Consider the following 72,089-nt stretch of genomic DNA (forward strand, 5'->3'; position numbering starts at 1 on the left):
TAAAGACAGCTAACACATTTGAATTCAACCATAAATTACATTTTGCAGAAGTTCCCATTCGGCACTGCTGCAGGTGTACAGAACAGGAATCGTGTTCTACAATAAGCCGGTGTTCATTCTGATGTGTCAGCTGCGTGCCGCGCCGACAGCCCGATCGATAGCGAACCGTCCGTGGAGTAGTTACGGCCGCATTAGCATAATTTCAACTGTGCATGATGGGAAAACGCCGCCGCCGCCGCGTTATCGATCAGAGACGCTGATCTATCTCCGCGGCGCCTGATCTTTTTGGATCCAGGAACGGGCCGGAGGAATACAATCATCGAGACGGCATGACGTCCCGTAATCAATGCGGCCCCCCGTCCGATATGGGAGAGCAGCTGAATACAACACAAGTGCCTGCATAAGCGAAAACTTTCAGAGGGGGGGGGGGGGGGGAAACGGTTTTCTCATCCAATACGTGACATTTTGGCAGAGGGGGGTGACAAAGTAGTGGTGCAATCTCTATGAAATGGACTCTTTCCAAGTTGGGAGCAAAAAAAAAAAAAAACTGAACTCACTGCTCCCGCTTGGCCAAAAAAGTCAATGCTTCTGATTCAAAATGCCCTTCGATTTTCTTGTGTGCGTTTACTGTATCTGGATTCCATTTTTTTTTTTTCCCAGTGTGTTGTGGCATTGTGGAGCAGCTGTAGCAGCAGCTAGCGGACAGTCGGTCAGGCTCTGCTCGGCCGTGTGCCGCAGACTACAGGGGCACTAATGAGCCAGGAGTGCTGCCATGGGAGGGCACATGTACATGAATAATTTAACTGTTTCCAAGAAGAGAGTAGCCCTGTATCTACTACTGTGGCCACAATACACCGCCTCACACACTGGCATGAGAAGTGAAAGACTAGGCCTTTTACAGATTATAGTTTGCAATGGAATAAGCTTATATGATGAATACAGATTTACCAGAGGTGGAAAGTAACTAAGTACTGTACTGTACTTCAGAGGGAAATATTGTACTTTCTACTCCACTACATTTATTTGACAGCTTTAGTTACTTTTCAGATGGAGATTTGACACAATGGATAATATAACAAGCTTTTAAAATACAACACATTGTTAAAGATGAAACCAGTGGTTTCCAACCTTTTTGGCTTTTGACGTCTTACAAAAAGCAGTGTGTAGTCGGGTCACATTTCAGATGTCTATGAGTTGTTAACAGCTCCACCAAATAGTGATTTTTCCCTCTAAACCTCACATGGTTTCATTTCAATAAATGTTCAAATGATCCAATATTTCAGCAAAAATCAAAGATTAGAGAAAAAGTCCAAAAACTGAAAACAGATTTGTGTATCAGAACTTTGTTTTTTCTTCTTTCCTCTCCCATTAATCATCTCACGACCCTCGGATTTATCCGGTGACCCTTTGGAGGGGCCCGACCCCTAGGTTGGGAACCACTGGACTAAACTAGCTAACTGTATATAAAGTAGTTCAAACTAGCTCCACCTCCAGCAGCTACAACAGTAACATGCTGCTTACACACTGATGCTTCAGTATTAATAATCTAATGATGTCATATATAATAAAATATCAGTCAGAGGGACCAAACCACTACTTTTACTTTAATACTTTAACTACATTTTGCTGCTAATACTTATGTACTTTTACTTAAGTAGGATTTTTCATGCAGGACTTTTACTTGTAATGGAGTATTTTTACATTGCTGTATTGGTACTTTTACTTCAGTAAAGGATCAGAGTACTTCTTCCACCACTGAGATTTACATAATGGCTACAACTTCCACAGACTTAAAGTCACAAGGAATCAGCATTTTCTTGCTTAAAGTCTTCTCTCTTCAAACATGGAAATAGAAAGCATACTGGGTGTAGCTGATGAAGCAATCCACTGTGAAATGCTCTGCTCATAATCCTGAGCTTCACAATCTCTAGAGTCTTCCAAATGAAATAAATGCAGCCACACGGTACACACGGGGTTTTCGCTGTCACTCTGTCACTTTGAAAGCTGTGAAGTTACAGGGTTACATGATGGGAGGGGCGGAGGTGGGATGATTTAAAAAAATCTGTGGCGGTGTTAGGGCTGCAACTAACTTTTTCCTCGATTAATTGATTAGTTGTCTGATCTATGAAATGTCAGAAAATGGTGAGAAATGTGGATCAGTGTTTCCCAAAGCCCAAGATGATGTCCTCAAATGTCTTGTTTTGTCCACAACCCAAAGATATTCAGTTTACTGTCATAGAGGAGGAAAGAAACCAGAAAATATTCACATTTAAGAAGCTGGAACCAGAGGATTTTGACTTGTTTTTCTTCAAAAATGACTCAAACCGATTAATGGATTACCAAAATAGTTGGCGATTAATTTAATAGTTGACAACTAATCGATTAATCGATTAATTGTTGCAGCTCTAGGTGGTGTTATTGGTCTTATTATTGTGGTGGTATAAAACACAAAAAGAAAAATTGGAAGTAAAACCCCAACGCAAACTATCTGGTTCTGGTTCCAGCTCACTTCCCCCAAATAATCCTCTACCAGCCAAGTCAAACCGGAGCAGAAACGAGCCGACCCCAGCCTGCCCACCAGCCCACTTTGCGAATGTCTCTGAGATTAGCAGCCTCACCGGGGGTCTCATTGGCGGGGGGGGGGGGGGGGGGGGCACCTTTAGCCTCCCCATAGTGTCTCATTTAGCCCTCCCCAGTGCAGATATTGGGCTTCCTGGGGAGCGTGGGTAAATCCAATCGGAGAACTCTCTCTCCCTCCTGCTCCGTCTGATTGGACCGGGGCTGTGGATGTCTTGATCGGGGGACCTGAAAGGCCTTCTCCGACAGATGGAGAAGGCCTCCCCCCCCCCCACCCCCCCACGCTCCTCTATATGTAATCCTCTCTTCTCCAACATCCCCCCCCCCCCCCCCGTCTCTGCTGCCATCCACCCTTCTCTCCTCTCCCCACCGATCCCTCTACTTGGCTTTCCCCTTCCTTTCTTTCTTCTCATCCTCTCGTCCCCAAAAAAAACACTTTGTAGCTCGGCGGTTTTCCTGTGTCTCTCTCTATCGCCGTTTTATCTTTCGCTTCCTCTCTCGTTCATCTCTCTCTCTCTCTCTCTCTCCGGGAGGTTTTCTTTGCGACAGCCAGGATGAGAGAGAGAGAGAGAGCGAGCTGCTCCTACAAGGGGGGGGGGGGGGGGGGCAGATACCATGCCCAGTCACGTCGGCAGAAACCAAGGAAACATATGCCAACTGTCCGGATATCACCCCCCCACCCCCCACCCCACACACACACACACCCCATAGCTGCGAACCGCACACGCTCAGACTGTGCACATCCTCTTAAACTGGCAAAAAAGTAGAACCGGAGCAAGGTTGATCCACTATAGGGTTCCTGTCCATAGATATGCTCGTGGGTTATGATTTCTATCTGACAAAGAACAACAATCGCAAGGGTTATTTACACAGAAAATATAGGATTAGTTTAGTCAAATGTAAAGGAAATGACTCATCAGGGCCTTTTTACGCTCTACAAGAGATTCTCTAGATTTCCATGAATACATCCCATAGTTTCGCAAGCTTCATCTATCACAGCGGCAGACAGGAGGGAGAATGTGGACTAATATGAAACGGGAGCACCGGGGGCCCGCTCACTGCCTCGGTTTGTGGACGTCAGCTATAGAAATCTGTGTTTCCGAGTTGCCTCCCGAGATTCGAATTGGTAACGGAAGTGAAACAGTAGGTGGAGGATACGGCTTTACGGGTGATTGTCTCGGCCGTTTGACCTCCCAAGATCCCCCCCCCGGAACATTTGAATTATTTCACGAATGAATTACGAAAGGTTGAGTTAAGCCGCTCAAAAAAAATTGTACAGTGTCACATATACCGTGCGTATAACACATAACAGGAGACAGGACCCAGAGCTGCTTCTTATCATAATTTGTCACTGAAGGCTAAATGTCATTGATTCATGTCAGGAAATGGCCGTTTTTCACGCTGCCACGACAAAGTCATTATCAAAGGCGAATCAATAACCGCTCATTTATGTGTTTCTATCAGTATCGGATCGGTTAGTGCTCGACATAAATGCACTCAGACAAAAGACAATAGAGAGGCCAAATACACAGGAGGTCGCTATGCCAGAGGTTCTCAACCTTTTTTATATCAAGGACCCCTAATTTAGTCCACATTAGAGCCATTAGAGACCCACATTTGATGAGATTTTGTATCTCGGAACCCAAATCTGAGAATTTTTTTTTTGTCAGATATGATTTTGTCCAGAATTCCATGACTATCTGTATTGTAGGTAGAGAGATAACAGCGAAACTTCTACATTCTCTATCTGTGTTAACTTCTTGTAAATGAAATAATGCTGAATTGTAACAATTCATCAATTTGCTGGGGGGACCCCCTGGAACCCCCTCAAGGACCCCTGGTGGTCCCCGGACCGCACGTTGAGAACCACTGCACTATGCCACGCCTGGAAAGATGTACATAACGCCGTGTTCATGTCATAACGGATTTACCGTGAATACGAGTTGCTGACTGGGGGGAAAAAAAAAAAAACATTCACGTCTGCCTCCTAATGATAATAACAAGTAGGACGTGTGGGAATTCCGATATCTCCCACCCGGAGTTGCGAGTTTTAGGAAGCGTGTCAACACAGGGTGGGAAACATACGAAGGAATCCGTGGATGTCAGCGGTCCAAGGTATTAAAAGTCCAAATTATCAGGTGTATTCACACTAGAATCGTGAACTAAAATTAGCATTTTTCCCCTCTAAACCGACAGAGTAGTGACTGACGGAAGGGTAGGGCTGGGGGGTGGGGGGGGGGGGATAGAGTTCAGGGATTAGGTGAGCAGAGAGCGTTTTATTTATTTCTATTTCTCTTGCATTTTGTATTTTTTGCAATTTGTCATATCTTTAGTGACATTATCATGTGTTCAAAGAAAACAGAAAAAGGGCATATTCCGGTCTAATTGCATGTATATTTGTATGGATATATGTGCCTCATGTATATGTATATATGTCAAATAAAAAGCTCAAATAAAAAATTAGACAGACATTTGACAGTATTCAGACTAGAATCAAGAATCAAACCCTACATACGAAAAGCAATATCTGCTTTATGTTTGACTTTAAATCCAAAGATAAAAAAATGTTTTTTTGGATGTGTGCGTTCCCACAAGTTTTCTCTGCTCCTTCCGATATGATGTGAATAAGGGATTGGTTTGTCAAGGAGAGGGAATGTAACATGAGACTGAATATTCTCCATTGTGTCAGTGGGACACATGACAGGATGAATGAGGATCCGGCTGCCTGTGATGATTCAAACAGCACTGAAATTTACATTCCTTTGATCGGGTTTTGTAAGGGTCTGGATCTGCCTGGCTGCGAGTCGATCTGGTTTTAGTGTGATATTATACCTTTATTGCTATGGTGGTTGTGTTTTTGCCATCAGCGGGTACATTAATAGCAATATCTTGCCTTACAGTTCAATTTCTACTTTTTATTCTGTATTTTTATCTAGTATAGTAGTTGTAGTGTAGTGTATTATAGTAGTTCTATAGTTTATAGTATTTGTAGTGTAGTTTTGGTGTATATATTTTCTAATTCCGTGTTGTGGGATAAATAAAGTAATCTATCTATCTATCTATCTATCTATATATCTTTCCATCTATAGACTGTGGAATGACCTACCTGAGGAGTTTGGGCATGCCAAGTTAGTATCATCTATCTATCTATCTATCTATCTATCTATCTATCTATCTATCTATCTATCTATCTATCTATAGACTGTGGAATGACCTGCCAGAGGATTTTGGGCATGCCAAGTTAGTATCATCTATCTATCTATCTATCTATCTATCTATCTATCTATCTATCTATCTATCTATCTATCTTTCCATCTATAGACTGTGGAATGACCTGCCTGAGGAGTTTGGGCATGCCAAGTTAGTATCATCTATCTATCTATCTATCTATCTATCTATCTATCTATCTATCTATCTATCTATCTATCTATCTTTCCATCTATAGACTGTGGAATGACCTACCTGAGGAGTTTGGGCATGCCAAGTTAGTATCATCTTTTAATCTATCTATCTATCTATCTATCTATCTATCTATCTATCTATCTATCTATCTGTCTATCTGTCTATCTATTTATCTTTCCATCTATAGACTGTAGAATGACCTGCCTGAGGAGTTTGGGTGTGCCAAGTTAGTATTATCTTTTAATCTATCTATCTATCTATCTATCTGTCTATCTATCTATCTATCTATCTATCTATCTATCTATCTATCTATCTATCTATCTATCTATAGACTGTGGAATGACCTGCCTGAGGAGTTTGGGGCGTGCCAAGTTAGCATCATCTTTTAAAATCACGTCTTAAAAACAGATTTTTACACACTTTCTTCCGTTTCTTGATCCTGCTTACTTTTAATCTCGTGTCGTTTCTTATGTTTTCTTTAATCCGATTTCACCCGTTTATCGTCTCTGCCGAGGACTTCGTTTTTGTCCCGTCTGCTGTCTCGTCTTCATCTGTCTGTCTGCAGGATGTCTCAAAAAAAAAACGTATGAACGGATTTCCATGAAATCTGGTGGACAGATTGGCCTTGGGTCAAGCAGCAGCTGATTAGATTTTGCTTGGCGATCCAGATCTGGAATTTCCACCATTGAACTTAAGTTTGAGCTTTAGTTTTTTAGCCATAACTACGTATGTAACTAAAGGAGGTAAAGACTTGATTCCAAATGCAAAGGGTATGTTTTCAGGATTAAGAAATCAACTTAAAACTGAAGTGACAGGAATGCTGTCTTTATGGGTCTCAGCAAGTTGGAGGATCCAAGTTCTCCTTGTTTTCTTATTTTTCATGTTTTCTCTTTCTTGTTTTTACATTTTTTTTACTATTCTTGTTTTTTACGCCTTTCTGTAAAGCACTTTGTAAGCTCTCAAGTCAAGTCAAAATGTATTTGTACAGCACATTGAAAACAACCACAGTTGACCAAAGTGCTGAACAGGCTTAAAACACCAAAATAAACGAATATAAAAGTAAAGAACACATAAGAATAAAAGAAAACAATCATAATAATATAGAAGATGAAGTCAAGGTGTCAAGCTCAACGCGAATTTAAAGCGAATTAAGTCCTATGTAAATAAAGTTTCTTCTTCCTTATTATTATATTATTATATTATTATATGGAGATTTTTCGTGTGGTTGCAGGTGGCTGAATGTTACCCAAGCGCTGTGCCTGGATCAGAATTTCAGGACGTGTACACTGAGATAAACACGGCATTAACCTCCATGGCTCTGGGTGGCCGTCCCGCTTGACCCGTCGATGTGAAATTATCACTGGACCCGTCACTAAGGCTGCTTCTGCATCATGAGAAAGCCTGAAGGCCTCGGAATAGATCGGCCTTCCGACTATGGGGGTTATTCATCTGATCACTGGGCCACGCTGACTGTGGGGGGCTGGCCCATTACTGCAGATGGCGGGCCATCAAGGCCTCAAAGGAAGGCACAGCTGCAGCACACACACACATGGGGAGCGAGAGAGAGAGGGAGAGAGAGAGAGAGAGAGAGAGAGAGAGAGCGTACACACACCCCTGTCCTCTTCCAGCTTGGACTCGGACCAGTAACTTTCATCAGAGGCCGCCGCCTCCTTTCTCTGTTTAAAACACACAAGGCGGCCTGTGTAGCAGGATCATGACCCCCTAAATATCAGGAGGATTAATTCAAACCACCCACCACCCCCCCACCCCACATACACACACACACACACACACACACACTCCTGCCTCCTGTGTATTTTAGAAGCACGGTTTAGTTTTACTGAAGCAGATTTTTGTGATTGGCTTCGGTGACAAACACAAACACCTCTTCCCCTTTTAAAAGGAAATGTCTTTGAGTCTCCTTTTAATGCATTTAAAGGCATTTCGACTGCAAATGAGGCTCGGCCATGTTTCATAATTTAATAATTAACTTTGTGCCCTTCAGATCAGGGTTCAGTTTTACAATCTTCTGCTGCATTTCCTTCCTTCCTTTCACGGACCGACAGTTCACTCTCTCGCACACCTTTGCAGACTTTTCTCACGTAAATGCATATCTTTTTTTTGTTTCAATCGTTTCAAGTGAATTTCAGTCGACCAAAATGCAACTTTGACCCAGAGTGCTGAACTGAAACTAGATTCCCTCTTGAGGAAATGACGGAAGCCCACACACGAGTCATGAATGAATGGCAGGGGCCCTCTGTTTTGAAAATAGCCATGGCCATTTCTAGAAGGAACCCTTAACTCTATATTATGTGGAAGGTTATGGGGACTATAAAGAAGGAGATGTGAGGTGCCCCCACCCCCCACCCCCCCACCCCCCACCACCTCTCTCTGCCTCATGCTGTATTGGTGTGGTCGAGTTGGCAAGCCCCACAGAGCCTGAAATGATTATGTCATTATTTAGCACCACTTAACTAAAAAAAAAGGGAGGTATATAGGCTTTAATCCGACCTGAGACCAGGGAAGCGTGCATGCATCAGATTCACATTCACTTCCCTCTTCTGCAAAAAAAAAAAAAAAAAAAATAGCATGACAACAAGCCGCCTGCCTGCTGCTACAGGCCATCTATAACCACTGAAACACCGAGACAGCAAGCCCTAATGACGTTTTGAGAGGCTGTTACCCTAGAAAAAAAAAAAAAAAAAATGTAGCTCGAGCCTAATAGTGTGACCAAAACACAAAGCAGGCGCATTCTTTTTTTCCCCCCATTAAAAAAAAAGCCAAACGTCTGGATAGCGCTGTGTAGTGTGTGTGTTTTGGAGCTAACAGACAACTTTCACTTCGCTATTTTTTTCCGCTCTTACCTTTCCGGATGAGGTCTTCTATGTCTTGGTCGAAGCCCAGTCGATGGCACTTGCTCCACAGTCCCATGTTGGTGGAATTGTACTGCCTGCTGCACTCGTCCGCGGCGCTCATGGCGAAGAGCTGCCGCCGGCTCCGGGCCAGCAGCAGCTTCTCCTCCCAGCGGGGCACGCTGCTCCGGCTGGCCCGCAGCGGCAGGCTGTTGTTGGGGATGTAGATGAAGCCCGGGTCCTTACGGCGGGTGGAGAAGCTTCGGCACCGCTCCCGGTACCGGCGGGCGTCCGTCTCGTACCAGTGGTCGGAGCAGATAGCCACCGCCAGCATGCCCAGGGCGCAGAGAGAGAGGGAGAGACCGGCGTAGAGCAGTAACTTCCCGGCGGCCATGCTTCGCTTTTTTCGGTCACGGCCGCATCGGCTCCTTCAAACACGGACGGACAGCTGCTCCTCTGCGGCTTCCGCTCCGGTTCAGCTCACATCGCCTCTGGACGCCGGTATCGGTAGCATTATCGACGCGAGTGGAAAGCGAAACCTCGGGCAGCTCAAATAGCAAAAAAAAAAAAAAAAAAAAAATGTAAACCGAAATTCCGAAATTCCCCGTGTGTGTTGGTGGGGCTGCGGAGTCCCGACGTCGTTCCCTGTGCTGCAGCGGCTCGACGGGGAGAGGACGCTTATCTCATCTCATCCGTGGCTCCTCGGCATCCATCTGTCTGAGCAGGGGCGACACCAACATGCACAAACCCCAGATCAGCAGAGTCGTGAGGTTTAATAGTCAACCCGCAAAAAAAAAAAACATACACACACACAATGGCGTATCCCATATTCTACCCACAATCACCCTGACTTCAAAAACCCACCCACCAAAAAATGCATGATGGACAAAGAGGGGCAGTGAACGCTGTAGAAACAACTAGACACAATCGTGGGAATTACACTTCGCCATAGCCTGTTTAGAAATGAAATATCATGCTCTCCTTATTGGGATACATGCGAACCAAAGCTGCTACCCGGCGCCCTTATCCTGAAGCCCTAATGCTGTGAGTTTAAAAGGTATTTTAGTTTACCTGTTATCCACATAGAGCCCAGACCGCAGACCGTCCGTCAGCTAACGGAGTTGAACAGTGAAATCATCCAGCAGAGGCTCAGCAGCCCCAGCAGGTGTGACGGGATGACGGCAGCTGCTACAGAGCAGAGAGGCCTGCTGATGGACCAATGAACACGAGTCTGTCTGTAGGCTCACTGGCAGCGTTACAGGATATAGAGCTCATATGGATGATATTATTTTCAATAAACAACTAGCTTACTACTAGTAGTCTAGTAGTAGTACTGCGATACTAGGCTACTACAAGTGCTACTACTACTACTAGTACTGCCTCAATTACTAATAATACTAGCCTACTAGGACTACTTCTACTGCCTCTGTTGCTACTTATATATTACTTCTACTACTACTAGTAGTAGTATTAATATTACTATTACTACCACTACTAGTACTAATATTACTATTACTATCATACTGGTAGTACTGCTTCTGCTGCTACTGCATCTATTACTAGGATAGCTACTACTGCCACTAGTCTAGTAGCTAGTACTAGTAGTAGTAGCTCCTACTACTGCTACTATGAGTACTACTACTACTACTGCTAGCCTATACTACTACTGCTACTACTACAACTGCAACTACTTATGCTACTACTACTACTACTATTGTTTATTACTACTATAATACTAGCACAACTACTACTACCCAGTGGTGGAAGAAGTACTCAGATCTTAAGTAAAAGTAGAAATACCACAGTATAAAAATACTCTGTAAAAGTAAAAGTCCTGCATTCAAAATGTTACTTAAGTAAAAGTACAAAAGTATTAGCATCAAAATGTACTTAAAGCAACAAAAGTAAAAGTACTCATTATGCAGAATGGCCCATTTCAGAATAATACAGTATATATTATATTATTGAATTATAATTATTGATGCATTAATGTGTAAGCATCACTTTAATGTTGCAGCTGGAAAAGGTGGGGCTGATTTCCACTACTTTATATACTGCTGGGTAGCTTACAGTAATCTATAATAATACATCACAATTTATTAGTTGATTATATTTTGAATCTATTTTATATCTATTTTGAATATATTTTGAATAATCTGAATCTGCAAAGTAACTAGTAACTTAAGTTATCAAATAAAGGTAGTGGAGTAAAAAGTACAATATTTCCCTCTGGAATGTAGTGGAGTAGAAGTATAAAGTAGCATAAAATGGTAATACTCAAGTAAAGTACAAGTACCTCAAAATTGTACTTAAGTATTCAAGTAAATGTACTTACTTTCCACCTCTGCTACTACCACTACTATTGCTGCTACTGCTACCCCTCCTCCTCCTATTACTACTACTAGCCTACTACTAATACAACTACCACTTGACTAGTACTCCCTATAACTTTGCTATAGGGAGCCAAAGTTCAAGATTATTGTACATCTAATCTTGAGGTTAACGTTTAAGTTCACTCTCCACCACTCTAAACCTAAATGTGAAGGCGACTAAATTGTCACCAACTAAATGGACTAGAGACACATTCTGTGATGGCACATTGATACACTGATACTCATACATTATACTCATCATACTCATACATTATTATATACAGCCCAACGACCCCACTAAGGTTTGGACTTCACATGGAATCTAACCTCTACCTTTGTGATCTCAAAGTAAAATAAAGTCAAGTAGTAAAATAAAACGGAACAAGAAACAGCTCTATAGCAGCAGCTGCTACTTTCCTTGTCAACTCATATGTTATTCATTCCTTTTTCACAGCGAGGGTGGACAGGAGGAAGAGAGGCATGACAACAGAGTACGAGCCATATTCTGACCTATCAAGGCTCGGTAGCCCGGATCAGTGGTTTTCAATCATGAGCCATTGTGACCCCAAGTGTCTGCAGGTTTTCAGTCCAACCAAACACTACAGCAGCTGACTCCACTGGTTAGTCCCTCCTGTCTAGTTGGAAAGAAGTGTGAAATCAGCTGCTGTGGCGTTCGGTCGGAGTGAAAACCCGCAGCCTAGACTGACATCTTCCTCCAGTTAGTCCTCTGGCTCATCATATTGTCATCTTGGAATTATGAGGTTCTATCTGGGTGGAGTGGAGTTCTGAGATATGAAGCGTCAAAGATTCAACACACCGGCTTGAAAAACTGGTTACGAACTTATGTCTTTTGAAATATTTTTTTACCCCAAAATGTTCTTTTTCCTAGACGTACTGTAACACCACATAAGCATAAAGTAACATTCAAAGATCATGAATAAATGAAAAACACAAACCTATAATTCCGAGCTCACAATATGCCAAATCATATCCTAACCCTGGAAGGACTCCAATCAAACACTACAGCAGCTGAGGATAGCAATGATTACTACTCTCTGGGTGAAAGTGTGTTAATCAGTTGCAGTGAAAATCTGCAGACTCACACGGTTGAGAACCAGTGTTTGAGATCGAAAAAAAATCCCAAATTGCATTTTCCCTCGCTTAGTTGCACACACTAGTTTTCACATTTCACAAGCTGAATTAGTGTCTCTGAGAACCTTGGTGCTCTAAATTAAATTGATCTCACGTAATCGGGTGTTCCTCTGTGAACCATCAGCTTCGGTGCTTTACTTACAACATGCATTGACTGGTTTATTTTGCGCTCCACTCTGACCATTGCGTAGAAACTACACCTACATAATTTATGAGCACTGCTGTTATCCACCTGTCAAGGACTCCAGCCTACAGATGGGGGGGGGGGGAGTCATCAGCTCTATTTGACAACGTAAAGCAATATTTCTCCTCCGTGGAGGATTTTAATTTTTCAACACACACACCCGCAGTCAACTAATATCAGCTGCCTTGGAAGTCTTTCGAGAACCCGGGGAGGGGCCCCTCTGCGGGGGAAGTGGAGCTATAGAGATGAGAGACGATATTAAGGTTCAAACAGAAAAAAGGTCTTTCTATTGCACAGCCTCATAAAATACAACTCAATTCTTTTTTTCTTTTTTTACGTTTTTTTATTGAATTTTATACAAAATACAACAACAAAAAACAAAAAGCAATTATTTGGTTACGATAATGTAGTGGGCATTAGAACATGGTAACAGTTACAGATGTACAGTACCAAACCATCAGATTCTTGTCACGGTTAAGTTGCTCCCTTCGGACATATACCCACTAAAGCCATCCCATTGTTCTTCAACCATATCTTTTTTCCACTTCAATCTTCACATGCAACAATTTCCATCCTTTGTTCCCTCCACATTTTCAGCATAGGAGTTTGAGGTTCTTTCCAACATCTAAGAATCAGCCGAGCACAGGTTATTAAGCCAGTTGTTAATACTCTAAATGCAAATTTACTCAACTGCGGCACTACAGATCTACCCCCAAGGAGACACAACTTTGGTGATCTGGGCAGTTCACATTCTAACCAATCAGCCATATATTCCAGAACATTCCTCCATAAAGGAGAAACCATGGCACATTTACATTTCCAACATAATACTCTCTTTAGAGCCATTTTATTGAGTCTTGTTGGGGTGTAATATTGTATTGTCCTCTCCCATGTTTCTTCCTCAAATGTACAACAACATCATCCTAAGGTTTTTACAACCATTGTTATTTACCCAGGGACATATCTCATACTACGTTGATGCTTTATGAAACATTGTTGGTGGTTGTAAGTAGTACTCTATTGGGTTTTTTCTCTTGATGGAAGTGAACTTTCCCTTTAATACAGTGTCTAATTTGTAAATATTTCCAAAGATGGTCATGTCCCTCCGGATTGTATTTTTCCCCTCATTCTGTTATAGGAAAGGAAATTGCCCTCTTCAAATTTCTCAATTTCAATAATTTCTCAACCACTGAGCCCAATAAATTGTCTGTTTACCTATTTTTATTTTGGGGTTGTACCACATGGATGCATATTTTTGATTATTGATACAACTCAATTCTTGAAAACAGGGAACAAAAAGTCTTCTTCTTCTTCTTCTTCTTCTTGGCTGAGTGAGTCTTTATTCTGACTGCTTTCCGGGAAAGAGAGCAGAGAGGTCACTCCAGCACTAAACCCGCCAAATAATGGCTCGTCCAAGCCGGGTTTAAGGAGTAGCAGCCATTAGCTGAAGTGGCTTCAGGTGTGTTAGAGTGGGGGTAGCTGCTCATCAGCTGGGCTCCCATACAGCCAAGCAGCTCTCGCTCCCAGGAACTCTGTCCATGGTGCTGCTGTGGGGCAGAGGGAGGGTGCTGTCCATGGTGCTGATGTGGGGCAGAGGGTGCTGTCCATGGTGCTGATGTGGGGCAGAGAGTGCTGTCCATGGTGCTGCTGTGGGGCAGAGGGTGGGTGCTGTTCATGGTGCTGCTGTGGGGCAGAGGGTGGGTGCTGTCTATGGCGCTGCTATGGGAGAGGGTGGGTGCTGTCCATGGTGCTGCTGTGGGGCAGAGGGTGGGTGCTGTCCATGGTGCTGCTATGGGAGAGGGTGGGTGCTGTCCATGGTGCTGCTATGGGAGAGGGTGGGTGCTGTCCATGGTGCTGCTGTGGGGCAGAGGGAGGGAGCTGTCCCTGGTGCTGCAGGCTTGGTGGTGCTCATTACTTTTGCTGTATTTTATTTCTTCTAAATAAGATCACATTTCTAATTATTATTAATAGCCTAGAAATTTGATCTTACAATTCAAGCAAAAACGACAGCCATTTGGTGTCATTTGCTCATTCCTGCCATTTCCAGGATAACAGTGGAAAACGGATCCCAGTTTAAACATTTTTCACTACACCTTAGGGCTATCACACCATAATCATTTTAATACGTTTTTCAATGAAAATGATGATGAAATAATGATGTAAAAATTATCATTCCCTCTAATATCGCAAATCATATCGCAATTGCAAAATCAGTCAAAATAGTCGCAATTAGATATTTTTTCAAAATCGTTCAGCCCTAATTTGCAGATATTGAATTATTAGATTTGACTGATTAGACTAGACTATACTAGACTAGACTAGACTAGACTAGACTAGATTAGATTAAATGTTATGTCCCCCAGTGGGGAAACTGGGCTGTCGCAGCAGCAAATAATAATAGGATACAGCAAAGAAGAATAGGATATGAATAAGAATAGAATAAATTGATAAATTGATAAGTTTTATAAGCATAAAACTCTCACACATACTGTATCAAGTACAAATGTATGAATGAAAATTGTGGAATCCAGTTTTACAGGATGTAAAACAGCAGCATTATTGTCAGTAGAAGCATAACTTATTGAGAAAGACTGTGAGATGTGTGCATTATAAAACAGGTAGAGAATTCTAAAAATGATTTAATCATAAGGATTTTTCTCAATATCAATATATATCACGATATGGTTCATGTATGCAAAATCACGTTAAATAATCAAATTAATGTTCATCTCATTGAACCAAATGGTAATGTTAGGTGTGATGTCAAACAAAACTGAAATTTTCAAATAATATTCCTACCATACCTCATTTTATCAGAGTTTTTAAGTAAAATTTGCTTGTCATCATCAATTCAGACAGCAGAAATATGTGTCATGATATTAAAATATCTTCATATCATCACGATATGATTCCACTGAAAGACGATAAACGATAATATTGAATTATCGCCCAGCCCTACTACAATTATGATTATTATTATTTTTTTACTATCCTACAACTAGGAGATTATAGGTTTTAAAAGTTATAGGTAATTATAGTTTAAAGGGTTGCACAATTGTGATGCAGCCGGGACACTATGACACTATATTCGATATTGCGGAAAATATCGCGATATTCAATATTATCGCATATCAGCCCAAGCCTAGTCTATAGTCCGCTTTTATACTCAGAATCTTTTCATTGATAACTGTAAATAATGAGAGATTCTTTTTGGAAAAAGAGTCATATAGATGCAGACAAAAGCAAGCAATAGTGTCGAAATGTGTTTTACCAAACATAAATATCTTGGTTCCTGGACTGAACAGAGAAAATACACAAGACAAGACTACAAGAGAGACAAAGTTTCACCTGTCCACCAAATGAATGTTCCTACATATCTACCTCCCGCTCATCAAAAGCTTAAATAGGCATAGAATTTTACTAGCAAAGCATAATTAACTGATAGAGTATTGTATTCTACTTTGCTCTCTGCCTGAAAGTCTTCACCGTTACTGTTGAGAAAATGAGGAGTCTCATTATAAAATGTGCACAATGCGCAATATGGCCTACTGCAATTTTCAAATTGCAGGAGGCGCAATATTTGTTAAAGGTGAAATGTGTCAAAATACCATTTTAAATGAAATATTGTGGTGCTGCAGAGATGTCCTGGCCTACACATCATATTCTACAGATTTAAGAAAACCTCTTTGTTTGGTACAGATCCCCGCAAAAATCACACCATAATCATTTTAATACGTTTTTCAATGAAAATGAGAATAATGATGTAAAAATTATCATTCCCTCTAATATCGCAAATCATATCGCAATTGCAAAATCAGTCAAAATAATCGCAATTAGATATTTTTTCCAAATCGTTCAGCCCTAATTTGCAGATATTGAATTATTAGATTTGATTGATTAGACTAGACTATACTATACTAGACTAGACTAGACTAGACTAGATTAGATTAAATGTTATGTCCCCCAGTGGGGAAACTGGGCTGTCGCAGCAGCAAATAATAATAGGATACAGCAAAGAAGAATAGGATATGAATAAGAATAGAATAAATTGATAAATTGATAAGTTTTATAAGCGTAAAACTCTCACACATACTGTATCAAGTACAAATGTATGAATGAAAATTGTGGAATCCAGTTTTACAGGATGTAAAACAGCAGCGTTATCGTCAGCAGAAGCATAACTTATTGAGAAAGAATGTGAGATGTGTGCATTATAATAACAGGTAGAGAATTCTAAAAATGATTAAAAATGGTCAGTATAACAATGACAAAAGACAATATGTGAAAGATTCAAGTATTTATACAGGGTTTGCACAAATGTGTTTAGATTCCCTTTAAAGGTGCTATCGTGTATCCGTTTAACGGAAATAAATCATTCCCACATTCATTTTGAGACATCAATATAATTATGAGACCAGTGGTGAGAAGGCTGGCAGCCACATTGCACTTTACATTTGTGCGCCACCAGGTCAGATTTGGCGGGAAATGTGCTGGATTGCTTTATGGCACAAAGGGAATCGCTTTGCTGCTGTTCTTCCTGCAGCAACAGAGCTAAAGCTTCCAGTCAGAGTTTCTGGCAAAAGTAAAAGAAGTGAAAGACAAAAAGAAAATCAATTCCAACTTGTTTATCCTCTTCAGTAAAGCCAAAGACGCCAGGGAGGGGGAGGGAGGACATTAGGAATCAGGGTTTATGGGAAATGTAGTCTTCATTTTTAAAAAACACTAGCACTTTCTCCCATGTGCCTTAAATGTAAAACAGACATCGGTACTTTAACCCACTGTTTCTGGTCTTGTCGTAAATTGCAACTATATTGGTCCAATGTGTGAAATGAAATGGAAAAAATATTGGGTTTAGCATTGGAACTGGACCCAGTGGCTTTGATACTGGGCCTTCCAAGCAAGGGTATAAAATCAATTCATAAAAAAAAGATTATATTGTATCCTTACCTTCGGGCAAGGGAAAACATTCTGTTACAGTGGATTAATGACAAAGTACCAACAGTTAAAGGCTGGCAGAGAGTATTGTTTGATTTAGTACCATTAGAATATCTCACATGTATTTTACACACTAAAATGGATGCTTTCTTTAAAATATGGGAACCATTTCTGAATTATGTAGAGCCTGGTGTGGCTGCTATACTGTTGCAGGGCTTTTCGTGAACTGTACATAACAGTGGTTACTCATTTATTAAGATGAGCTTTGTTTTGTTTTGTTCTGTTTTTTTTTTATGTTTTACTTTATTGTCTTGGTTATTGTATTGTTGTCTTCTCAATTATGTTTTGAATAAAAAAAACACAAAAAAAACCCCACTAGCACTACCTATGTGAGATAAAGGCTACCAATCGTCTCCACCGTGGCTTTCATTCGTTTACAGTAGCTATGCCAAGGTATCACTATAAACAACAAAGATATATTGATGGACACTCAGATACACCCACACATCTCCATGTGAGCCTGGAGTATTTTCATTCAGTGAACTGTCTGAAATGCCTGTGGTAGTAACCTTTATTGCTCCTGCTGATGCTAGTTTTCACTGCAATTGAATTGGAAGATTGATTTTCCCATTTCCCATCATTCAAATTGCTTGTGTGTTGTTTAAGTGTTTGGCTAGCTAGTATTCGATTTATTACGAGTTCCCCGGCTTCCTGGTAAGGTCAGTCGAGTCCTTTTACGACATCAGATGGGTTTTGCATATTGTTTGTTGGATTTCTTCATTGTAAGCGGGCTTAAAGGAATAGTCCACCCAAAAATTAAAATTCTGTCATCATCTCCTCACCTTCATGCCAGTTGAAACACAGGTGAAGTTTGTCCATATAACACACAGGGAGGCTGCCAGCACAACTCCATAGCAGCCTTCTCCAAAACAACTGAAGTCAACAGACAAATAACAAACAAAAGACAAATAATGGTGTATAGGTCTTTCTATTCACAGTGTGATTGTTTCTGTTTTTGTTTTGGAACTCTAAAGAACAGGTCCCCATTGACTTCAGTTGTTTTGGAGAAGGCTGCTACCAAGTTGTGCTGCAACCTCCCTGTGTGTTATATGGACTAACAAATTTCACCTGTGTTTCATTTGGCATGAGGGGGAGTAGATGATGACAGAATTTTCATTTTTGGGTGAACTATTCCTTTAATCCTTTGTTGCGGATATGTTAGCATGAATGTTAGCACTAACGTCGTGAAATTGTAGTGGAACTGAGTGGTTTTAGCTAATTTGATTTGATTACATTAGCATGTAATTTGCGCTAATAGCTTTCACTTGTTCTGAAAAAATAGTTTTTGTATTTTCTTTTTTTTCTTAATTACCTTCTCGTATTGGGTTGATTTTATTGAGTTACTTTCCTCCCTATGACATATATGTTGTAATGAACTTTTGAAGTGTTATCTCAATACATTTGACTCGATGTAATGAAGGCCTGTAGCCTATTTTGATGAAGTACTAGCCTATACAAACCAGTGGGGTTACAGTTTAAATCACACAAGTAAGTATAATTCATAACTACTTTTCAGTTGACGACTTGTTGGCTTTCTCTTACCTCCCAAAATCCACATTGAAATGGATAGGAGCTGATCTTCACATCACCGCCTGCTGGGCAGACAGGGCAGCCATCCACACCTGTACACAACACATACAGAAAATCGGGTGGTGGAAAGTAACTAAGTACATTTACTCAAGTACTGTACTTACGTACAATTTTGAGATACTTGTACTTTACTTGAGTATTTCCATTTGATGCTACTTTATACTTCCACTCCACTACATTTCAGAGGGAAATATTGTACTTTCTACTCCACTACATTTATTTGACAGCTTTAGTTACTTTTCACATGGAGATTTGACACAATGGATAATATAACAAGCTTTTAAAATACAACACATTGTTAAAGATGAAACCAGTGGTTTCCAACCTTTTTGGCTTTTGACGTCTTACAAAAAGCAGTGTGTAGTCGGGTCACATTTCAGATGTCTATGAGTTGTTAACAGCTCCACCAAATAGTGATTTTTCCCTCTAAACCTCACATGGTTTCATTTCAATGAATGTTCAAATGATCCAATATTTCAGCAAAAATCAAAGATTAGAGAAAAAGTCCAAAAACTGAAAACAGATTTGTGTATCAGAACTTTGTTTTTTCTTCTTTCCTCTCCCATTAATCATCTCACGACCCCTCAGATTTATCCGGTGACCCTTTGGAGGGGCCCGACCCCTAGGTTGGGAACCACTGGACTAAACTAGCTAACTGTATATAAAGTAGTTCAAACTAGCTCCACCTCCAGCAGCTACAACAGTAACATGCTGCTTACACACTGATGTTTCAGTATTAATAATCTAATGATGTCATATATAATAAAATATCAGTCAGAGGGACTAAACCACTACTTTGACTTTAATACTTTAACTACATTTTGCTGCTAATACTTATGTACTTTTACTTAAGTAGGATTTTTCATGCAGGACTTTTACTTGTAATGGAGTATTTTTACACTGCTGTATTGGTACTTTTACTTCAGTAAAGGATCAGAGTTCTTCTTCCACCACTGTATATGACCTGCTCAGCAGTGGAGGTGGAGAAATGTAGGGTAACATGGCTCACTGTACAAACAGTTTTGTGGCTGCAGTTGTCACTGTTTCTTCGTATCTGGCGCCCTCTTCTGTTCAGAAATCGTAACGGCATCACAGAAATAGACTTGATAGAAGTGCTGTCAGGATGCAGATTGAACTCACTCTAACCAATGTCATTGCCAATCTACTATAGCATCTCACCGTTTATCAAAACAAGATACAATACAAGAACAGAAACATGATTAGATTAAACTTTTATGATCATCGTTGCAGCAGCAAATAGTAATAGCATACTGAAGGGGGAAATAAGAATATAAACATAAAATAAAGTAGAAACAAGAATATAGAAAGCTTGGGTTGTATAAATATATGCAAACCAACAATTTCAACATGTGCTATATGTAGAATGTATAAATGGGAAGTATTGGGAAAAGTCTATTATTGTGTAAAATATTAATAGGACTTAGTGAGGCAAAGAATAAATTAGTGCAGCATATTTAACATATGAAAAATAAACTAAAAAATATCATCTAACATTATACAAATAGAGACATATCAATATGTATGCAGTATGAAATAATAATAGCTAATAATAATAATAATAATAATAATAATAATAATACGCTTAGAAATATAATATAAAATAAGAAATATAACTAATAAAACAATAAGAAAATGGAATATAACTAATAAAACAATAAGAAAATGGAATATAACTAATAAAACAATAAAAAATAGAATATAAATAATTGTGGGGTTATATAAACATAATGTGAGTCATTCCTACCACATCAATAAAATATTGTTTTAATCGCTTTAGAAAACATTGTTGGGCGATGTAGTAGAAACAGCCAAGAGAATTAATTGAGAATGACTTTATTTTTTGCAGTAATTTATTTGGAGACGTGCGACTGGACTTATTATTACTAATACAGGTTTAGTACCGCTGCTGTATAATAAACGGAACTTTGTGTAAAAGCATTGCACTGCCCGACTTCTTAAGAGGGACGGACTTCCTGTCAGTACCAGATTCCGTAAACAACAAGGACAGAGAGTTTGTATGTTAATTTACAGCGATTCTCAATGAGGGGAATTTTCGTAACGTATAAAATCCATATATATCATATCTAAAATAAAATACAAGAAATTTTACATTTTAGCCAAAAGAGGAAGTAAAGGCAGCTGACCAATCATATGTACGGAAAATGTGTCATGCGCAGTAGGGCTTAGTAGCGGGTCGACAGTGAGGGCAGGCTGGCGTGTGTGTGAAGGTTAGCTAGCTGTCCTCATAATACTGCTAAATAACCAATATTTACAATTAAACCAGAAGTAAATTCGCGTTGTATTATTTTCGAATGAAGCAGTGATTTCTGCTTCCTAACCGGCTACTATAAGGCTCTCTGTCGGACTCGGGTAAGCCACCGAAAGCTGTCAATTGTAACGTTATGTATCTTTCATTTTACAATGCTGCATAGATGCTTTTAACATAGTTTTTTATTGTTTTTTTTAAGCTTTATTAAATGCTTTTCTTATGCCTCGTGGTCAGTGACGTCAAAACCATGAACTATGCTAAAGTCCCTGCTTTTAATATCGTTTAGCACAAAAAGCTACCACACTTTTATCCACTAAAACAGTGGTTGTCAACGTGGGGTCCGGGGACCACTAGGGGTCCTTGAGGGGGTTCCAGGGGGTCCCCAGCAAATTGATGAATTGTTAAACTTCAGCATTATTTAATTTACAATAAGTTAGCACAATCAGAGAATGTAGAAGAATGACTGTTTTGATCATAGTTTCTCTGTTATCTCTCTACCTACAATAGAGATAGTCATGGGATTCTGGACAAAATCATATCTAACAATAAAAATATTCTCAGATTTGGGTCAGAGAGACAAAATCTCATCAAATGGGGGTCCGTGGATCCTAATATGGACTAAATTAGGGGTCCTTGATATGAAAAAGGTTGAGAATCACTGCACTAAAATAACCTACCGACTCATGAATCATGAGTGACAAGATATTACTATTTGGTCAATGTGATACATTTTTATGTGTAGGAACTGCAAATATATTATTATTTGGCCAATGGTCAATTGGTCAATTATTAGACATAGGTCACCAAGCTAGAGGGAACATTGGTCCTGAATGCTCCTTGATATGGTTTTGTATTTTCGATATGGCTTCCAAATACATTTCTGGTAAATTTTGTTTGCTCTTTGCTCTCCATTATAATGATAAAAACTACAAGATTATGATGTGATATACCACCTGTCTACACTGCTGGATCATACCATAGGACAGTGATTCTCAACCTTTTTCATATCAAGGACCCCTAATTTAGTCCACATTAGGGCCACGGACCCCCATTTGAGAGTATTTCTATTGTCAGATATGATTTTGTCCAGAATTCCATGACTATCTGTATTGTAGGTAGAGAGATAACAGAGAAACTATGATCAAAATAGATTCTTATACCTTCTCTAGTTGTGTTACCTTCTGAAATAAATGAAATAATGCTAAAATTGAACAATTCATCAATTTGCTGGGGACCCCCAGGAACCCCCTCAAGGACCCCTGGTGGTCCCCGGACCCCACGTTGAGAACCGCCGCCATAGGACAAAACCCTCACCCGGTTTTCCTCTCTCCACTTCTTTTTTCCAGTCATGGCCGGACTGTCCAGCTACGCGGTCCGCATGGCCCGGCTGAGCGCGCGGATCTTCGGGGACGTGGTTCGCCCCACGGACTCCAAGTCCATGAAGGTGGTCCAGCTCTTCAAGGAGCCCCCGATGGCCCAGAGGAAGGAGGTGTACGACTGGTACCCGCAGCACAAGATCTACTACGCCATGACCCAGAAGCTGAGGTTCATGGGACTGTTCAGGTATTCAATAAGGAGATCCGCACCTACTTTCTCATGTTGACACGGATTACTTTGTCTTTGTCAACATGACAATTAGTTTTTTTGGAGGTTTTATCAGTAGGGTTTGACTGATGTATCGGGCCGATATTGGTCTATACTGTATTAAATATCAGATATGAGTCAGTCAGTGTGGTTCACCTCTGATATGATGGAGCTTCCTCCCTGACCACAGGGACCACAGTCTGTAAAACCGGACGTGACATTTGATTTTTTTTAATTTACTTTCGGTGCTGCTAAACCAATGGTTCTCAACATGGGGTCCGGGGACCACCAGGGGTCCTTGAGGGGGTTCCAGGGGGTCCCCAGCAAATTCATAAATTGTTAAACTTGAGCATTATTTCATTTACAAGAAGTGAACACAATTAGAGAATGTAGAAGAATGGCTGTTCTGATCATAGTGTCTCTGTTATCTCTCTACCTACAGTACAGATAGTCATGGAATTCTGGACAAAATCATATCTGACGATAAAAATATTCTCAGATTTGGATTTGAGAGAGAAAATCTCATCAAATGGGGGTCTGCGGCTCTAATGTGGACTAAATTAAGGGTCCTCGATATGAAAAAGATTGAGAATCACTGTGCTAAACAACTAAAAGAATTCAGTAGCATGGGTTTTAATGGAGAATTTTAGTGTCCTTCAGAAAGCCCTAATTATCAGTACTGTACTTGAATTTGGGTTGCTAACAGACTCCACCAAGGACACAATGGTTTCCCCATGCTCTGTTTTCTTTTAATTGTCTAATAAATCACATCAAATCAAAATATATCCTTATGTACTAGTGGCTGCTTCAAGTTTCTTATTTTTTTATTTTTTATTTAGCACAAAAGAGTAATTCAAACAAAATATCCATAATGTATACCAACATCATAAAGAGCATGTGCAAGGAAGACCAAAGAAACCCCGAGGGGCTTATGGAGTGTCTCCCTTAATAACAATCATACAGAATTACAATATAGTGTAATTAAACCCCCAAAAAGTTTAGAAAGAACAAAACAATATGAACAAATCAATAGGTAAAGTAATACTGATAAATAAATAGGGGGAAAAGTAGAAAATAAGTAAAAGAATATTAAAAGATTTTGAAAAAATATCTAATTGCGATTATTTTGACTGATATTGCAATTGCGATATGATTTGCAATATTAGAGGGAATGATAAATTTTACATAATTATTCTCATTTTCATTGAAAAACGTATTAAAATGATTATGGTGTGATTTTTGCGGGGATCTGTACCAAACAAAGATGTTTTCTTAAGTCTGTAGAATATGATGTGTAGGCCAGGACATCTCTGCAGCAACACAATATTTCATTTAAAATGGTATTTTGACACACATTTCGCCTCCTGCGTTTTGAAAATGAATAATAAATGGTAGATCATATCAGCTTCTAAGGATAACGTTTGTCCTCTTTCTCTTCAGAGACGAGCACGAAGACTTCAAGGAGGAGATGTACCGCCTGAGGAAACTGCGAGGCAAAGGGAAACCGAAGAAGGGCGAAGGGAAGCGAGCCACCAAGAAAAAATGACCCGGACCACGTTTCCTACCTGCTGGATCGTCGGGGTTTATGTTTTTTTTTTTTTTTCTGTGGGACAGAGCGTTGAACTGTGGCAGCTAACCCCCACCCCAGGACGTTCCACGAATGCAGTTTTAATCAAAATCGTGAATCCAAAAAGTGTGGAGCCAGCCGACCTTCCAGCCACACTCATGACAGATGTAAACAGGGCTGTGGCATCTAGGGTTAGACCGATATATGGGGCAGATGTTGGGGCTTTTTATGAAATATCATGATATCAGCCAGTCGGTGTCGTCCACCTCTGATATGATGGAGGTTCCTGCCTAATTGCTGTGGGTTTCAGTGGAGAGTTTTAGTGTCCCGTGATGGTCTAAATCAGCGGTTCTCAACCTGGGGTCCGGGGACTGCCAGGGGTCCTTGAGGGGGTCCCCAGCAAATTGATGAATTGTTCAACTTCAGCATTATTTCATTTACAAGAAGTTAACACAATTAGAGAATGTAGAAGAATGACTGTTTTGATCATAGTTTCACTGTTATCTCTCTACCTACAATACAGATAGTCATGGAATTCTGGAAAAAAAAAAAATATCTAGCAATGCAAATATTCTCAGATTTGGGTCCGAGAGATAAAATCTCAACAAATGGGGGTCCATGGCCTTAATTTGTAGTAAATTAGGGGTCCTTGATATGAAAAAGGTTAAGAATCACTGGTCTAAATGCTGTTTCTGAGGCTTTTCCACCCTGACAAGAATACAATTCTGGGGGAAACACTGACTACTTGAATTTTTTTGGTATAAAAATAGTCAAATTTAAAGATATTGAATAGCAGCTATCAGCGTCTAAAAATGTCGGTGTCAGTATCAGCTGTCAAAAACCAATATTGGTTGAAACCTAGCGGCTACACAGGTGTATCTGTTCATGTTTGATGCTGTCACATTCACACCAGTTGTATGGTATTGAATGATGTAAACAGACCAACATCTTTCCTATGTTGTGTGTTTTTTGAAAATAAAAGAAATGCTACTGACAAATGGTTTTCTGTCAACACAAGTCGTTGGGTATCACTTACAAATCTCTGCTCAGAAGTCAAGTATATTGATCATAACAGGAAAATGCTAGGAAAACATTGTAATGTAGTCACAAACATGCTTCACAGATGTTAATGCATTATATATTGATATGAGGATGTTGTCATCGTATTCCAGTTAATATGTTGATACTGTCATACTGTCTTTCTGGAATCCACATGAATAAAATGTATATTAATGAACACCAGACAGCACTGATATGGCATTCCAGTCCTTATTCCTGAATCCTGAAATTTCTGATTCAAATGTTCAGTCTCTTTTTTATTTTTATTTTTTTTATGATTAATTGTTTTTTATTGTTTTCACGATAAACAAAACATATGCAAATATTTCAATCACAAATGACAATATCAAGTTGACATGGAACATTCAAATAAAATAAAATGAAAATGATAATGAATACAAACCACAGACAAAGACTATGTTCAGTCTCAATAAGTTCTACCACATGGAAATGGGCCTATTATTATTATTACTATTGGAAGGACACCTCAACACCATTTTTAATGATATATTTTTTTAATATATGTCAGTGGATGTAGGATGTTTTAGCTGTATGTTGTAGATATGAAGTGTAGTCTAAAATACAAATTACATATTTCTACTACCAGTTCTACTTCATAGAAATGGGCCCATTGATGTTGTTAATAATAATAACTAGCCTAAATAAATACATAAATAATAATAGCTGTAGTAGTAATAAGCTAGTGGTACTGAGGTTGTTAGTAGCAGTACTTATTATTGAATAGACTGGATACAAATAAGATATTTTTTATTATCTGTGAAGTTATTGTGATTTAAAAAAAACTATATTGTGGTATTTTTGTTGTTGTATGGTTGTTTGTTTTGAGTTGTAGAGTCTGGTGTGGAGGATTTATATCCTGTACCAGAAAATTTTCAATAAATTGCAATAATAAATTTTATGTTGTTTTTTATTATTAGTAGTAGTAGTGGTAGTAATAGTAGTATTGAGTTTGTTTTTATAATTATTATTATTATTAGTAGCAGTAGTTTTGAGGTTGTTTTATTATTATTATCATTATTGTTAGTACTACTACTAGTAGTATTGATGTTGTTTTATAATAATAGCCTAATAATTATTATTATTAGTAGTAGTAGGAGGAGGAGGGGTATTGGATAGACACCTCAACACTAGTTTTGAGACAAAATCGTATTTTATTAGTATTTTTGAGTTTCTTCTTCGTCTTCTTTTTCTTCTTCTTCTTAGTATTACTATTGGAAAGACACCTCAGCACTGTATTTTCAGACGAAATTGTATTGTTAATATTGCTGTGTATTGTTGAGTCAGGCTAACTGTCTGTAGCTGTGTGTCATCCAGCCTGTCCAGAGGCTCGGCAGCTCCGTCCTGCCGTTCCGCGTCTCTGTCTCCCCCTCCTGTCCTCAACACCAGCCTGCGTTTCTTCCCCTCTATTATTTTCCACTCAGTTTCTCGCAGTTTAAAATGGCGGCGTTGAGCAGCGCCGAGTCCCCACCGCCCGTCTTCAACGGAGACACCACGGAGCGGGAGCCGGGCAGGGAGCGGGGCCTGGAGGAGCTGGGCGCCGGGCTGGACGACTCCTGCTCGGCGGGGATCCCCGGAGGTCCGCAGGACGAGGAGGTAAGGCGCTCCGGCGGTGGGCAAGCGGGGCTGAGCTGGGCAGGGGACACGGGCTCCGAGCGGAGGTAATTGGATGTAAATCTTCAGGAAACACCGGCTGTAACATGGATCGTGGGGGATGCATTGCAGGGGGCAAGACGATGCACAAAAAATGTAAACGATTCAACCCAATACGGAGCATTCGCCCTCCCCCGGTTCCATTTGATAGAAAAATGCGTTTGCGACAGACAAATCGGAGCGGTAGAGGAAGGTTTTATTCGGCGGAGCCAGTGTTTATTTCAGGCCTGCTTTATTCCATTCGCTCCTGGCTTCATTTTCCAGGCTTCACTGCAGCTGCAGCCTGGTGCGCCAACAGAGCACACACACACACACACACACACACACACACACACACTCACAGAGACACACACATACACACATACACACACCGCTGTTGACACAACAAAGACACACAATTACACTGATTTCTAATGGCTTCTAATGGATTCTAATATGTTGAAAGTTGCATTTTCACAGATTCAGTGTTAGCCTCAAAGGGATGATGATGATGGTGATGATGGTGATGATGATGATGGTGGCTAACTCAAGTCGTGCTTTTGTTTTTTGTTTTTTTTTTAGCTCAAAATTTTATAGGCTACTTTATCTATATTATAGGCTTTATCCCCCTCCCCCCCCGAACACACACACACACATACACACATTTACAAATAAAACACACATACCAATAGCCAGGCTATGTGCTCCTCACTGATTGCACAGTGATGGGATAGCCTAACCTGGAACTCTGACGGTCTTCTGAGTGCTCAGTCTGTAGGTCAGAGGCCTCACTGCTGGACCATAGGATCAGCACATACTATATATATATAAAGGTTCTGAATTTCTATACCATGCCACACTGAAGTTACTCTAAAAATGTTATATCTTTATCCTAAAAACTGTGGTAGACCTGCACAAACTTCTTGCTCTTCTCTGTTCCATGCGTTAAGACCGTAAAGACGAACGCGTATCTTGATCTGTCTATCACGGTGCTCCTTAAAAAGTTCTTCCACAGTCTCAAGCTGCGAGATCAGGAAGGTTTTCTTAACATCAAACCAGTTGAATTTTGCCTTGAAGTCCAGTGACTGCTCAGCCACTGTACTGGCAGCATGTCTCACATTTTCAATAACCTTAAAGCATAACCCCAGCCTTTTTCAACCTGAACCTTATTTTCCTATCTTTTTCCATCGTACCGATTGATTCTGACCAAAATCTGGTCAATTGCTTCACTATAGAGCTAGAGTTAGGTCTTAGGCTTTCCAATCTAGTCCTTATGGCCCAGTGGACAATCTAAAAATCAACCGCAAAAGGCATCCAAAGAATACTTTTTCAACATATTGATTGTTTGCTCTGTAATGAGACATATGGGTAAAAAAGATGTAAAATAAAATGATCTAAATTCAGGCCTTTCATGCTACCTCAGCCATTTCTTTAGCACTTCCTTGTTCCCTCTTTGCCGGCCGGTTATGGCAGCCTGTCTACATGCACTACTGTGCAAAGTAGCGCAAGATAAATTGTGAAAGTTGTCAGGTGATGGATAAGCTGAAAATTAAATATAGACATGTCTCATTGCAGAGTGAGCATCAATATGTTGAAAAAGACATTCTGTGCGGGTGCTTTTGGGGTCCATTGGTCCCATTAGGACTGTACTGGGGAGCCGCACCCTGGCAAGCAAGACCTAAGTAGCTCTATAGTGAAGCATTTGACGAGATTTTGGGCAGAATGAATCAGTATGATGGGAAAAAATGGGAAAATAGGGCCAGCTCTGACCCAGCATATAACCTGGAACTGCCATCAAAATCAGGCTATGACTACGTAGGTGACAGCTTGGAAGACAAATCCCTTGTACTGCAGGTCATATTGGGCCATAAGAAAACATGAAGTAGTTTTATGTCATTCCTTTCAGTGATGACATACAGTATATTAAGCAAAAGGAAGTAATGTTCATTACTTCAGATATTTTGAATCTGCTAGATTTCACAGTGGGAAATTCCTTTAGGTGGGGTGGCCGGTCTAAGGACATTTGGACACGTGTCTGGAGTTCACCTATTCTATATTCTGACTTTCTGGAGACAGAGGAGCACGGGGTTAAGCCTTACCCAGCACTAAGTAGACGTGCTATATTACCAGTTTGATTCCACTGAAAATGATGCTGTTTATCAGGCCTTCATTGATTTGCACAGGCCGGTGGGGTCCATGAACTCAAGGGTCACCGAGAGGGTCTCCAAAAAACAAAGAATAGTCCTTTAATATTATATTTCAAGTCAGCAGAATCAAATATTTTAGATATTTTACTGGTGTTATCTGATTGTTTTCTCTACTTTTATGACTTCTCTTCCTGGTGGCAGTAGCCAATGCTGTTTTCAGTGAAGGCATGTCAAATGCCAAAATGTAGGCCATTATCAGCTCAGGGTCGTTGGTCTGTACTGTTTTGTATTTATTTAGTTTTGAAAAGGGAGGTTATGACCAGACACCATGCATCTATTTTGTTTTTTTGTTTTTTTGTTAAAAATAGTTTGAGAAACCCTTGAGTAGACGATGGGAAAGCTTTACCTGATATTGTATGTAAACAAAGCCAATGAACGGTATTTCTCCAGCTTTAGCACTTATTGTCTTGTCGTTTTTGTAGAATTAAAAAAATTGAACCTATGATCATGCCCAATAGACATATTCTCCATGTAGCTATTAAATCAAGCGGCGATGGTTAGCCTATTTCTTTACTATGACTGGGACTAAGCCCATAATCCAGTTAAACTGCTATTCATTTAATTGGATCAGATTCTTAATATTAATAGACTTAACTTTAAGAAGGCCTGAGTCTAAGTGAAGGTAGACACACTGCATTTGTTTAAGTTTGATGTTGATATTGTCATGCATTTAAGTACCTTTTTAATGAGCCGAAATGGTAGAAATAGTTCAGATAGTCGTCTGGAGGGTTATCGGACAAAGATTAAAGGGAAATTGTCTCTGTATGGTCCCAGTTCCTGAAGCTATAAAACTCTTATTTGACAACTGCAGTATGTTTGATGTTTCAATAACGCATGCCTACAGGGAATTCCCACCAACATTAAATAGAGCGTTGGTGGGGGGGGGGGGGGACAAGTCCCATGCCTTGACAGGGTGAAGACAAATTGATTTGTCAGCCGTAGTTAGTTATCTCCAATTCCCAGATATTATTAACATTGTTCTAATCACCTTTTCTGATACTCAAAATAGCCGTGGAAATAAGCTGCCACCAATTTCTTTTAGTTGTATGAAAGTAGAAGGTATTTGTAAGAAGGTAAATGTATAGATTTATTTGTTTGTCAGTAGGCAAATGTATCCGTTTGATAGAATTCTGCTTCAAATCTGGCTTCCAGAAGTCCAGAGATGTTCCACTAGATCAAACTCTGCTTCCATTGTTACACCAGGGGGGAAATACAGGCCCAGTTCTTTAGGTGGAAATCAGAAACACTGCAGGACGAAAAGCAAGTACCGCTTTCTGTTTAGACTCATTGATCCGGGGAATGCTGTGAAGCCGAGCTCCCACCTTGTCTCTGAGTGTAAACCCTGGGAATGCTCCGGACATCAACACCGCCCCTGTTTCACGGTTTGGGATGGGGCGAGTCGGGGAAAGATTCTTCTAATAGGTCTGCCAGCTCTTCATTTCTTGCAGGATAGCCACTTTGTTAACATTCATGATATTGGTGCCTTTTCCTTTTCGCAGATCTGGAATATCAAGCAGATGATAAAGTTGACGCAAGAACACTTAGAGGCCCTTCTGGATAAGTTTGGAGGAGAACACAATCCTCCTTCCATATATCTGGAGGTAAGAGGGGTTAGGTTGTAAAAAAAATGGAGTTGCAGGAATGTTATTTTATCAAACAATTGCCAATACCAATGACCAATACCTTTTCTCTCTCCAGGCTTATGAGGAGTACACCAGTAAGCTGGATGCGCTTCAGCAGAGGGAGCAGCAGCTCCTGGAGGCCATGGGCAACGGTACAGACTTCTCCTGCTCCTCCCCAACGCCGACCCTTGTGGAGGTGAAGATGGGAGGTTGCGGGGTCGGCGGCGGGGCCCAGGCCTTCCCCTCGGCCCCCAACACCTTGGCCGTCCTGCAGACCCCCACCGACGCCGGCCGAGCCAACCCTCGCTCGCCCCAGAAGCCCATTGTCAGGGTCTTCCTGCCCAACAAACAGAGAACGGTGGTATGTCTGTTGTGGGGTTGGAGCCACTTGTTTCTGTCAGTGCTTTTTTATTCTGTTAGACGGGTTAGCCTACATGGCAAACATGGTTTGAAGGCTTTGAATTTTGATCATGGCAGCCTGTAAGAGACCAAAACCAATATCATCACCGTTACGTACAGTAGAGGTAAATAAACCATTGTTCCTCAAGTCTCACAAAAGGTCAAGTTTTCTTTGAAACAGGACAGACTACAGGAATGTGTGCCTTAGGGTGTGTTCACGCCAAACACGTTCTGAGTCATTTATTTGAACTCTGGTGCGGTTCCTCCTTAAGTTTGGTCCGTTTGGCCAGGTGAGAACAATGCCATTTGAACTCGGGTGGCACCAAATAATGGCACCGAGACGCCTGAAGATGTGAGTCTCAGGGCGTTTTCACACCTGTAGTTGGTTTGCTCTGGTCCGAATCAGTTGATGAGTTTGTAAACTTGGAGCGTTTTCCCCTTGGTTCGGTTTCTTTTCACACGGAGAAAAATCCAAGCGAACCAAAATGTGTCACTACAAACCAGGTGAGAACGTTCGCTTATTGGTCAGATGTGTCTGGGGCGGGAGCAAGAAAGTAAATACAGGAAGAAGCTCCTGTGTTCTGGACTAGTGCACATTGCTATGCAACATGGAGCAACGGCAGAGTTGGCATTTGCTCATAACTGTTGTAATTATCTGGGCAATATACCAGGCAAGACTGTACCAGCAGAATGCCGAATGCACTTAGAGGAAATGTCTTGAAAATGCTATACTGGCTATACCTGCTATACCTGCTATACCTGCTACAGGAGCCGTTTAGCTCAAACTTGCAGAGTAAATTGAGTACACCTGGTAGTTGGGTCGGATCGAGGTCGGATCACGTTCCCACCACAAACGAACCGCTCCGGAGTTCGTTTGGGACAGGACCGAGACCACCTCCTCTAAAGGGTCTCAGTGCGGTTGTTTGTGCGATGACTGTGTTCACACCTGCCCAAACGAATCGCACCAAGGGGGAGAACAAACCAGAGTCCGATTTAACCGGACTAAAAGCGCAGGTGTGAAAACGCCCTTAGTCCTCTTCCAAGAGAACTGTGGTGCGGTTCGTTAGGAGTGAGAACGTAATCCACCCAAGTGCAGGAAATTACCCCAAAACGCAAGGGTTTATGGGTATAAGGAGGTGGATATTGACGTCTGATGCAAACTGTAGTCTGGACTGATGCTCATATTCAGCTATTTCTTCATGTGTTCTTAACTGGTATGAACACACCGAGATTTCTAACCTGGATGATGGGTTACGAAAACTCTGTCCAAGAAACTAGGTACTCGTTGAGTCCATGTGACTTTTGTTTACAAGCCCCAGTTGGCTTGTAATTGGTCAGTGGGAACCTAAACGAACCAAATGGAAAAATGCAAAAAAAAAGTGAACTGTTCCGCTACGATTTGGACCAAAGCAAATGAACTGTAGGCGTGGTCATACCCTTAAATGGATGATCCTAGGAGTTAGGGTTAGTAGGGTGCTGAGTTCAGATCACAGAGTCTTGGAATTGATGCCAGCCTTGCATAGGTTGACATTGGTTTCACCGTCTATTTTCAGGGAAGGGCTTTTTTTGAATGGTTTGGCTCTCCAACAGATTGGTGAACAGTGTGAGGCCAAGGGAAATGAGTGAATGTAGGTGACCCCCTTTTACTTTGATTAGCGACACAGTGGGTAGCTGCCGCCTTGCAGATAAAAGCCTTGCTACGAGCAGAGCCTTTAAAGGAGTAGTTCAGCCAAAAATGAAAATTCTGTCATCTACTCACCCTCATGCCGGTTGAAACACAGGTGAAGTTTGTCCATATAACACACAGGGAGGTTGCCAGCACAACTATAGGTCTTTCTATTCACAGTGTGATTGTTTGGCTGTTTTTGTTTTGGGACTCTAAAGAACAGGTCCCCATTGACTTCAGTTGTTTTGGAGAAGGCTGCTACCAAGTTGTGCTGGCAACCTCCCTGTGTGTTATATGGACTAACAAATTTCACCTGTGTTTCATTTGGCATGAGGGTGAGTAGATGATGACAGAATTTTCATTTTTGGGTGAACTACTCCTTTAAAACCACATTCGCCAACGCCAACGGGTACAAAGAAGAATCCACCTCTTCCGTTGCAAATGCAAAAGTTTCAACATCCTAACTTGTAGGGTTGTGTCACTTCATTGTCTTGTTGTTCGCTTACTCTGGTCTGCCATGCTAGTTCCCATCACAGCTAACTGCAGTGATTGCTGTCTTCTATTGGTTTGTCTGTTGTGTCCCAGGTCCCGGCCCGCTGTGGGATGACCGTAAGAGACTCGCTGAAGAAAGCTCTGATGATGCGAGGCCTCATCCCAGAATGCTGTGCAGTCTACAGGATACAGGATGGGTGAGGCTGTCATTAGCATACAGGGATTGATTGTATTCTCAAATCTAAAGCATGCATGCATTTTTTATTAACCAATGAGACAAACACTGCCTGAAGCAAAAATACAAAGATGCATGGTGTTAAAAAATGCAATGGCAAATCCAGGCATCATGATGAAACACCCCAGGAAAATACTGTGTTTCAAAAGTATGTATATAGTTTTTAATAATAATAATGAAAAGCAAAGCTGTATAATTGTAGTCATTTTCAGGAACAAAGTACATGCACATATTCACTTCAATATAAAGCATGCATATATATTTATACTCTTTATTAACCAATGAAACAAGCTTGCCATTGTAGGTATAGGATGTTCTGATTTCCTGCTCTAAACCGTCATGGCTATGTTTGCACAATATACTCAATGCAGTGTATAAAAAAAAAAAAAAAAAAAAAAAAGCTCAGTGTGAGGTGTAGACTGTACCGCAAACAGTCCTTCCCTAAACTCTCCACTTCCTGTTTCAGAGAGAAGAAGCCCATTGGTTGGGACACAGACATCTCCTGGCTGACGGGAGAGGAGCTGCATGTTGAAGTGTTGGAGAACGTGCCGCTGACCACACATAACTTTGTGAGTATGATCACACTTTTATGACTCTATGACTAGAGTTTAATGGTAAATACTCAAAATGCTGAAACTGTGTCATTTAATACAGTGATTCTCAACCTTTTTCATATCAAGGACCCCTAATTTAGTCCACATTAGAGCCACAGACCCCCATTTGATGAGATTTTGTCTCTCTGACCCAAATCTGAGAATATTTTGATTGTTAGATATGATTTTGTCCAGAATCCCATGACTATCTGTATTGTAGGTAGAGAGGTAACAGAGAAACTATGATCAAAACAGTCATTCTTCTACATTCTCTTATTGTGTTAACATATTGTAAATGAAATAATGCTGAAGTTTAACAATTCATCAATTTGCTGGGGACCCCCTGAAACCCCCTCAAGGACCCCTGGTGGTCCCCGGACCCCACGTTGAGAACCACTGATATAATACACTCATGTCGGCCCTATATCTGAATTGATTCTAATGAGACATTTTGATTACATTCCACACAAGTATTATCATTATTATTAGTATTATTATTGTTATTATTATCATTATTATCATTATTATTATTATTAGCATGGGGTTCAGTGTAGAGTTTTGGTGTCCCATGGTTTAAATCTTGTTTCAGAGACTTTTTCACTCTGACAAGCATAAAATTGTAGGGGAAACACTGAGTGGATTTTCTGTATTTTTGCATAAATACAGTCATGTATACATATTGAATACTGATACAAAATATTAGAAATGGTCTTCAAAAACCCACATTATTGGTGGAGCCCTAGTATACTCTTTATACCGTGTTATTTTCTTGTAACCCATTTCCCATTTTTAAGAAGAATGGGAAACAATATATATACCCAAGAGTTTTTATATAAATTGTGTCTTAGATGTTTATTCATTTTTTTTCTGCTTTAGTGTGTCAGTAGACTGCTCTTTATAGTAGGGCTGGGCAATAATTCAATATTATTGTTTATCATCTTTCAGTGGAATCATATCGTGATGATATGAAGATATGTTAATATCGTGACACACATTTCTGCTGTCTAAACTGATGATGACAAGCAAATTTTACTTAAAAACTCTCATAAAATGAAGTATGGTAGGAATATTATTTGAATATTTCTGTTTTGTTTGACATCACACCTAACATTACCATTCGGTTCAATGAGATGAACATTAATTTGATTATTTAACGTGATTTTGCATACATGAACCATATCGTGATATATGCTGATATAGAGAAAAACCCTTATGATTATCATGATATTGATTTCAACCATATCGCCCAGTCCTACTTTATAGTAAATTTTTTGATATTTAGAAACTTTTCATTTAATTATTTTTGAAAGCATCTTCGCTTTACATTTTTTTCTTTTACATGTGCCTAAGACTTTTGCACAGTACTGTATGTCTCCTAGCTGGTGAGCAGCTGCTTTGATATCTAAAATGTAAAATCTCTACATCTCAACATCCATTCAACTTGCTCCTGATCCTGACTGTCTGTATGTCTGTCTGTCTCTCTGTCTGTCTCTCTGTCTGTCTCTCTCTCTGTCTGTTTTACTGACAGGTGCGGAAGACCTTCTTCACGCTGGCCTTCTGTGACTTCTGCAGGAAGCTGCTGTTCCAGGGCTTCCGCTGTCAGACCTGTGGCTACAAGTTCCACCAGCGCTGCAGCACCGAGGTCCCTCTCATGTGTGTTAACTACGACCAGCTAGAGTAAGTCCACATCCTGAAGACCAGTTGGCTAAAACACACAGGAAGTGATGCAATCTCCAGTTTAGGATTTAAAGCGACAAATACTTTCAACGTTTAGTTTCGCTGTTCTTTCTTTTCCAACTGCTTTCCTCCATTGTTGTTGTTGTTGCTATGACTCCCCTGCTCTGTGGCTGCTCAGCCTCACCTTCATAGCCACAACCGGCTCATTGCTGGCCACACCCGTATGACACACCCACAGCAAATGGTACACACCCTAAAACGTCCCCAGCATCACTGAAAAGTCCAAAGACCTTTTTCACAAACATGGCTGACGTGCTTCCGCAGGGTACAGATCGTTTCTCACCATTGCCAGCAGTGGTGAGAAACCAACTTTCTGTTGTGTCCGACTCTGTCTGTGAACTAGGGCTGAACAATGAATCGAAATTTTATCGAAATCGCAATATGGCCTACTGCAATTTTCAGATCGCAGGAGGCGCAATATTTGTTAAAGGTGAAATGTGTCAAAATACCATTTTAAATGAAATATTGTGGTGCTGCAGAGATGTCCTGGCCTACACATCATATTCTACAGACTTAAGAAAACATCTTTGTTTGGTACAGATCCCCGCAAAAATCACACCACAATCGTTTTAATACGTTTTTCAATGAAAATGAGAATAATGATGTAAAAATTATCATTCCCTCTAATATCGCAAATCATATCGCAATCGCAATATCAGCACAAAATAATCGCAATTAGATATTTTTTCAAAATTGTTCAGCCCTACTGTGAACACTTATTTTGTGTCTCAGGTGTTGTCATTGACATATCTTTCTGTTTCTGTTGTAATCTGGTTGGCCTTTCCTTGTGGAGTTTTCATGTCCTCCCCGTGTCTGTCCATCTGCGTTAGCCCTGCGATGGACTGGACCTGTCCAGGGTGTCTCAATGCATGCTGGGATAGCCTCCAACCCCCCCCCCCCCAACCCCCCCCCGCCCGAATGAATTAACTGGGGCGAATTGTTTGTTCCGCAGCTTGTTGCTCGTGTCCAAGTTCTTCGAGCATCACCCGCTCACCCAGGAGGAGGTTTCCTCGGAGGGGACCACCCCCGTGTCCGAGGCCTGTCCGTCTCTCCCCCCGTCCGACTCCACCGGGTGAGTCCTCCACCTCCTCCAAGAGACAAAATCTCATCAAATGGGGGTCCGTGGCCCTAATGTGTACTGATTTAGGGGTCCTTTAATATGAAAAAGGTTGAGAATCACTGGCTTCAGATGCACATAACACAGCCCAGACTGTTACAATGCACAAACCAAACAGTTTTGCATCTAGTGGCTGATATGTCCGAGCAAACAACCAAACAAACAATAACATGGTGTTAGAAAATATGGTAGCATGTCCAGTTATGACAATGCACCCAGGAAAATATAATGAACAAAACATACTGCATAGCCAGAAACATTAACAGGATGTAATACAGCAGGTCATTTTTGTGGGAATTTTTTTTTCTTGACAAATTCCGGATATGCCAGATTGCACAGGACTAAAATCACTGATGACCTCATGATTTATTACAAAACACTGGATTTCCCCAGGTAACACACGTTTCATACGACAGGCTTAGACTCAGTGTGCTTCAAAATAAAAAGCAAAAAAATAGGCAAAGATCATACATGACAAAAACATATAAGATAGGAACATATAAGATAAGAAGGTATTACATATATAAAAACATATAAAAAAAAAAAAGATAAAAACATAAGATAAGAAGGTATTACAATAAAAAGGAATAAGATAAGAAGGTATTATTATTATTAAAAAGGGAATAATAGTAATAATACTGATTCTAAAATAAAAGTTTTCCCGTTAACCACACACTTTAAGCCTAACTAAAAGCTTGTGAAAAGAGAGATGTTTTTAGTCTGCTTTTAAAAGAAGACACTGTTGTAGCAGACCTGAGTTCATGTGGTAGAGAATTCCAGACAGTAGGACCATAATGACTGAAGGCACCATAAGCTGATTTAGAGTTTATTCTAGGTATAGTGAGGAGACCTTTATTTGATGATCTAAGGGATCTGTCCGGTATGTCGGAATGAGCTGAGCCATTCACAGATTTAAAAACAATAAGAAGTATTTTAAAATCAATTCTTTGTTTTACTGGGAGCCAGTGAAGAGAAGTTAAAATAGGAGTGATGCGTTTAGTTAATACTCTGGCTGCAGCATTCTGAATAAGCTGGAGTTTATTCAACACCTGCTTTGTCAGTCCAGCAAAAAGTGCATTAGAGTAAATAGGGCTTAAGACAGCTGTTCTCAACGTGGGGTCCGAGGACCACCAGGGGTCCTTGAGGGGGTTCCAGGGGGTCCCCAGCAAACTGATAATGTTAAATTTAACCGTTATTTCATTTACAAGAAATTAACACAATTATAGAATGTAGAAGAATGACTGTTTTGATCGTAGTTTCACTGTTATCTCTCTACTTTCAGTACACATAGTCATGGTATTCTGGACAAAATCATGTCTAACAATGAAAATATTAGACAAAAATATGAGACAAAATCTCATCAAATAGGGGTCCGTGGCTCTAATGTGTACTGAATTAGGGGTCCTTGATATGAAAAAGGTTGAGAATCACATGGCTTAAGATGCAAATAACACGCCCTCTGTGGGTTTTTCTCAGTATACTAAGGAGAGGTAATATTGGCACCTCCCAGTGTCTTGCCTCATATGTTATAATTGTGTTTTGGCTTTTTCGTCTTGCCGTCTGTGGTCGTCCGTCCAGGTCGCTGTGCCATGCCAGTGTGTCCCCGTCCAAGTCCATCCCCATCCCGCAGACTTTCCGGCCCAGCGAGGAGGACCACCGCAACCAGTTTGGCCAGCGGGACCGTTCGTCCTCCGCCCCCAATGTCCATATCAACACCATCGAGCCTGTCAACATCGACGTGAGTTTTTTTTTTTTTTTTTTTTTTTTTTGTCAGCTGAACTGAAACTATAGTTAGCCAACTAACAAGCTGACAATATCTAGATTCAATCAGATGTATTAGTAATGAAATGATCAGTTCAGAAATCAACCGGGCCTCCATTATGGCTGCCAGAGGGGGCGCTACATCCATGAAAGCCCTCTATAAGCTATATAATATTTGTCCGGTTCTGATAACTAGGTATCCTAGGTCTGACAGTTGTTCCCAACAGCACTTCTATCAGGGTTCCTAAAAGTATTAAAAATGAATTTGATCATTTCCAGGTCTTGAATAGTTTGGGAATTTGAAAAAAATGTCTGGAAAAGTATGGAAAATGTTGCGGTTCATGTCCGCTACACACATAATTCTAGCTTTTATGTTGTTGTAGAGCCACTTTGAGTCCACAGTTTTTGTTGATGTGAAGAATAATGTTCAGATAGAGGGACGCTCTTATTACCCAGCCGCTGTCAGCATGCATTATATCAAATACCCACCAAAATCAAATCTGGTCTGGGAAAAATATGGAATTTTTTAAAATGGAAACCGTGTAGGAACCCTGCCAATCATCTCACATATTCTGATATTTTTATTGAAAATGTGTAGGAACCCTGCTCTATAGAAAGCAAATTGCAACTGCGATCATATTACTTACACCGCTCGTTTCTCCCATTTCTCCATCATTTCAGGATCTGATTCGAGATCAGGGCTTACAGAGGTCAGATGGAGGTAAGACTGACGGCAGCCTCCTTCGTGTTCATTCTACAGCTTTTTCCCACCATCCTGCGTCTGCGTGCTCTTTTTTTTGTGTCTGTGAAGTTGAGACCCTAGAAGTTTTGAGTCAGTTCTGTTTTAGTCCTGAATCCTCCGTCTCTGTACCCTACCAGTCACACAGCAGATCAGGACACACACACACACACCCTGGATTAACACCCTTAAGTGTAAAGAAAACCACCAGGGATTTCAGTCAGACACGTATTTCCATTGATGTAAAGGTGGCAAGGCAAGTGAGGAAATATGCAGACAATAATAGCAATAATGTGTGAATTTGCAAGCGCAATCGTTGTCAATAATTGTATTGCATAAACAGGGTATCCGCGGGTCCTTAAAAAGTCTGAAAAGGTCCTAAACTATATTTTATTAAGGCCTTAAAAACCATTAACATGTAAGTTAAGTAATTATGTTTTTTCCATGGAAGGACAGGATTCTTTGCACACTGTTTCCACTTTTAGATGAATGCAGAACAGAGTTAGTACAATATGCATCTGCTTTACTAAACACAGTTGGGCTTCTTGTCCGTTAGCATCTAATTTCCTGGAGTCATCCCACTACTATAATTGGAGAGCGGTTTGGAGGAGGAGAAGGGGAGAGGAGAGAGGGGAGAGGAGACAAGGAGAGGAGGAGAGGGGAGAAGAGAGGAGAGAGGAGAGGAGAGGAGAGGAGAGGAGGAGAGGGGAGAGGAGAGGAGAGCAGACGAGAGGAGAGGAGAGGGGAAAGGAGAGGAGAGAGGAGACAAGGAGAGGAGAGAAGAGAGGAGAGGAGACGAGGAGAGAGGAGAGGAGACAAGGAGAGGAGACGAGGAGAGGAGACGAGGAGAGGGGAGAGGAGAGGATGAGAGAAGAGAGGACACAAGGAGAGGAGACAAGGAGAGGAGAGGAGGAGAGAGGAGAGGAGACAAGGAGAGGAGGAAAGAGGAGAGAGGAGAGGAGACAAGGAGAGGAGGAAAGAGGAGAGAGGAGAGGAGACAAGGAGAGGAGGAGAGAGGAGAGGAGACAAGGAGAGGAGGAGAGAGGAGAGGAGAGAGGAGAGGATGAGAGAGGAGAGGAGAGGAGACAAGGAGAGGAGAGGAGGAGAGAGGAGAGGAGACAAGGAGAGGAGGAAAGAGGAGAGAGGAGAGGAGACAAGGAGAGGAGGAGAGAGGAGAGGAGACAAGGAGAGGAGAGAGGAGAGGATGAGAGGAGACAAGGAGAGGAGAGGAGGAGAGAGGAGAGGAGACAAGGAGAGGAGAGGAGAGGAGACAAGGAGAGGAGAGAGGAGTGGAGAGAGGAGACAAGGAGAGAGGAGAGAGGAGACGAGAGGAGACGAGGAGAGGAGGTTATAAATTCTAGTTTTTGTTATTCTGCCCTTATTCTTTCATTAGTTCATTAGTTCTTTCATTAGAAATAGGCTCGTTTTGCCAGTATTCTTCTTTTTTTATTCTGGATTTAAATTGGTCATAAATTCAATTCCTGGCAGCATTTTAAAAAAGGTCTTAAAAAAAAAAAAATTCTTCAATTTGGCCCTTCTGAAACCTGCAGATACCCTGGTAGAGATAAGACATGACAACGTGATGACAGTGTAGTGTGGTAGGAGGACGACGCCATGCGGGAGCTATACTGTAAGCCATAGACATTAGTCATGGTGAGTGGGGGGGGGTGAGTAGCAGTGATCGTCTGTCTGTCTCTCTCTGCCCTGCAGCCCCCCCGACCCACCCCGCCCGCTGCTTGAGGAAGCACCGAACCCGGACCTCAAGCCCCCTCCTATACTCCTACCCCAATGACATAGTGTTTGATTTTGAGCCCGAGCCTGTTTTCCGAGGTAGTTAGGCCTCTGTGTGTTCCTGTGTCCTTCACCCCCCCTAACCCCCCCCCCCCGACCCCCCCCCCCCCACACACACCCCCCCCCCCCACCCACCCACACCCCCCCTACACCCCACCCACACCCACCCCCTACACCGACCGCCAGCCCCCGTTTCACATCCACTGTGTGTCCCTTTCTCTTTTTCTCTCTCTCTCTATGGCCTCACATACTCTCTCTACCACACACACCCAATGTTCCCCTGATGGCACACCACTCTCTCGGGGGGGGGGGGTCATAGGGGGGTTTCACCGCTGCCCTGACAGGTTCCATGTATGGCCTTAATCTGCCGACTCATCGGTGCTGCAGCAATATCCACATTACGCCATAACAGCTGTTTCTTCTGCTTTTTGTGGTTAAATGTGACCCTGTCAATTGAAATAAGAAATTAAATTAAAATAATACAATAATTAATTGAATTATTTTTCTAAATGATAATAATCAAAAAGGTGGCTTTCTGCCACTCTCTGTTGATATTCCTTTACAAATTGCAGCATCATCAGAGATGACCATAGAGGAAATATATTTTTTATTTATTTATTTCTTTTTTATTACAGGCAAATAATACACATAACACACACGACAATATGATGACATGACAATATATCCTCACAAAAAAGAAAAGGGAAAAAAAAAAGACAAAATAAAATTAATAGGATCCCTTCACTAATTCAAATAATTAGATTGACAGTACCAGTACATAGAAACTGAAATATACATATGACAGGTAGAGCGTATTTAGAGTTTTATATAGTCCCACTCTTCACTAGAGCAAATTTTTTCCCATGTCATATTGTGTTTTTTAAGAAATTTAGATTCAAATTAGTTCTTGACTGAGCTTTAAATATAAATATTTTACTTAACAGAATAATTGTATTTATTATCTGGGGACAGTTTTCATCCAGAACCCCCAACATAGTGTTGGGGGTTAATAATAAATATAATAAATATTGGCCTTAGCCAATTTCGATCTTGGTCCACAAACTTGCAACATATGGACAATAGAAAAACAAATGCGATAGAGGAAATAATTTGTCAGTGTTCAATATAGAATATCTTGGCTTCAGCAAGCTGACTAGTGATGCCAACAGTAAATACACACAAAAGTCCACAGCTGTGTTGCCTAAATAGTTTTGTCTTGACTATTTTTGAGCTGTGGTTTTATTTGCTAGACCTTACAACTGGTGCATGATGGCTCCAGTTGTGCCCTTCAGCCATGTCATTGTCATTATCATCACTGGTTGTGAAGGTTTGGCCTCATCTTAGCTTTGAACTTTTAAAGGAATAGTTCACCCAAAAATGAATTCTCCATAGCAGCCTTCTCCACAACAACTGAAGTCAGTGGGGACCAGTTCTTCAGAGTTCCAAAAAGACCTACAGTATATTTACACCATCATTTAGTGCAAATCTTAACTACAGCTGATTGATTTGCAACAAATAATGGTGTATAGGTCTTTCTATTCACAGTGTGATGGTTTGGCTGTTTTTGTTTTGGAACTCTAAAGAACAGGTCCCCATTGACTTCAGTTGTTTTGGAGAAGGCTGCTACCAAGTTGTGCTGGCAACCTCCCTGTGTGTTATATGGACTAACACATTTCACCTGTGTTTCATTTGGCATGAGGGTGAGTAGATGATTAAAGAATTAAATTTTTGGGTGAACTATTCCTTTAAGTAAGCTTCCAAATCCACAATCACTCACATCAGTGAACCAGTGAAAGATTGACGTTCATTAGATGTAAACGTGTTGTACAACGTCTAATTTCAACAGAGATAAAAATGAATGGGTATATTTTTTCTAAACTCCAATCAATGGTTAACCTTTGACGGACACTATGAGCATATTGCACCAGAGTGGTGGCCTGAATCAGAAAGCACAAAATGAGAATGTTGGCTCTGCTGTTGAGTTAAAGCTACACTAGGCAACTTTGAATGTTGGTGGCTCCATATGGAAGCGAGAGGCACAAGCCGGTTTGAATCCAGCTTGATATATATATTTAGCCAACAAAGAAAAGATCAGGGGAAAGATAAGTGGTTTAGGCTTAGGTTAAATACAAGTAGTTGCCGTGAGGGACGAATGTAGGGCTACCTATCTCTTGGGCTGTTTTTTTATATACAGTATATAATCATAGAATTATAGTTCTAAAATGATCATATCATGTCAGTAGTTCAGCTGGTTTTAAATACAGTGTTCCTACGCAGGTCTGGAAAGTCTGGAAAAATATTAAAAATGAATTTGATCATTTCCAGGTCTTGAATAGTTTGGGAATTTGAAAAAAATGTCTGGAAAATGTTGCGGTTCAAGTCCGATACACACATAATTCTAGCTTTTATGTTGTTGTAGAGCCACTTTGAGTCCACAGTTTTTGTTGATGTGAAGAATAATGTTCAGATAGAGGGACGCTCTTATTACCCAGCCGCTGTCAGCATGCATTATATCAAATACCCACCAAAATCAAATGCAGTCAAGAACATAGGGTCTAGGAAAAATATGGAATTTTAAAATGGAAACCCTGCCAATCATCTCACATATTCTGATATTTGTGGCTGTGAAGAACAGTCTTCATCTATACAGTGATATGACCTAATTAGCAGAGGCAAGATGTCTATTTGCGTAAATCATATTGAACACCAGACAAAATCTTCAAAACAAATCAAGGTCTGGAATAAGTATGGAATGTTTTAATTGAAAATGTGTAGGAACCCTGTAAATACATGCTTTACGTAAGACAACATACTGAAACCAGTTTGCTTGGCCTCTTAGCCTTATGGTAAAGAGCCCTTTTGAATGGACAATTTATGCAACAATTTTCATCAAATCAAATTAACTTCTGAAAGACTTCATGGAATCGTTTGCGATCCTGACAGATGTAGTTCGTAATGGTGATGGATTTCATATTCGCTAGATTATTAAACCACTAGCTGCCATCCAACCAGGCACCACATCACTTCTTCTCTCTGCATGTGGCGTACGGCCCCACCTCACCAAACGCCAAGACACAACAGACACAGATGCCTCAACCCTTGCCCTCTCCCAAAACCCACTCTTCCCCCTCTTTCTTGAACTCCCTTGCCTTCTCTTTCTCCTGTCCTCCTCCCTGTCACCTTCTTTTTGAACTCCGCTTCCTATCGACCTCACCTTTTCTTATGTTTGTGTATCTCTCCCCTCCCCTCTTTGCACCCTTCCTCTCCGGCCTCCCGCCCCCTGATCCCCGCCCCCCCAGGGTCCACGACAGGGCTGTCGGCCACACCCCCCGCCTCCTTACCCGGCTCACTGACCAATGTAAAGGTTCCGCAGAAGTCGCCATGCCAACAGAGGGAGCGCAAGACGTCGTCCTCGTCTGAGGACCGCAATAAGATGGTGAGGCCTTGAAGCGGCTCGAGGTCTTGTTTGGTTACGCAGCATGGGAAACGTACATAAACTGTTCAGATGTTGTGCTCGGATATTAGTGTTTCTGCAACTCAGGGTAATCAGCATTGCTATGGTGTGAAGTCTGATTGTGCTGACCGAGTTTCCTCTGGAACAGAAAACCCTCGGGAGAAGAGACTCCAGTGACGACTGGGAAATCCCAGAGGGTCAGATCACTCTGGGCCAGAGGATAGGCTCTGGATCCTTTGGAACTGTTTTCAAGGGAAAGTGGCATGGTAGGTCCAACAATATACTCTCTGGGTTCAGACCGCTAGCAACTAGGGTTGGGCAATAGTGTTGTAGGGGAAAATACGCTTCACCCTTGTGGGTCAAAATAAATGAGCAAAGGTTCAAGAGTCTTCCGTGGATTCTTTATTCAGACGTGCATGGTTCAGTTCAGTGTTACAGATAAGCGTATAACAAAGAAGTGAAACTCAATACACTCGCTTTTATACACTAGAGTAAACAAAAACATAAATCTCGGCATAAAGACAAACCCACAGTTCAGATTTCTTGGCTCAAAGACAAACCCACAGTTCAGATTTCTTGACTCAAAGCCAAAAACCTCACCTAATATGGGACACATGGAAACACACGTATGAATAGCATAAACTATTATTCACCTATAAGAACACTCAAAATCATTTCATAACCATATATAGCACACGTGCACGCATACATGCACTGATTACCTCACCATGGTATGTAGAGAAAAAAAGACACTCTACTCTGATAACAAAGAACAAAAGAACAGTGTGTTATTCATATAAAAAAAAAACACAGTATTCATTTTATTTCTTACAGTGTAGGTCCTCCTGTCAATCAATCGCCATCACATAGCTGATTCCTAAATGTGTTCATCCATGCTGGGAGAGATACCCAGTTTTTGGACTGGTAGTGGAGCTGTGGAGCAGTTGCCTTTTTAAAGGGGCTTTCACACTGGTCTTTCTCGATCAGTTTTGCTTGAGTACGTTTCCAGTCAAACTGTGGTACGGTTCGCATCGGTGAGAACACAGTCTGTACTCATTCAGGGAATAAAAACGGCAGAATTATAGCCCCCCCAGCGTTGCCGGGGGGGCTTGGGAACAATCTAACTCAGGTCCGGACTCTATTTTTTAGCTTTGTTTATTGGGTTTTGCAAGAACATACAATTGTGTCGTCAGAGCATTTATAAAAAGTAAAAAGGTATATATTCCCTCTATAAAAAGACATTATAAAAAAGTGACAATTAACATATTGCTAAGCACCAAAACAGCTTACAAAGACTGAGAAAACTAAAATAACAAACCACAAACAAACACAAATAATAATAATAAAAAAAAAACATCAGTCAGCTAGTAGTAAACCGTGTCGAAACAGTTTTTAAATGCACATGGAAGGGGTATTATTACATTTTAAACTAGAAGGGCACTCGGAGAGCGCATACCTCCGCCAAGGCCAATAGTCCAGTCTTCTATGATATGCAAGTTTCGTGAGTCGGATCCAGATCCGCTCCAAAATTTAATGGGTTCTTCCTTGGCCCATGCTACACCCTTCCACGAAGTTTCATGAAAATTGGCCCAGTAGTTTTTCCATAATCCTGCTGACAGACAGACAAACAAACGGCATCGAAAACATAACCTCCTTGGCGGAGGTAATTATAACAGAAGTCCTTAAGTCTCAACTCTAGTAGCAACCAGATGGCCAGTCAGTTTGCTGTATTCTACCTGTAGCGTCAGAGTGTTGACGGGAGACTCTAGGACATGGTAGACTCTTGTTGAGCTGCAGCTAACCTCAGCTCATAGAAAACCGAGTAGACTTCTGGTCACTCGTTTCTCAAGTTGCCGGCGGTCTGTATGCGTAGTTAAAAGTTTCTTGTGGAGAACTTCATCACCATTGACCTCTCCTCACAGGGGATGTGGCGGTTAAGATGTTGAACGTCACCGCTCCCACGCCTCAGCAACTTCAGGCCTTCAAGAATGAAGTGGGAGTCCTCAGGTAAGTTCCAGCATCGACTTTTTATTCAGGAGCATTCAAGTACCTTCCTTATTTACATTTCAGTACAAATTGACATCATGACTAGGGTTAGATATATCAATTTGTAATGTTTGGGTTGATATTGTCTTTTTATTAAAAATGGGATCTGCTCCAGTCATTGTTGTCCACCTCTGAGGTGATGGATATGATGTTTGATTGATTGCATGCATTATTGTTGAATTGATCAACACAAGTTCTGAATAGATTCTAATGCGACATTTTAATTGGATTACACACAATTATGCATGAATATGTTGTGTTGTTATAATTAGAATGGGTGCCATTTCAGAGGCTTTTCCGCCCTGACGAGTAAAGTTATCAGGAAAACACTGAATCCTTGTAATTTTTGGAAAATTATCACATTCAAAGATAATGCATATGGGCACAAATTACCCACCATCGGCAACATCCATACAAGAAACGGTAGTATTGGTATTGGCCTTCAAAACCCACATTGGTCAACCCTAAAACATATTTGTTTAAATACAAAAAGATGTAAGCCATTTGGTCAATTGCTATACATAGTGTTGTCAGTTACATCATCCTCTCCCTGTTTTGTACCAGGAAAACGCGTCATGTGAACATCCTGCTGTTCATGGGTTACACCACCAAGCCTCAGCTGGCTATCGTGACCCAGTGGTGTGAAGGCTCCAGTCTCTACCACCACCTGCACATCATTGAGACCAAGTTTGAGATGATCAAGCTCATCGACATCGCCCGGCAGACCGCTCAGGGCATGGAGTGAGTGGTTATCATTAATGAAACCTAAAACCGAGACTAAATATCAGCATAAAAATGCATTGAACTGAAATGAAAGTTGTCATTCGTAAAAAAGGAATCATATGTATGTATAATTGTTCGACTAACTTTTTGGGATTTTCATCCCCAGTTACCTGCACGCCAAATCCATCATCCACAGAGATCTGAAGAGTAACAGTATCCTTTTTAAACATTTCACCTACACTCAGTCTTTGACTACTACTGCTTTAAGTCTACAACTTTAATCCAGCTAGCCTCAGTACTGCAAAGAGGATCGTACTGTTTATCATCTAAATCAGTGGTTCTCAACTATTTTAATTTTTACTCCATCATTTAGATCAGTGGTCCATGTGCCATGGAGGCCCAAGAGTTTAAAGATTTTCATTCCAACCAAACACTCCAAATAAACAATAAACACTACTGATTTCACCGATTAGTTCCTCCTCTCTGGTTGAACATGTGTTAATCAGTGAAATCAGCTGCTGTAGTGTTTAGTTGTAATGAAAACCTGCAGACTCTTGGGCCTCGACGGCACATGGTTGTGAAATCTAAATGGAATAAAAAGGAGAAGGCACTCCATAGAGCGCAAACCTCCGCCAACACTGAACGATTCTCCAACTTGCGAAGCTGCAGCCTCCATAACGGTTTGTGTTTGTTTATCGTTTGTCTCGCAAGTTTGATTTTTTTTTCAACAAAATAGCATGTGAATGCAGTGTTGTTTAGTAGCCAAAATGGAAGTCCCGGATCTGGACCTTTTCACCAGCACATGAACATAGCTTAATAGTTTTGGATTAAAAACGGTAAAGGAGGAAATCCTAGATCCGGATCACCACTAAAATCAACCGATCCTCGGGCCAAGGACCATCTGTCCACCAAAGTTCAGCCAAATCCATTTGTTACTTTTTGAGATATCTTGCTAGTAGACAGACAAGGGTGAAAACATAACCTAATAACACAAAGAATCATAGGACAAGATTGAAAGAACAAGAGGTGGTTTCCCTTGACCTCAACCCCTCCCAGATATTTTCCTCCATGAAGATCTGACAGTGAAGATTGGTGACTTCGGCCTGGCCACAGTGAAATCCCGCTGGAGTGGCTCCCACCAGTTTGAACAGCTGTCTGGTTCTATACTGTGGATGGTGAGTAGACTTGATGGGTTTTCAGGAGTTCTTGTTGGGTTTCTTTTTGTCTGATTTTTGAACCAATACCCCTGAGACAAACCTCCTAAATTCTAGAACTTTTCCTTGGAGCGCAGACATCTCTCACTTGCTCTCCACCATTTTTAACACCAACATCACAGTGGAAGAAAAGTAAGGGTCGTCTTGTAACTGGAGGGTCCCAGGTTTGATCACTGTGACTGAACCTTCAGACACTGAATCCCTACCAGCTCCAGGGGATTTGCTCGCTCGGTTATCCTGACTATGACCTCCTTGTGATTGCGCACAAGAGAAAAACTACATTTGGGAATCAATAGAGGGCTTTCAGACGATGCAGTCTTCCCTCCAGCGACCATATTGGAGGTCCACAGCTCTTGGCAACAATGGCTGAGAACTGCTCATTGTATTTCTAAACTCTGACTCAACTTTCCCAACAGTATGGAATAGTTCTAGTTAATATCTGTGCAGTTTTTAGATGGAGACTGATCTTTTCATCACTGATGCATCTGATTGATTTTGTGTTTAGTGTCAGCTTGTTAGCTGGCTTACCATAGTATCTGGTCAGCTAACTACCACTGGAAAACGCAAGAAGGCACGTCTTTCAGATTCTATTCGGATCTGTTTGTTTTGAATTTTGAAATATTTTGCTAACAAACATGGTACAGTTGTTGCGTTAGGGCTGGACGATAATTCAATATTATCGTTTATCGTCTTTCAGTGGGATTATATTGTGATGATATGGTGATTTTGAGATATCGAGATGCACAATTCTGCTGTCTGAACTGATGAGAACAAGCTAATTTTATTTAGAAACTCAGAGGTTGGAGTATGGTAGGAAGTATGGTAGGAATATTATGTGAAAATTTCAGTTTAGTTTGACATCACACCAAATATTACCATTCGGTTCAATATGATGAACATTAATTTGATTATTTAACGTGATTTCGCACGTGAGCAATATCGTCATATATATCGATATCGAAAAAAATCCTTATGATTATCATGATATTGATTTCAACCATATCGACCAGCCCTAGCATTATCTTTGCGTCCCAAAGCCATGAAATGCTGGAATGCTAAGCTAAGTGTTGCTAGCAATCTCTTTTTTTTATTGCAGCTTCACCACCACCTCAACAAATCATGAAATGCATAATAGAGGAACCCTCAAAAGCAAAAATAGTCAATATTAGCATTGGACGTAGTTAAAAGAAATCATTTTGCAGCCATATTCATTTTCACGTTAGACTGAAGCGCTTGAGAGGACAGTAATACAACAATAAAACAATTTAGCTACAATGATATTATCATTATATTAATGATATGAAAAGTTCTAAAAATGTGAACACCTCCATATGTCAAACTATTTTCCAGACCAGTGAATATTTAATGAGTTAATGTTATTATATACATTTAATGAGAAAATGAAGAGAGAGGAGTTTGTCGCTCTAAGATTCTGCAACAATGTGTGTGTTATAATAAATATGCCACTTTGCTTATGGAAAAATAGTGCAGGGGACAGATTAGGGCTGGGCGATAATTCAATATTATCGTTTATCGTCTTTCAGTGGAATCATATCGTGATGATATGAAAATATTTTAATATCGTGACACACATTTCTGCTGTCTAAATTGATGACAAGCAAATTTTACTTAAAAACTAAACTATAAAATGAGGTATGGTAGGAATATTATTTGAATATTTCTGTTTTGTTTGACACCACACCTAACATTACCATTCGGTTCAATGAGATGAACATTAATTTGATTATTTAACGTGATTTTGCATACATGAACCATACTGTGATATATATTGATATCGAGAAAAATCCTTATGATTACCATGACACTGATTTCAACCATATCGCCCAGCCCTAGGACAGATTGAAATGTCCTGAACGTCCCGGCATCCCCTGTGTCCGCTACACCCCTCCCATTCGCTATGAGTGTTTAGTGTCCTATAGAGGAAATGTGTCTGTAATCTCTGACTGCTGAGCAAAACTGTCGTCCCTCAGGCACCAGAGGTGATCCGGCTGCAGGATAAGAATCCCTACAGCTTCCAGTCGGACGTCTACGCCTTCGGCATCGTGCTGTACGAACTCATGTCGGGAGCGCTGCCCTATTCCAACATAAACAACAGAGATCAGGTAAGAGGTTTTAAGACTCAGGTGTGTCTAATCCTAAACACCGTTTGCTGGGATGTATTTGTATGTTTTTTTCACTGTTACGGTCAGAATGGAGCTCTATCCTGCTGGTTAGGCATGTCCGAAAGTCCATTTACTCACAGTCAGCTATTCAACGCATGGTCTAAATGTTTGATCCGTGAAGAAAATGACAAAGGCTAACGCAGATAATACACAAAAAGAACCATGTCTTTCTGCTCTGTACGGTACTGATTGGTTGCATATCTTTATTTATCTTTATTTTTCTACGATTTCTCTCTCTCAGTTCACCTTTTGTCACTTTTTAAGAATCCTCTGAGGTGTTGCTAGTTCGGCTAGGTCCTTCTTCCTCGCTGGTAGAAATAGCCGGATGTTCTTCGTTGGTGTGGAGCCATGCGGCCTTCCGCCAAACCAGATTGGCGTTTACTTTCTTGAGCTTTGTCCACACTCGGCTTTTGATGAAGACATAACAGCTAGAAAGAAGCCAGCAGAGGATGAGGACAAAACATCAGACAAAAAGTCAATGTCGATCCCTACAAACGATATTCAAATGACCCATCTCTACTCCTGGTTTTACCATCTTTCCCCTCTAGATCATATTCATGGTGGGTCGAGGTTACTTGTCTCCCGACCTGAGCAAGGTGCGCAGCAACTGTCCGAAGGCCATGAAGAGACTGATGGCCGACTGCCTGAAGAAAAAGAGAGAGGAGCGACCCCTCTTCCCTCAGGTGAGACTTCTAAAAAAAATACATGCAAACGCTTTTATGCTTTGTTGGGATCAGCTGGGGTGACAGATGGGTGGGATTTGCCATATAAAAAACACAGGAAAGTATTTATAGTATAATTTATCTTTCATAGCACAGGAGGATACTGCTGGGTTAGAGGGAACATTGGTCCTGATATGGTAAAATCAACTCATCTGGTACTCCAAAGACGCTAAAACAAGCACTGATACTTATTTGCAAATACTACTGGACCCAGATCTGGAAATGACATCTCAGAACTCACATTAAAGCTGCACTAGGGTTACGGTTAGGGTTAACTTTGCGTGTTTGTGGCCCCAAATGGTAGCAAGAGGTAACTGTTTCAATTTTGAGGACTTCAATGCCCACAAATCCTGTAACATAACATCAGTAAACAGCACACCGCTCATATTTACCAACCTGGCCAGTCTGTGATGCTTTATACCAAAGGATACCAAAGAGATGAGAGAGGAAAAACATTCTTAAACTTTGATTTGTCAAACTTTTGGGTGAATCTACAGCATCTCAATCAGTTAGGATAAGACGCATAGTGCAACTTTATGAAGTTTCATTTCTGTTATATCTGTTATTTGCGTGAATTTTAAAATTGTCAGGTGTGAAGATGGCATTGTGATTTAAAGCATGTTTCTATTCATGCTTCTTATGGCAGTGGTTCTAAACGTGGGGTCCGGGGACCACCAGGGGTCCTTGAGGGGGTTCCAGGGGGTCCTCAGCAAATTGATCAACTGTTAAACTTCACCATTATTTAATTCACTAGAAGTTAACACAATTAGAGAATGTAGAAGAATGACTGTTTTGATCATAGTTTCACTGTTATCTCTCTACCTACAGTACAGATAGTCATGGAATTCTGGGCAAAATCATATCTGAAAATAAAAAATATTCTCAGATTTGGGTTTGAGAGACAAAATCTCATCAAATGGGGGTCCGTGGCCCTAATGTGGACTAAATTAGGGGTCCTTGATATGAAAAAGGTTGAGAATCACTGTCTTATGGTACCATTTCCTCGTCTTAACTGGCTCCGCCACCAGATGGCCTCAGAGTTTTACAAATCGAAAGAAAACAGACAACTGACTCCTCAATTTCATGCCTGATATAACAGTGTGTGTGTGGTTCTTTTCTGTAATGATGATGAGTTTGAACTCGTGACCTTGTGGGTGCGGTGTGTATTCCGTCAGATCTTGGCATCCATCGAGCTGCTGGCTCGCTCGTTACCGAAAATCCACCGCAGCGCCTCGGAGCCTTCGTTGAACCGGGCCGGATTTCAGACGGAGGACTTCAGCCTGTATGCCTGCGCCTCCCCCAAAACCCCCATCCAGGCCGGCGGCTATGGTCAGCTCACAACACACACACACAGAGTGCAGGTCCCACAAGATTAGTCTATGTAAACTAGGGTTAGACTTGTACTTGTTTGATGCAATTTCATTGATTACATACTGATTGTAAAATTGATCAATACTACACTGGTTGTCTATGGGAAGCCTTCAACCTGAATTGATTCTAATGTGACATTTTCATCAGATTCCACACAAATATATGAATATGTATTGTTATTATGGTAACACTTTACAATAAGGGTCACTAAGTTAAGGGTTAGTTAATGCTTAATAAGCATTAACTAACCCTTAATTAACAGTTAACTAATGTGTAATTTACTAATGGTGTTCATGTTAACTAAGGTATTAATTTATACATTATTTAATAGTTTATAAAGATGACTATTAATGTATAAATTAATACCTTAGTTAACATGAACACCATTAGTAAATGATTACCAGACACATTAGTTAACTGTTAATTAAGTGACCCTTATTGTAAAGTGTTACCATTATTATTTCATTGGAGAGTTTTAGTGTCCCATGATGATCTAAATGCTGTTTCTGAGGCTTTTCCACTGAATATTTTGAAATTTGGGGATTTTTTGGGCATGAAATGGTCAATTAAATGGTCATTTAAAGATGCAAAATACTGGCACAAAACATCAATATCGGCCTTCAACAACCTTTTATTGGTCGACCCCTAATGTAAACCAAAGCAAAATGTTAGGTACAGGATCTGGATGAGGGAGACAGAGAGAGCTGTACTGTGACGATAGAACTTCCTCCTTAAATCAGTAATAACCTTGCATTGCCTATGAGGAGACGAGCAGGTCGAAGTAAACTTTTCTCCCCTGCTTTGTTTGAATTGGTTGAATTAAACTGTGATGAGGAGCTGCCCCAAACACCGAGCTCCCTAATTGAAATGCGTGCGCTTGCTGCAGCAGCGGTAAGGATTTGCTTACTGATTCCTTCTTAATCTGTATTATCTTCCAGGGGAGTTTTCGGCATTTAAATAAGTGCTGCAGAAGATTCCACCAGTCCATCCCCTCGTCACTTCACGACAAAAAAAAAAAAAAAAAAAGTCTTGTGTTCCTGCGGTGGATTCATTCATTACTGAAAAAACAAAAAAAAAATCTAGTCTCAAAGAATGTGCTGTTTTCTTCCTCTCTCAACCTGAAGAAGGCAGCCTCCGTGGAGTCCTTTTTTTTTGACGAAGCCACGCCGACGAAATTCAATTTAAGAAAAAAAAAACAAAAAAAAAACAAAAAAAAAACTTGAATGACGCAAAAGGAGAGAAAAAAAAAACCCGACGACTTCAAAACAAAAAACGAAGACACAGAGATATCCAAACCAAACCAGTTTTGAGGAGGAGGACGGACCGAGCGGCACGCTGTCCCGCCTGCCGGTGGGACGGATAAAGGGAACAGAAAAAGGAAGGGAGACGGGAGGTGAAGAAGACGTCGGGAGAAGTCGAGGCTTTTTTTTTCGGGGGCCTCGGCCTTTCCGGTGAAAGAGGGAGGCCCGGACGGTTCGGGTCGGTTCGGGCCGGGCCGGGCCGCCGGGAACTGCACTTTGACCAACGGCGGGGGGGAAAAAAAAAAAAGGGGGAGGGGGGGCTGTGGAAGAAGTGGCCCCTCCCTCCCTTAACCGCTCCGTTGGTTGCATCAGATGGAAGGCGCCGAGGCATGAGCCAGTCCCCCCCCCCCACCCCCTCCCGAGATGAGCTGGAGGTCACATGGGGTCAACCCTTAAAAAGGAAGATGACTTGAAAGAGAGCTATTTTTTTATTTTTCCATTTCTTATTTCTCATGTTTCAGCTAGCAAGGGGAATGCTGACGTTCCGAGATTTTTTTTTTTTTTTTTGTGTTTTTTTCGTCATTCGTTTCATTTTTTTTTGAAGAGACGGTAGCTATTTTGGGATCGTTTGTTTTTTTTTTTTAGGAGAACGCATTCCTCCCTGCGAACTGCGAGCCACATTGCGAAATCCACTTGCCTCGCGAACATTACCGAGGTTTTTTTTTTTTTTTTTGCCCTTAGCTCTTTCCGCTTTAAACGGAACGAGCTCCACGCTGACCAAACTTCTACAGTACTGTATCTCGCCTTCTCGTTTTTTGCCTCAGCCAAAATCGACACCCCTGCGCGACAAAAAAACGATTCTATTATCGCTGAGATTTTTTTTTTTTTTTTTTTTTTTGCTCGAACGATACTCTGCTTTTTTCTTTTTTCGTTCGTTTGAGAGCAGGAGACGCCGTTCTTTCCTTTTTTTTTAGATTTCGAATAGAAAAAGTGTGGATCGGGCCTGTCCCGCCAAACAACGGGGGTCCTGTGGGAGGAGGAGGAGGAGGAGGGGGGGGGGGGATGCGAAGCGGTGTGTTTTTGGTGATGGAAGCGGACAGAAGAGGGATTTCCTTTCCTCCATTCGAAGTCCCTGGTCCAAGCAGAGCTGCTGCCCCGGGGTTTACATTGCATTATGCCGTAAGTAGTGTGTACTTGTGGCTTTCTCTAAGCTTGGCTGCATAAAAGCAGAGTTGTTACACAGCATTTTTGATAATATCACTGCAACAAAGCTTTTCCTTTGCTTTTTTCCTTTTTTTTTTTTTTCTGGGGGGGGGGGGGGGGAGGTGCAAAAAAAAACAAAAAAACCCAACCTCATTTTTTTTTTTTTTTTTTTTTTTCGGTTAACGGTGACACTAAGTGCATGTCGTCTCATTGGTGGTTTTTTTTGTTGTTTTTTTTGTTTTTTTTTCCTTTTTTTGATGTTGTGTTGTTTTTCCTTGTTGTGGCTTTAATATTGCACTTGGCTTAAAAATGGAGAAATTGATCGTTGCAGCTGCTAACTTAAAAAAAAAAAAAGGCTGCAGCTTTACCTGCTGAAAAGACTGGTGATCCTCTAGAGAATTCTGTTTTTTCTTTTTTTGTCTTGAAGGTTTGGAAAATGTTCCTTCGGTCACACTTTTACTTTCTTATACACACACATGCACCTGTACTTTTTTCATTCCAGTGTGTGTGTTAAGGGTTGTAGGTGTTTTACAGGTTATTTTTATTTTGTTGTTGTCGTTGTTGTTTGCCTTTTTCTGTACAGGCAGGCCTGCAGATATTGACTTATTTATGTGAATTTTTGTTTTATTGATTTTTTTTTTTTTTCGTTTTTTGTTTTCAGAAGCGCTTTATTTTAAGCTATCAGTCTTTGTTTCGATGCTTGTTTGGTCTTTGTGACTCGTGTACTTGCACTTTGTAGAGATGGATCGAAGCAAATGAGCGACTTGCCTTTTTTCTTTTTTTTTTTTCTTTTTCTTTTATCGAAGAATAAATTGTGACACAAAGTCATACTGAGTTGATGACCCAAAAATTCAATTTCCAATGCATGATTCATCTGCAGGAGCTGAACTGTGAATATTCTGCTGGGAAGGCCAAAAGTGTCAGCTAAGGAAGATCTATGTAAGATGTTAGGGATTCAACCCTGTTTTATAAAGCCTCCAGCAGCATAAGCTTATTTTAACACATCCAAACCGATATAATAAGAGGGGAGAGAGTGAGACTGATGTGCTGTTGACCGGATGAACGGACGTTGTGGGCAAATCCAAGGGGTTTGAGATGGGCGTCCGTCTAAACGCTGACAGAATGGTTCCTCAGATTCATCAAGGATCATTAATGTTTCTGTCACGCAAAAAAAAACACAAAAAAAAAAACGCCCAGCCATCTCCCATCTGCAGCTATGTTGTTACACATTTTGTTACATACCTAATCTATTTCCGTTACGATACTTTTTAATAACTTCCAGTTCTTTTACCTGACTCCCACAGCGATGCAGATTAGGGTTAGACCGATACACAGGGTCTATATTGGCCTTTTATGAAATAGTCAGTGTCGTCCCCCGGTTCCTCATTTTCACGCATTCTCATTTTAGGAATAGTTCACCCAAAAAGGAAAATTCTGTCATCATCTACTCCCCCTCATGCCAGTTGAAACACAGGTAAAGTTTGTCCATATAACACACAGGGAGGCTGCCAGCACAACTCCATAGCAGCCTTCTCCAAAACAACTGAAGTCAGTGGGGACCAGTTCTTCAGAGTTCCAAAAAGACCTACAGTATATTTACACCATCATTTAGTGCAAATCTTAACTACAGCTGATTGATTTGCAACAAATAATGGTGTATAGGTCTTTCTATTCACAGTGTGATTGTTTCTGTTTTTGTTCTGGAACTCTAAAGAACAGGTCCCCATTGACTTCAGTTGTTTTGGAGAAGGCTGCTACCAAGTTGTGCTGGCAACCTCCCTGTGTGTTATATGGACTAACAAATTTCACCTGTGTTTCACTTGGCATGAGGGTAAGTAGATGACAGAATTTTATTTTTGGGTGAAGTATTCCTTTAAGGAGCTGCTAACCACCTAAAAAAAATTGAATTACTATGGGTTTTAATGGAGACTATTAGTGTCACTTGACGGTATAAATGCTGTTTCCACCCTGCCAAGAAAAACAAGGGGGGAAATACTGCATCCTTGCCATATTTTTGGCTTGAACTGGGCTTGAAAATGGCCAAATTTGAAGATATTTTGACATAAAATGAATATCCGCACAAAATCGTCTATGAGCAGCTTCAGTGCAAAAATATCGGTATCGGCGTTGGCCTTCGAAAATCCCATATCGGTCGAACCCTAATGCAGAAACCGGTGGTAGATCTCTGCTGTAAGGCCTGTTATCGGGGTCTGGTGTTGCACATTTCCTACATCGGTCTGTCCGCTCACTGTTCAGATGATGGGACCTGAGGAATTAAACAGTCATGTCTTTTCAGAGTGCTGTATTTGTTTTCCTTGGAGATCTTTATTTTCAATGAGAATGGTGTTCCAGAGGTATATTATATTCTGTCTCCTAAAAGCATTGCTCCATTGAAGCTACAGGAGTCGACATGGACCTACATCACTCTGGCCCGCTTCCTGTAAAACCTTTAGTGTTCTATACTTTTTTGGTGTTTTGTTTTTTTTGTTTTTTTTCCTTCTCATCCTTCAACATTCCCCCCCCCCTCCCCCCTCCTCCTTTCCTCCTTGCCTGCACCTTAAACCCCAACAATCCCCCCTCTCAACTGAGAACTATCATTCAAAAACCTTTTGGGAGATTCTTTTTCACCTGTAAATAGCTGTACAAAGGAAATACTGTCAAGTTTGCTAGGAGGCATGGAGACTACAAATGAAAACGAGATATAAAATGTTAAAAATGAAGAGACAAAGAGTAAAAGACATTTTGATAGGCGGACTTCTGAGAAACATGTTTCAGTGTAAAAATATTTAAGGCTGTATCATAAGGAGAGAGAGCTTAATGTATCTGTTGTGAATATGAAAAACTGATATATTAAAGAAGTGCATGAAAACTGTAGTTTTGTTTTTGTGTGATCATTTGTTGTCTAGTGCAGTGATTCTCAACCTTTTTCATATCGAGGACCCCTAATTGAGTCCACATTAGGGCCACGGACCCCCATTTGATGAGATTTTGTCTCTCGGACCCAAATCTGAGAATATTTTTATTGTTAGATATGATTTTGTCCAGAATTCCATGACTATCTGTATTGTAGGTAGAGAGATAACAGTGAAACTATGACTAAAACAGTCATTCTTCTACATTCTCTCATTGTGTTAACTTCTTGTAAATGAAATAATGCTGAAGTTTAACAATTCATCAATTTGCTGGGGACCCCCTGGAACCCCCTCAAGGACCCCTGGTGGTTGAGTGTTTTTAACCCTTTGGATAAGACAGATCCATGATGAAAATCCCATGAGTTATTATACTTACAATAACTTAGAAATGCTTAATATCCACATGGTGGCAGCATCTCCCACCTTAACATCATGGCCAAAAATATCTGCTTCTTGTAATGGGATGAAAACAAACAGTGACAAAAGAATCGAAGATCTTATTTGCTTCTCCATTTGATGAAAGGTCAGAACTGTTGCTATTGAAATCATCAGACTTGGGTTCAACACATATTTGATCTTGACCTATTTGTGATGATGGATCATACATGACATCATATCAGAGGTGTCGTCCACCTCTGATATGATGGATGTTCCTCTCTGACTGCAGCTACATGAAAACAGTATGGAAAACCTGACATGAAATGTTGCTTTCTTTTTATATATCGATTTAATCATCCTTCATTTCTGCATTTAAAGGCAGTAGAGTTAAAGGATATATAATTTGTCTCTTATATCAGTGGTTCTCAACGTGGGGTCCGCGGACCACCAGGGGTCCTTGAGAGGGTACCAGGGGGTCCAAATTCATGAATTATTAAAATTCACCATTATTTCATTTACAAGAACACCGTTAGAGAATGTAGAAGAATGACTATTGTGATCATAGTTTCACTGCTATCTCTCTACCTACGATACAGATAGTCATGGAATTCTGGACAAAATCATATCTAACAATACAAATATTCTCAGATTTGGGTCCAAGAGACAAAATCTCATCGACTGGGGGTCCGTGGCTCTAATGTAGACTACATTAGGGGTCCTTGATATGAAAAAGGTTGAGAATCACTGTCTTACATACATTAGTATAGTGCTTGGACCCGCAGAGAATATTGGTTCCCGAGTCAGCTGTAGGTTGAAACGCTGCTAACAATGAGTCCAAAAAATGATATGTCAAAATAGTGTCAATATGTGCAGTAATTAATTGTAATGTAATGTGATTACAACACTGCAATTGGTATACTGGGATCTGATACTTCATGCTGTTACACCGGTCAGCTTCACAGACAAAACAGGTGACGAGACTGAAACTAACACGAAGCACCAGTTTTCACTTGTTTGGCTTGTTTGGCCTCATCTAGCGACAAAGTCACCAAGTGGCAACAGGGCTTGGGAGTGTCTTGAAACTCCAATATGTGGGGAGTTTTTGTTCCAAAAATAGTACAGGCTGTAAAGTGAGTTTTGAAAGCCAAAAATCTGCTCAAGTAATTGTTGAGTCACTGATACTGATCAACATCCCCCACTACTCCCAACGACCCCCCACCCTCCCTACCCTGCCCATCCTGATATATTATGGTCAGTTTGTTATATGGGGCAGTAAAAGTCTTACTTCCTGCACCTTCAAGGGTCTCTTGCACTTACTAAATGAAAGCTGTAGCGTTCAGGAATGTGATTCCTTTCCTGTGCCTACAATTGTCAGTAGCTTTAAATCAAAGCTTTCATCGCAATAAGGCATCACAAACACTAATAACAAAAATCTATTCTATTTTCAGGAATGCATTCATTTCTGCATTTATGTCTTATACTGCATCCGTGATTATGAAACCTGATGAATTAAACGGTAATGTTTTCCATAGTGATGTATTTATTTTCCTTAACAGAACACTGTTCCAGAGATCTAAAAGCTACATGAGTCATCAAGGACCTGCAGTACACCTTTTAATGTGAAATGCACACACACACACACACACACACACACACACATAAATACGTACCCGAAGACTTGGAAACGTTGGCTTGCAACTGAAAAACCTTGACAGGAGAAATTTGTTTCATATATCAACTCACATCAAATTTATTCGACTATAAATATTTATCTACTAGAAATTATAGCATATGGAGTTCATGGGTGGTTGTGAAGCAACAGGAGATCACATTGCACACACACACACACACACACACACACACACAGAGTGACCTTCGAACAGTATGGGGCTGTGTTCATATTTCTTACCAGGCTAAACAACTTAGTTACGAAGGCAATTCACAGGCTCTTCTTTACATATCATCATATTGTATGCAGACAGATTGCAGTGTAACATAGACTTCATACAGTATATTAAGGTCACCAGAGCATCATGACATGACTTGACTCACCATGAAACATATTTACAACTGCTTCATAAAATCCACAGAGGTTGCCTGTGTCTCACATCTCGTATCCCATATTTATCACCCCATTATGTAATAGCCTTACAACATGGATGCCTTCATGTATATGATGATATGCAATGGCTATAAGATCCCTCATCCTCCCACACACAGTGCAGCCCAGTGCTAAATCTGTAAAGAGGTGGCAGTAACCTACAGGACAAAAGTGGCAAAAGGCTTGAATCAGCGGACTGGATGGGAACATGTAGGAGGGGAAAGTGAAATTGAAAGTGACTCAGTTAAATTTTCCTGAATTAATAAAGGTAAAAAAAAAAATTCCACTCCAGGTGATCAGATATCATATTCCAAAAGGAAACAGAGACCGAAATCATGTAGCAGTCCAGGCCAAATCGTTTCTGTTTGCATAAAAGTGCCAAAATTGGCTTACATTCAGAATGGGAGCCATCGCAAAAATGCTACTGATCAGCCATGGTGACCATTTTTCTTTCCACCATTACCATCAAATGAGTTTTCCTCTATATCTGCTGAACTGACCATGATTGAAAAAAATATGTCAACACCTATGTTTTTTTGACTTTTTTTTTTTTTTACAATATTTTTATTATGCTTTTAAACACAAACACAGACAAATTCAACAATACACAGTGGCCACAAGAACTAAACACCTGACTTAGATCCCTGATACATGACACATATAGCACATAATATACTCGAAGAAATGATTGCACACAATCACACAAATATGTCGTGAAAAATGTCATAGCATCTATGTATGTATGTATAAGTATAAGGAAACGCTCAGTCCATTACGATCGACAGTGATGCAACAACTAAACATCTGGAGAGAAAAAAGGGAAAAAAAGAGAACAAATCGTAATTAAAGTAAATAAATTAAAAGATTTAGAATGTTAAGAAAACTCAGAAAACAAAGTGCAGAAATGAATAAATACAAATCAATCAACAAATAAATAAATATACCACCTTATGACCCAAAAATGTCACTTAAGTCTGTATGTTAGATATTCCATTGGTATTAGCTCAAATATCAGTTTATGTCAACACCTATGTTAAGATGGTCAAGGAATACAACAGTGCTAAGGGAAATACCATCAACTATATGTATCTTGTGTTGAAATCAATGATATTGTGTAAAGAAATACAATAAGGACCCAGAACACTGACATTTTACTGTCTATGAAAATGAGGCATATGGGTAAATGTTCGGAATAATAATGATGTGCACATCTCGTCTGGACTATGCAGCAGTGATGGGTAACTTATGACCTCCAGTCAGTGATCATCATAAGGTAAGTAACCACCAAACGAAACATCATATATTTTCAGAAAATCATTAATTATAAGGCCTAAATTGCATCAATTTTCATACTACTTAATGATGAATACTATGAATTTCGGTCCATAAAGATTAATGTCAGCCTAAAAAGGTGCTAAACTCTATTCCTGCAAATAAAACGGTGGGTAGACGTCTGAAAGAAAATCCAGCATGGAGGACCCTCTAATCATGGCAGTGTCACATCATCCAATTTTATACAACACTGCTCTAGCAGAGTACAAAAATAAGCAAAGAGGAGATGCTGTGTGGCTTGCAGTCAGTTGTGATACAGGACTAGATGATACATTTATGCGCGTCATGATTTAAACCAGCAATAGGAGATATCAGACCTTATAACCAATCCTGAAACTAATGTGTGCTATGTGGAGATTTCACTGAGACATAGTGATATAAACCAATATCCACACAGCAGCCAGCTGTGTTGCTGTTTTCACCTCTTTTCTAAAGGTTGTTGTCAAATTCTGGTCCTGAACGAAGCTCCTCCCCGTTCCTCCCGTAGTTTTCCACGGTTTTTTAAAACTAGCTTGGCACCTCCCTAAAAGCGGCCCTCCCCTCCCATTCCTGAATATTTTCGTATAATGGCGGAATCAATGAAGTGAGGGAGTAAACTTGATAAACTAGTAAACTTGTTACCTAACTGAATTGTATCCAATTCCGGACACTGTATCAAATTCCGGCCACCCGGTCACTCGTGTAATTTCCAGTGTTTACCGGCATTTTTATATGGAGTTCCCAACCGAAAGCTAAGTGACGTAAATTCATACACGTTTCAGAAGCTAGGTATCCAATTTCATAAATATCTATACACATTTAAGCATATAAAACATTTAAGTTACGAACTTAGTCACAAACAAGAAGCGGGAAGCCTTAAATCCCACTTTGGGGTGACAGTTACTTCATGTAGAGAATCGGTATTGGCTGATAAATAGAAAAATAATCATTGTGGGACATATAACCTTCAGCGGGAGAAAGGCCTAGCAAACCGAGACTGATAACTGGCAAGACCTCTCCGTAGGTAGTGTTAGCTTAGCTATGAGCCTTGATGCACGGTGCTTTGCGATTTTTGTCCTTGGCTGGCCTCCGTAGTGCAGTGGATGTATATGTTTTTTGGGGGAGGAGAGACAGGGAGGGAGGGAGACGTGGCTTTGCTGTGACTATATTTACAAATGTATTGCTGTTTTTGTCACCCTCTAGTGGCCACAAAATTCACTTATTGCAGCTTTAAGTTACCTTAGCGATATTAGCTAACTAGCCTACTATAAGGTAATAGCGAACTAGCAGAGGTGGGGACTCGAGTCACATGACTTGGGCTCGAGTCAGTCTCAAGCCACAGTTTTAATTGCTTGAGACTTGACTTGATGAATGACTTGGGTTCCGGTGAATTGGGACTTGACTCTGACTTGTACTCTGATGACTTGAAAAGGTTTCTAAAGTCTTGACTTGAGATCTTGTGTTTGTGTAAATGACTTAGATTGAAAGTGCTGAGATTTGTTCCAGCAGACGACTGAATTTAAATTCTGTTTTCTGAATTTGTATGGAATGATTTAATTTATTGAAGTTGAAACTGATTATAGAAATCAAACTCATGATGCTCTTACCAAGTTTTTATCCTATTAAAACCATATTGCATTGAAAAGTCCTAGATATTTAGTTTTCTTTAAGATATTAAATTGATACTGGACTCTTGATTTATTCTGACTTGACTTGCTGTTCTACATTTAGACTTGGGACTTGACTTGAGACTTGTGCCTCAAGACTTGAGACTGACTCGGGACTTGAGTGAAGTTGACTTGGTCACACCTCTGCTAACTAGCTACCACTGGGCACCAAGCATAGCACCAACTAGCATGCTTGGTAGCCTGCCCTATCACACATGACATAATTTCCCTTTTCACCAGTGGTGGAAAGTAACTAAGTACATTTACTCAAGTACTGTACTTAAGTACAAATTTGAGGTACCTTACTTAGGTATTACCATTTTATGCTACTTTGTACTTATACTCCACTACATTTTAGAGGGAAATATTGTACTTTTTACTCCATTACAATTATTTCACAGCTATAGTTACTAGTTACTTTTCAGATCAATGTTTTATGTTTAAAACATTTGATCATCTTTATAAAATAACTATAAAATAATAGTGTTATAGATTAGACTACCCAAAAGTATAGCTAAATTGTTAAGTTTAGCTTCACGTTGACAACTTTAAAATGCTGCTTACATGTACAGTACATGTATGTCAATAAATCAGTATTAATATTCCAATAATTTATGAAAAATATAACTCTCTAAACGGGGACAGTTTGCATAATGAGTATGTTTACTTTGATACTCTAAGTACATTTTGCTGCCAATACTTATGTACTTTTACTTAAGTAAGATTTTGAATGCAGGACTTTTACTTGTAATGGAGTATCTACTTTTACTTAAGTGAAAAATCTCAGTACTTCTTCCACCACTGCTTTTCACCGTGAAGAGCGAAGATAATTCATAGGGCAAAATCAGATGTGAGCAAGCCTTAATGGTTTCTAAGTTTTCAAAGTTTTAAAAAATGTTTACGTCACACATGCATTACACACATCATTAATTGCCTGCTTCCTGGAGAGAATCTCTCCCTTGTTCCTGGCTCAGCACGAACCCCGCTTGCTCGTGTCCCGTGTCACACTAAAGACAGGCTTCTTAATTGAACGTCTCCTCCCGTGAGCCCCACCTGTCACCGAGGCTTTAATGGAGTGTGCTTCGTCCTATACGTTGAGGGGCTGCCCTCACGTCGGCTCTGCTGCATCATCAATAAGAGACGACAGGCAGCCAGGAAAAGACCCGAGGCCCTGAATGTCTCACCGATACCTCCGTACGAAGCAGAAAAGGAATGCAGCTTCCAAAATGGATTTCAGGGTAAAAGAATATAAAAAAAAGCATGACTGTGGAAATGAAGAGTTACTTTTCATTACTCAAAACAAAGAATGTAATAGTGGTGAAATAGAGCGCTTGTTAAGAGACCAAATCACTTGTCTTAAAGGTGCTATCTGTATCATTTTGACATCAATAAATCATTCTCACATTCATTTTGAGACATTAGTTGCCTCTACACTGCATTTTACGTTGTGTACCATCAGGTCGGTTTTGGAGGGAAATCTGCTGGATTGCTTTACGGCACAAAACAGGAAGAGGGCGCTGCTCTTCGAGAGCAAACGGAGCTAAAGCTTTTAGAGTTTCTGGCAACGGCAGATGGTGGAAGGAGTGAGAGGCAGATGGGAAAATCACTTCCAACATGTTTATCTTCTTCAGTAAGTAGACGCCAGGGAGGGGGGGGACAGGAAGCAATGGGGTTTATGGGAAATGTAGTCTTAATTTGGAGAAACACTAGCACTAACAATACTACTTGTGAGAGATAGAGATTACCAATCGTCTCCACCAGTGATTCTCAACCTTTTTCATATCCAGGTCAGATATGATTTTGTCCAGAATTCCATGACTATCTGTATTGTAGGTAGAGAGATAACACTGAAAATATAACCAAAACAGTCATTCTTCTACATTCTCTAATTGTGTTAACTTCTTGTAAATGAAATAATGCTGAAGTTTAACAATTCATCAATTTGCCTTGGACCCCCTGGAACCCCCCTCAAGGACCCCTGGTGGTCCCCGGACCCCACGTTGAGCACCGCTGGTCTCCACCATGGTCTCATTTGTCTGCACCGTCGTCTGCCTTTTCGGCATGGAGAAGGTCTCTTTTGGAGGAGGTGATTTAAATTTCCTTAGAAAACAAAGAGAGGCCTTTTGGATCTTTTATTTTAAAAGCCTTTACCCAAATATAATGAAAGAGGATTTAAAGGAATAGTTCACCCAAAAATCATCCTGCAACCCCGGAGGAGGCTGTTAGAGCCGAAACAAGGCGGTTTTTAAAATCCAACTTTTGTCAATTATTCTCCAAGAGAAGCTGAATTTCCCTCATTCTTTGCTTCTTTTTGATTCATGCACCTTGCTGCAAGGTTCCAGATTTTTTGCCCTTTGTAAAGAATAAACAAAATTAAGTACGCGTTGCACACACACACACACACAAGCACAAATATACACACTGAAATAGAAGATCACAGTGTGCGTTTCAGGGGGCATTTTCTTAGAGGCAAAAGATTAATGGTGGTAAACAACGTGTGGATGAAATACTGTTATGAAAGGCTGTTAATGCAACACTAATGCCAATATCGTCTGTTGTTATTCTAATTGAGAAATGAAGGGGGAGAAAGGGAGAGAGAGAGAGAATATTTACCCCCCTCTCTCTCTCTGCCTGACATAAGCAGTTTTCCCCCGGCCAGCTCTGGGCAGTTAAAAGAGCATTAGCGTTCGGTCCTGACAGGAACGCAGCCCTTGCCAAGAGAGATAACAAAGAATTAGAAATAAACAGCCTAATCAGTTTTCATATGCGCATGCTTTTGTGTAGGTGCCAAGGATTAGCATAAGTGTGGACAGTGCGATTATAGCAGTGGGCGCCCTCTGCCACAGAACCGAGCGCGGCAGAACGAAGGGAGGAAAAATGGGCCAAAATCACGCGGACTGCATCTTTGTATACTTCAGTTTTACCATCCTAATTACCCTTATTTGTCCTGGTTTGCCTCAAATAACAAAGTATCAAATGAGTCTTAACTGGATGGCACAGTGACGCAGACCGAAATTTCAAAGTTACGCCAGAGAACTAAGTATTACCCCGGAGTTGCATCAGATTTCACACTGTGACAAGGGGGGGCCCCGCATCCAAGGGTGGAGTTCGCTGTGGGAATTTCTTTAATATCATGCGAGGGAGTTGAGTTTTCTTTAACGCGGCGGGAGACCCTCCAGTGGCACGGGTTGTGGCAAATCTAATTGGCTTGTTAGCGATGCGAGAACAGCAATTTAGCTAACTCTAATATCTAACGTGGGGGCCCTGGTGTATCCACAACCCCCGAACCCCCCCCCCCCCCCCCCCCCCCCAAGAGAACTTTACTGCCGGCTTCACCAACCTCCTCGCTTCCTGTTATCCTGTTAGTGTTGTGCTGCTCGTGAAATGCTCAGTGAAATGGTGTTGTTTGGTGTATGTAAAAAGAATGTTGTAAAAAAATGTAAATTTGTGTAAATTATGTGTTCAGCCACGCAAGGTGGGCAATACGGCTACACAGGCAGTGGTGGAAGAAGTACTCTGATCCTTTACTTAAGTAAAAGTACAAATACAGCAGCAGAATGTAGTTAAAGTATTAAAGTAAAAGTAGTGGTTTGGTCCCTCTGACTGATTTTATTATATATGACATCATTAGATTATTAATACTGAAGCATCAGTGTGTAGAAAGAGTAGAAAGTACAATATTTCCCTCTGAAATGTAGTGGAGTGGAAGTATAAAGTAGCATCAAATGGAAATACTCAAGTAAAGTACAAGTACCTCTAAATTGTACTTAAGTACAGTACTTGAGCAAATGTACTTAGTTACTTTCCACCACTGTAATATTGCTCATTTAAAAAAAAACATGTAAGAAACAGATTCATTTATGGTGTGTATCATTTTGAAAATCTGTTTCTGAAACACAATACTTTTATTACACTGAGTGAAAATAGAAAGCTTGTGTGGAATTGGTAATGATGGATACTGTGTATCTTGTTGTTTTTCTCGTGTACATTGAGTTGTCTAACAGTAATGTGGAGCCATTGTCATTGCTGGGGTAGTGATATGGTTTCTCTGTGTGTACTGTATGTATGGATGGATGTCTGTGTTTTGTTTGGTTTCCTTGAGTTGCTTTATTTTTGTCATGTATGCATGACATGGCAAGTTTGAGTTGTGTGTAATTTATTTTGATTTTGGTTGATTTTATGTGTCTATTTTCATTTGTGTTACATTTTGTACTAAGTTAAAATGTCTTCTGTGTATGTTGTAAATATGAATGTATGTTAAAATAAGTATTTTTGATAATAAAAGACAACAACAAAAAAAAGTCTTGTGCTGCTGTGGGTCCTCTGCCAGTTGGATGCTGCTCGGGTTAGACTGATAAATTGGTTTGTCGATATTGGCCTTTTATTAAAGGCACAAGGAAACTGCATCTCTCTTGTGTAATTCGATGTATATCCGGTTGAAACAGGATGTTGGGACGGTGGTTGGGGAACAAACAAGGAAAGAGACTTAGCGCTTTGCTCATAATCTTGACTAGTCGTAAACTCCAGATTCTACAATATGAATAAATATGAATAAATTCAGACAGTTGTGAAGTTGCAGGTCTTATATGATGGGAGGGGCGGAGAAAAATAAATCTGTGATGGTATTATTGGTTGGAATTTTTATGTACGCCTACTGGTACGCCATGAAGTAACCACTACAAATAATTGATTTTCATTATTTTCTTTACATAAGGAGCTGCTAACCATCTAAAAAATTAATTAGAGTTTTAATGTCACTTGATGGTATAAATGCTGTTTCCACCCTGACAAAAAAATCCAGAGGAAATACTGTATCCTTGTAATTTTTTTGGGCATGAAAATGGTCAAACCAAACAAAATCAACAAAAATCAAATATCGGTATCTGCCTTCAAAAACGCATATCGATCAAACCCTCATTCCCACTGCCAGAGCACCCCAGCATGCGGGGAGAAACCCTCTCAAGCCTGCACCCTCTCAGCAAACTGCGCAGCGACGTCCCAGTGGTGGAAGTTTACTCCTCTCTCTTGTCAGGAGAGATGGGAGGAGGAGTGGAGGGACTGGGACCAGAGAGCGTTTCAGAACAGCCTGGAAAGACAATAAATCACTCAGGAGAGGCAACGCCTGAGGGCCAGACCCAGCAAACCAAGCACTGTGGATGGAATAGCTGATGAGGGTGGAGGGATGGGGTGGGGGTGGGGGGGGGCTGCATAAAGAAGAGATGGAGAAAAGAGAGATGGGGAGTGTTGGTCAGAAGTGAGAGAAGACAGGGATGACAGAAAACAGACAGAAGCTGAGCATATGAGCAGAGTTTTAGGTGTTTTTTTTTTTTGCAGTATAATTGCGGGAATTGGTAAGAATCATGAGTCAAGCACAAAATTGTACTGCAGAGGTGCCAAAAACTGGGATTTTTTATAACAACCTGTCATTAAACAGGAGTCCTACTTAATCACTACCTATGATAATAAGCATACTCCATCACAGAGACGATGGGATACTTTAGCGCTCATCCTTTTTTTATATTTCCCCAACAGAAAACTCAAAGTTATGACAAAGGAAAATACTGTCCTTGGATTCCAGTCTTTATGAATATACCTTCAACTGCACATCAGCACATAAAATCAGTCCATTTGAATATGTTCTGTGATTATAAATCTGTATAGTTTCATTTAAAAAGTGCCCATTTAGGTTTGAAGTAGACTTTATGTTCTTCTGACTATGCAAACCAAAGGTCCAAGGAATTATAATGACATAGCTTCAATGAAAAACAAAGTGACTCTACAACTCTTTATTATTAGTCGTATTATTGTTATTATTATTATTCCATCTGTAGGGTTAATAAAACTCCAACTCACTGCGGACTTGATCTCCTCCTTCGATTAAGCCAGTAGAAGTAGAAGACCAAGGTAGACATCATTTATTGACATCTGGTTTGATTGGATAATTTTACATGGAAAAAGTGTGGTGATTGGCCAAAATTATAAATGCCAATTCATGTGGACAAATTGCGATAATTTCTCACAAATAATGCGGGATTGGTTGAAATATTAGTATGTAGAGATTTATTAGCAGTGTTATGTACAGTATCTTAATGAGACAGGCAATGATTTACTCTGAGTTGGATCAACAACTTGAAATAATGATTTATCATGGCTCTTGAAGGTATAAATGGTTCTTCTTTAAATCAGCCTGTCAATTGACTCCTGAAGCACAGTTTGGGTTTATTATATTTTAGACACTGACGAAGGTTTAATATCAATATGTTTATCCACTGTACTACTTATTTTTTTGGCACATTTTGCACTTAGGCCTGGCATGGTTCAATAAATATCACAAACATAGGTTTTTATCATCTGGGAAAGAATAGTTGCGGATCTTCACACTCCTTTCCATCAATTTGTAGCGCTGGAACTTGCATACCTGCCGCTAATTAATAGAAAGCACTGAGGGAGAGCAAAGTATTTTATTAAACTTCATTTTGTGTTATAGATTTTGACAGCAAAACAATTCCAAAACAACTCAAGGCAATCTGATTATATTACCAATGTAATCATGCTATTGATCTGGGGAGCAGTAATGTGTAATGGATGGCATTTTGAAAGTTTCTGAACCACACAGTAGGAACTAGGGTTAGACTTTGTGCTGACATTCAATATCGTAGTAATTTGACCATTTTCATGCCAAAAAAATAATAATTTTGTTCTTGTCAGGGTGGAAATGCCCCTGAAACAGCATTTAGACTGTTATGGGACACTAAAACTCTCTATCGAAACCCAGACTAATGAAATTCTTATAGGGTTACAAAAACATAATTGAACAATTAAATGAATAAATAAAATGTACAAAGAAAATCAAATGTCATGTCAGGTTTTACAGACTGTTTTTCTATAGCTGTGGTCAGGGAGGAACCTCCATCATATCAGAGGTGGACCACACTGACTGACTGATATCTTATTTAAAGTCCACCTGAAATTGTGAATTGTATACCTTTTTGTAGTTAGAAACTATACGAAATGGGGTATCAATTATTGCATAACCAAGTTTCAAACTCTGTTTACTGCAAAACCCACTCTGCTTTTGCCCCCAGTTGAGAAAGCAGTCCGCTTTGAAGTGTTCACTGCAAACTCTTGTCATCCACTCATATGCTATATGGCAAATGCCAAAAACTGCATCCACTTTTTTTTTGTTTCACTGTCTTTGGGGAGTTTAGGCAGTGAACTGCTATTGCTACAGGCTGAAACCCAACAAGCAAACTTGTGGTTTTGACATTCTGAAATATAACTAACTCCCAGGTTGTTGACCTTGGTGGTTCTAACTGCAATGACGAGAGACACAACGTGACAAGAGCAAAGTTATTAGGTGTGCATGGGGGAAAAAACTGGAATCCTATCACTGGAATAAATTGCTGTAAAAATTGTATCCGAATCTGAGATAAGTGGCACCCTCATAAGGTTCAAATAATTAATGATCCCCCTTCTTTGTTTTAAAAATTGAATTTCTTTTTTGAATGAGGAGACAAGACAATGTGAAAAGGGAATAGTGTTGTTAATACTGCCACGAAATATAAGCGTTATAATTTCAGTTTGACTTTAATAAAGACCGATATCGGTCTCATATATTGGCAAACTGACATATCAGTCTAATCCAAGTAGGAACCAAAGGAGACTTGGAAACAACAGACAACAATTAGACACGATTTCAAGACTACTGACTATAATAACCTGCGTTGGCTCACTCTGTGCAATCGTTTTGTGGACAATAATTTTACTCCATTATGCTTTAAAGAGTAAATATTCTAATCCTTGGCTTGTTTTGAACACACACACACTGTGAACCTGACATTGTGCCTCAGGCGAATGCTTGTAAGTGGTCTCATTGTGGAAACTTCACACAGGGAATCACACAAATACAAACACACAGCTCTTAAATTTG

At 40.4% G+C, this 72,089-nt stretch overlaps 3 protein-coding genes across 4 annotated transcripts; 2 read left to right on the top strand and 1 right to left on the bottom strand.

The window, feature by feature from the left end:
* Positions 1-8,843: 8,843 nt before the first annotated feature.
* LOC139641937 (transmembrane protein 178B-like) lies at positions 8,844-9,225 on the bottom strand (the record flags this gene model as incomplete). The annotated part of the gene is made up of 1 exon (XM_071516612.1): positions 8,844-9,225. A coding segment is annotated over exon 1 (382 nt), but the record flags the coding sequence as incomplete, so codon positions are not given.
* A 12,041-nt stretch (positions 9,226-21,266) lies between these two features.
* mrps33 (mitochondrial ribosomal protein S33) lies at positions 21,267-25,831 on the top strand. Its single transcript, XM_071516613.1, has 3 exons — positions 21,267-21,515; positions 22,761-22,977; positions 24,439-25,831. Exons 2-3 carry the CDS (start codon positions 22,763-22,765, stop codon positions 24,542-24,544), a joined length of 321 nt encoding a protein of 106 aa, XP_071372714.1. The 5' UTR covers positions 21,267-21,515; positions 22,761-22,762; the 3' UTR covers positions 24,545-25,831.
* A 1,222-nt stretch (positions 25,832-27,053) lies between these two features.
* Positions 27,054-54,734, top strand: braf (B-Raf proto-oncogene, serine/threonine kinase). 2 transcript variants are annotated; one of them, XM_071516611.1, is made up of 20 exons: positions 27,054-27,238; positions 30,981-31,082; positions 31,180-31,464; positions 33,754-33,857; positions 34,362-34,464; positions 36,017-36,165; positions 37,178-37,297; positions 38,921-39,080; positions 39,785-39,824; positions 41,553-41,672; positions 44,933-45,069; positions 45,236-45,353; positions 47,010-47,094; positions 47,698-47,874; positions 48,023-48,069; positions 48,913-49,031; positions 51,062-51,193; positions 51,802-51,936; positions 53,151-53,304; positions 54,285-54,734. In XM_071516611.1, exons 1-20 carry the CDS (start codon positions 27,083-27,085, stop codon positions 54,305-54,307), a joined length of 2,466 nt encoding a protein of 821 aa, XP_071372712.1. In that variant the 5' UTR covers positions 27,054-27,082; the 3' UTR covers positions 54,308-54,734. The 2 variants fall into 2 exon arrangements, with proteins under 2 accessions (XP_071372712.1, XP_071372711.1); XM_071516610.1 differs by lacking the exon at positions 41,553-41,672 and having other exon boundaries at positions 27,083-27,238.
* The last annotated feature ends 17,355 nt before the right edge of the window (positions 54,735-72,089 follow it).

The sequence above is a fragment of the Centroberyx affinis genome, unplaced genomic scaffold (genome assembly GCF_046629955.1).
Source record: "Centroberyx affinis isolate AG114_WGS23_722 - 3 ecotype Tasmania unplaced genomic scaffold, CSIRO-AGI_Caff_v1 ptg000411l_1, whole genome shotgun sequence".
Classification (NCBI taxonomy): domain Eukaryota; kingdom Metazoa; phylum Chordata; class Actinopteri; order Beryciformes; family Berycidae; genus Centroberyx; species Centroberyx affinis.

Coding starts and splice junctions, on each gene's coding strand:
- mrps33 (XM_071516613.1), top strand. CDS start 22,763: ATGGCCGGACTGTCCAGCTACGCGGTCCGCATGGCCCGGCTGAGCGCG. Junction 22,978..24,438: donor AGGTTCATGGGACTGTTCAG/GTATTCAATAAG, acceptor CTTTCTCTTCAG/AGACGAGCACGAAGACTTCA.
- braf (XM_071516611.1), top strand. CDS start 27,083: ATGGCGGCGTTGAGCAGCGCCGAGTCCCCACCGCCCGTCTTCAACGGA. Junction 27,239..30,980: donor GAGGTCCGCAGGACGAGGAG/GTAAGGCGCTCC, acceptor TCCTTTTCGCAG/ATCTGGAATATCAAGCAGAT. Junction 37,298..38,920: donor CCCCCGTCCGACTCCACCGG/GTGAGTCCTCCA, acceptor TCGTCCGTCCAG/GTCGCTGTGCCATGCCAGTG.